Source organism: Zootoca vivipara, chromosome 13 (assembly GCF_963506605.1).
Source record: "Zootoca vivipara chromosome 13, rZooViv1.1, whole genome shotgun sequence".
NCBI lineage: Eukaryota > Metazoa > Chordata > Lepidosauria > Squamata > Lacertidae > Zootoca > Zootoca vivipara.
The window spans coordinates 43,143,578-43,214,442 of NC_083288.1; the positions used below are offsets into that span (position 1 = coordinate 43,143,578).

General features: G+C 42.4%; 6 protein-coding genes across 6 annotated transcripts; all 6 read left to right on the plus strand.

Annotated features, from left to right (window-relative positions):
• Positions 1–1,592: 1,592 nt before the first annotated feature.
• On the plus strand, positions 1,593–12,621 carry LOC118078226 (vomeronasal type-2 receptor 26-like). Its single transcript, XM_060281298.1, has 6 exons — positions 1,593–1,855; positions 3,242–3,419; positions 4,609–5,469; positions 8,398–8,625; positions 10,542–10,668; positions 11,720–12,621. Exons 1-6 carry the CDS (start codon positions 1,593–1,595, stop codon positions 12,619–12,621), a joined length of 2,559 nt encoding a protein of 852 aa, XP_060137281.1.
• A 3,693-nt stretch (positions 12,622–16,314) lies between these two features.
• On the plus strand, positions 16,315–23,540 carry LOC118078228 (vomeronasal type-2 receptor 26-like). Its single transcript, XM_035102000.2, has 6 exons — positions 16,315–16,445; positions 17,666–17,957; positions 18,841–19,698; positions 20,071–20,304; positions 20,633–20,759; positions 22,636–23,540. The coding sequence occupies exons 1-6, from the start codon at positions 16,411–16,413 to the stop codon at positions 23,538–23,540; spliced, it is 2,451 nt and encodes an 816-aa protein (XP_034957891.2). The 5' UTR covers positions 16,315–16,410.
• A 2,818-nt stretch (positions 23,541–26,358) lies between these two features.
• Positions 26,359–34,292, plus strand: LOC118078229 (vomeronasal type-2 receptor 26-like). The gene is made up of 6 exons (XM_060281299.1): positions 26,359–26,576; positions 28,602–28,893; positions 30,452–31,306; positions 31,439–31,666; positions 32,253–32,379; positions 33,391–34,292. The coding sequence occupies exons 1-6, from the start codon at positions 26,359–26,361 to the stop codon at positions 34,290–34,292; spliced, it is 2,622 nt and encodes an 873-aa protein (XP_060137282.1).
• A 1,971-nt stretch (positions 34,293–36,263) lies between these two features.
• LOC118078230 (vomeronasal type-2 receptor 26-like) lies at positions 36,264–44,061 on the plus strand. The gene is made up of 6 exons (XM_035102003.2): positions 36,264–36,481; positions 37,897–38,188; positions 40,517–41,371; positions 41,518–41,745; positions 42,507–42,633; positions 43,160–44,061. The coding sequence occupies exons 1-6, from the start codon at positions 36,264–36,266 to the stop codon at positions 44,059–44,061; spliced, it is 2,622 nt and encodes an 873-aa protein (XP_034957894.2).
• Positions 44,062–53,279: 9,218 nt separating this feature from the next.
• Positions 53,280–55,045, plus strand: LOC118078231 (vomeronasal type-2 receptor 26-like). The gene is made up of 2 exons (XM_035102004.2): positions 53,280–54,157; positions 55,024–55,045. The coding sequence occupies exons 1-2, from the start codon at positions 53,280–53,282 to the stop codon at positions 55,043–55,045; spliced, it is 900 nt and encodes a 299-aa protein (XP_034957895.2).
• A 1,709-nt stretch (positions 55,046–56,754) lies between these two features.
• On the plus strand, positions 56,755–67,868 carry LOC118078232 (vomeronasal type-2 receptor 26-like). Its single transcript, XM_035102005.2, has 6 exons — positions 56,755–56,897; positions 59,510–59,801; positions 60,919–61,770; positions 64,295–64,522; positions 65,604–65,730; positions 66,967–67,868. Exons 1-6 carry the CDS (start codon positions 56,755–56,757, stop codon positions 67,866–67,868), a joined length of 2,544 nt encoding a protein of 847 aa, XP_034957896.2.
• Positions 67,869–70,865: the final 2,997 nt, after the last annotated feature.

The window sequence follows — 70,865 nt, forward strand, 5'->3', positions numbered from 1 at the left end:
CCAGATGTTTTGGCCTACAACTCCCATGACCCCTAGCTAACAGGACCAGTGGTCAGGGATGATGGGAATTGTAGTCCATAACATCTGGAGGGCCGAAGTTTGGGGATGCCTGATCTAGAGGGCTGAGTTTGGGGATGCCTGGTCAAAAGACCAGGTCAATGGACTCATTTGATGCACCCTTAACTGAGGGGTGTCTAATCCAGCCAACCTCATAATGGAAAGCAGCACTTGACCCATTTGTTGCAGAATTGGCAAGTGGGGGTGCAGGACTATCAGGCAAGAGCTTGTCTATTGCTTCTTTCTGCCCTTGACCTGTGGGTTTCTTCACCCACCTAGCACCATTTTCTGCCTCGAAATAAGCCAATACAGTGGTACGTCGGGTTACAGGCGCTTCAGGTTACAGACGCTTCAGGTTACAGACTCTGCTAACCCAGAAATAGTACCTCGCTTCCCTTCCCTTTCCTTCCCCTTCCCCTTCCCCTTCCCCTTCCTTCCTTCAAAACACCTGGAGATTATTTTGGGTTTTATCAGGGCATATTGTCCATTGATTGTCCATTGATCACCAGTGGGTCTAATCTGTGAATGACTTAGGATACATCTTATCTCTAATGAAAAACAGATTGCTCACCCAAAAGTTTTTCCCTTAAAGTTTGCTTATCCCCTGAAAGTTGCTGATATTCTTCTATAAATACTTTATTAGGGGGAAGATGATCCAAGTAATGCAGGGGAGCAGAACTGAGTCATTAACATCAAATATGGAGAAATGTATATTAGTATCCTAGCCAAAACTTCGACTTGAATGTCGTATCACATAAATTTTGGGGATGGGATAAAAAAGTCATTGAAATTTAATGATTCCTGAGAGCTTAAAATGCATTAGAAAACTTTTATATTCACTCTTCACTGAACTGCCCCTCTTGTGCTCATTTTTGGGAGTTTTTATTTTTCTGGACCAAAAATTTTGTGATGGGTATGTAAAAATAATTATAATTATTTTTCTATATTTTTTTAAAAAAAAACAGGACACAGAAAACAACAAATTTCTGAAACTGTAACCTACTGGGAAACTGATTACTTGCAGACAATAGAAGTTTTCATTTGAATAGCTGGTGTATTTTCAGTCTTGATAAACTGCCAATGTTCATAAGTTGTGCACAAGTTTTTACATCAATAGTTACCAGCGAAGTGACTATTCTATAAGGTATATTTCCCTTCTAAGATATCAGCTTTCTGGGTTATTTTTTAGTTTGTGTGCTGATGGCTCATTAGAGCTTTCTCCATAGTGAGGGGGACCAGCTGAAACTTTTGCTGGGATGTGACAAACATTTTTCTTTTGCCATGTTATAGAGAGTAATTACAGGGAATTATATTTTCTGTAATTATCAAATTAATCACAATCACTACTTCTCTGTATCTCTAGAGGGTTCCAGTTCCAACATGGAAAACTATGAGCTAAGACTGGAAGATTAATATGCACTGTGATATTCAAGCTTAGGCAGACAGACACTAAGTGCTCTGTCAGTCTGATCAATGAATCTTTACACTCAGGAGATCTGGCTTCTAGTGACTTGTTATTGCTCAGGAACACTCAAATGGCAGTGTGCAAAGAGAAGAATTATTTCCCCTCAAATTCCTGCAAGCTGGTACTCTATGCAGTATTGAAATTAGTGCTATTTTCTCTAAATGAGGGCAACATTCCGATTGCTCAGTGTTCCAGCAGGCACCCTCTTCCTATTCTTCATGAATATTATCAGTCCGGAGACATCACTGTTGCTGGCATTATTTCTCAAATCTATATAACTTCAAGTGTAGCCTTCAATATACCACCCTCTTCTGCGTTCCTTGAGGACATTCTGTAAGGAATTGTTTTTGTGTGAGCATGTGTACTTGTGAGTTTAAAACCATAGGATCTTTCTGTAATAAATATATATCTGCATTTGCCATATGATAAGGGTGATGATCATTATGATAATTACCAGAACCCCTTTCCTTCATTCTTGATTCTTATGAAGGGTGGGGGTGGAATTTAGGCAGGGTCTGTTCATCTTAGTTTAAGAATACCTGATTATAATGAGATCTAAAACTAGCATTTCATCATCATTAAATGAGCATGAGGCAGGGAAAAAACCCCATAACACCCACATCCAGTTTCTTAAGGCTTTCTTGTGATTTGCCGTGATAATATTTGTATTTCTAGATTTCACACTTATCTTTTATCATTGCAAAGCAGTTAATCACTCAAACCTGGAGGTGATTGCATGATCAGCTTTGAACAATGGAAGAAAGACTGGATAATCTGACACTTTCTACTCATTTCAAAAATCTGATATTAGTAGTAGTGGCATCAAATATAATAGCAGCAGTACTGTTAACAAGTGCTTACATTTTGCAAAGAGAAGCACAAAATAGGGCAATATGGCAAGTTCGGTTGTGTGATAAATCTGGGGAACTTCTAGTCACCAACATAATATCTCAGTGGCTTATTTGCCTTCTAATGATAATGATAATGATAATGATAATGATAATGATAATCATTGTAGTGTCCCTTACACCTATGAAATATTCCAAAGGATCAGGCACAGATTCTTCCATCAGAGGAATCTTCCCTGGATACAACCTAAGTTTATTTTGAGGTTCAACCTGTAATAAAACACATTCCCCTTTCTGAGTTTTCTGGAAGCTGATAGTGAGGGATAGTTCTAATTATCAGAATTAATAAATAGAAATGCCATGGGCTGGCTATTCAGGAAGGCCAAATGTGCAGGTTTGTGTTTCAATATATTCACGTACCTCCTATACTATGGACAAATAATAGAGTTTGATGCTGATAATGCCAAGGTAGAAGGTTTGATCCCTTTACAGGACAGCTGCATATTCCTGCATTGCAGGGGGTTGGGCTAAATGAGCGGTTTTCAGACAAGGGTCTCCATTTGTTTTTGGGCTACAACACCCACCATCCCTAGCTAGCAGGACCAGTTTTCAGGGATGATGGGAATTGTAGTTCAGAATCAGATGGAGACTCAAGCACTGGGCTAAATGATCCTCAGGGTCCCTTCCAACTCTACAATTCTATGATTCTATGATTTGTGAAGATGCGCTGTTGTTTAATATGTAGTTCTCATTGCAGGCCAATGACACATCTCTACCAGCATATCCTGGCCGTGGCATTTGCTGTAAAAGAGATAAATGGAAATCCCCAAATCTTACCCAATGTCACTCTAGGATTTCACATTTATAATAGCCATTTCAGTGCAAGCTGGACCTATCAAGCCTCCATGGAACTTCTCTCTAGACAAGGACGACTCATCCCTAACTACAAGTGCGATGTGGTGGACACCCCAGTTGCAGTCATTGGAGGATCGAACTCTGAAGTAGGCCTTGACATGGCAACAATCCTCTGCATGTACAAGATGCCACAAGTAAGATGTAGACTTGGGTTTTTTACTCTTGGGTCATAAGCAAGCCAATTACAAATATAATCAGACTGAATGTGGGTACTTGAATGATTGACTGATTCACCATGTTTGAGATCTTTTAGGACCAGCAAGTACAGGTACAGTCAAACCTCAGTTGTCAAACATAATCCGTTCCGCAAGCCCGTTCAGCTTCGAAACGTTTGACAACCAAGGCGCAGCTTCCGATTGGTTGCAAGAGAAACTGGCAAAAGTCAGAGTACAGGCAAAAAGTAGGCAGTGGGAGATCTTTCTAAATTGGCTCCATAAATTGTTAAAGGACATGCAACTACTGAAGCATCCCCATGTAGAGAGAACATACGGAATCATTCCTCATTGAACATTATAATGAAGAATAATATGAACTGTGGAGACATTACATGGACTAAACATAACAGCTGTGGCAGGTGCAGGGAAGGCCACAAGAATGGACGCAGTAGACAGGTATTAGGTTGCACTGGGCCACAGCTTTATTGATTCCAGGACAGAACAGGTTTGGCTAAGGCATTGGGCGTGTATCCAGCATCAGGAAGTACACCTGCTATCTGATAGGAATCTGGTGGCATTGACCTTGTTTTGGGGAGTAGATTGCAACATGGATTGGGTGCCACAACCCCGCACAGGCTGCCATTGGAAGAGGTATATTGGCCCATTGGTCCCCCAGTGGACTCCCGGACTGAGTCACCACTCCCAGACCCCTCTAATGGGGTGGCACCAGGTGGCCAACCCTTCCCCTGGCCATGCCAGAAGATGGTGGCCTCTCTGAACCCACCATGGCTGTGCCATGTTGCCCTCACCCACCCAGAGCCCCAGACGTGAAATGCTAATGTGGAAGCCACTGTGAGCTGCCAGCTGTGTAATACGAGTTCTTTGTACATTAGTTGTATTTATTTTCCCCAATTTGAACTACAAAATGGTGATTTTTCTTGAGTCAAAATGAAAATACCCCTAAACTTTTTTTAAAGAAAAAAGCACTGTCTATATCTACATATCTGCAGATTCCAAATCAACATAAATAAATAGCAAATTGAATAGCCCCTGTCAATCGATACTCATTAACTGAAAGTTGAAATCTTGTTTTGAGTTTATTTGGTATTTGGATCTCAACATTTGGTATCTCCTTTCCCCATCTGTTTATAAAAATGATCGTCTTTAGCTCATCTATGGCTCTTCTCCTATTTTGAATCAAGACATGCAAGCAGTTTTCTTCCATAAAATATTTCCAGATGGGGTTCAACAATATGAGGGGATCGTCCAGCTACTGCTGCATTTCAATTGGATGTGGATTGGCGTGCTTTTTCTCTATGATGACACTGGAGACAGATTTGTACAAAACGTTCTTCCCATGTTTGCCGAGAAGGGCATCTGCTTTGATTTTATAGAAAGTTTTCCTAAAGTATCTTTTTCTGATGATTTCGAAGAACTGGTGGAGGAAGGTTCTAAAACAATCAGCATGATTGTGGGAAGCACCACCAATGTTGTAGTTGTGAATGGTGAAATTCATACAATTATGGTAATGAGAATGATGCCCAGACTTGCAGAAGCAAATGGTATAAAAATAGAAGGCAAGGCAAAAGTCTGGATTATGACAGCTCAGATGGACTTCACATCCTTTCCCATTCAAAGAGGTTGGGACATAACTTTCCTCCACGGTGCTCTGTCCTTTGCAGTCCATTCTAAGGATCTTCTAGGATTCCAGAAATTTATTCAGATGAGAAACCCGACCTTGGAAAAAGAAGATGGCTTCATCAGGCTTTTCTGGGAAGAGGCATTTAATTGTTATTTTACTGATCCTGCTTTGGAGGAGAAAGACAAACAGATCTGCACTGGGGAGGAGAATATCGAGAGCCTTCCTGGGTCTGTTTTTGAAATGACCATGACAGCCCACAGCTACAGCATCTACAATTCTGTATATGTTGTGGCACATGCTTTGCACACCATGCTTTCTGCCAAATTAAAATACAGAGGAATGGCAGGTACAGTAAGGTGGGAACTTCTGAATCAACAGCCATGGCAGGTAAAGTTCTATTCCAAATAATACAGAGGTTTGTTGCTAAATCTGGCTAGTTACAGAGTACCATGATATCATAATTCATATGAAGTCAGCCATTGAATTCCAGGAAAGTGAAGAAGCCCTAAATATTGTGCTAAAGGATTATTATTATTATTATTATTTATAAAAATTGCCAACACGTATCATGCTCAAGGCAATCCAAAGCAAATTACAACAAACAAATATCCAATAAACCCAACATAGATTAGTAATAATAATATATTTATACCCCACCTATCTGGCTGGGTTTCCCCAGCCACTCTGGGCGACTTCCAACAAAATATTAAAATACAATAGTCTGTTAAACATTAAAAGCTTCCCTAAACAGGGCTGCCTTCAGATGTCTTCTAAAACTCTGGTAGTTGTTTTTCTCTTTGACATCTGGTGAGAGGGCGTTCCACAGGGCAGGTGCCACTACCGAGAAGCCCTCTGCCTTGTTCTCTGCAACTTCCCTTCTCGCAGTGAGGGAACTGCCAGAAGGCCCCTGACACTGGACCTCGGTGTCCAGGCAGAACAATAGAGGTGGAGAAGGTCCTTCAGGTATACTGGACTGAGGCCGCTTAGGGCTTTAAAGGTCAGTACCAACACATTGAACTGTGCTCGGAAATGTACTGGGAGCCAATGTAGGTCTTTTAAGACCGGTGTTATGTGGTATCGGCGGCCACTCCCAGTCACCAGTCTAGCTGCCGCATGCTGGATTAGTTGTAGTTTCCGGGTCACCCTCAAAGGTAGCCCTACATAGAGCGCATTGCAGTAATCCAAGCGAGAGATAACTAGAGCATGCACCACTCTGGTGAGACAGTCCACAGGCAGGTAGGGTCTCAGCCTGCATACCAGATGGAGCTGGTAAACAGCTGCCCTAGAGACAGAATTGACCTACGCCTCCGTGGACAGCTGTGAGTCCAAAATGACTCCCAGGCTGCACACCTTTGTCCTTCAGGGGCACAGTTACCCCATTCAGGACCAGGGAGTCCTCCACACCTGCCTGCCTCCTCTCCCCCACAAACAGTACTTCTGTCTTGTCAGGATTCAGCCTCAATCTGTTAGCCGCCATCCATCCTCCAACCGCCTCCAGACACTCGCTTAAAACCAAAGGAAAAAGAAATACAATAAAAATATCTCACCCACTTTTAAAAGGCCCAATGTGTGGTTACAGAGGACAGTTTTCTGCCTGGCTCCTAAAGATATATAGTGATGGTGCCAGGTGAGCAAAACTGGGGAGAGCGTTCCTTAAACAGGGAATGCTGCAGAAAACTCCTGTTCTTGTGTTGCCACCCTCTGGACCTCGCATAGAGTGGGCACAAGAAGTAGGACCTCCCATAATGAGTGCAGGGTCTGGGTTGGTTCACATGTGAAGAGATGGTCCTTGAGGTATTGAGGTCCCTGAACCATTTACGGCTTTTTAGGAAACTAGTTGGCCCTGCCATGCGTTGCGGTGGCTCAGTTTGTTAAATGGAGCCTCAGAGTCCCACTTCAGACTCCCCTCACCTTCAGAGTCCCCCTGTTTTTGTGTGTGTTATGTTTACATAGGCACATCCCTGTGTCTCCCCCCACCCTGTTCTGATCCATTACCTATCCCTGCCCCCATTCGGATCCCCCCCCCCAGGCAGGCCCCTACCTCCACTTGGCCTAGTCTGAAAAGTGGCCTAGTCTGTTGCAGCCTATTCAGTCTGCTGGGCAATGTTGGGCCTTGTTGCTGCAAAAGGCCTGTTTTCAGTTGGTTGCTGTGGAATTTTGTGATGTCATCTGGTGGCGCGGCTTTGGAGGCAGCAGGGTGCGATATGTCTTTCTTTTGGATGCTGTTGGAGTCTTCAGACCTTCTGCTGGTGATGTATAATTTGGGCGCCACTTTTTGTGTTTAATCATTATTTTAGGTGTGAAAGGTGTGCTTTAGGGGGGGAATCACGCCAGATCCCTCCCTGATGGGCATGGAACATTGTGGCCAAATTTGTTGGAATTCAGTTCACCGGTTATGGAGGAAGGGTGCTACATCTGTGCACACAGTGGGAACATTTATATATATATATAGACTAATACAATGGTTCTCGAACTTAATCCATTCCAGGAGTCCGTTCGACTCCCGAAACTGTTCAAAAACCAAGGTGCGGCTCCTGCTTGGCTGCAGGAGCTTCCTGCTCTTAAGCCATTGAATAATAATAAGGATAATAATAATTAATTTATACCTCACCCATCTGGCTGGGTTTCCCCAGCCACTCTGGGTGACTTCCAACCAAATATTAAAAACAATACAGCATCAAACATTAAAAACTTCCCTAAACAGGGCCGTCTTCCGTTGTCTTTTAAAAGTAAAATAGTTGCTTATTGCCTTGACATCTGCTGGGAGGGCATTCCACAGGGTGGGTGCCACTACCGAGAAGGCCCTCTGTCTGGTTCCCTGTAACCTCACTTCTCGCAATGAGGGAACCGCCAGAAGGCCCTTGGCGCTGGATATCAGTGTTCGGGATGAACGATGGGGGTGGAGACGCTCCTTCAGGTATATAGGACCGAGGCCATTTAGGGTGGATGTTCGGCTTCCGAAAAACCTTTGCAAACCGGAACACTTAGTTCTGGTCATATCAAGAGAGTAAAAAGCTTAGGACCCATCTACCTGAGAGAATGTCCTGTTTGACCTTTGAGGTTCATTTTGTAAACAAAAACAAATGAACATTCAAGTACATCATATTGCTTAAAAGAATCAACACTATCACCCTTTTTATAGGCCCATAAGTCAATTCCCCCTCTTTCAGCAACTTCAATTATCTAAGTAGGGCTAGAGAGAGAGAGAGAGAGCTTTTAAAGATACCACAAACCATTATATCAATCATGAAATATAATCACAGTGTCATTGTGTTAGGGCACATATTCATGAATTCTCTTCCACCTCCAATATAGCTCCACCACTTTCTGAGAAACGTATTGTTTAATAATAGTGCTGGGGGAAAAGTTTCATTTGACCAAAATGGACAATTAGTATCTGGATTTGATATTATCAACTGGATCACATTCCCAAATGAGTCATTTCTTAGAGTCAAAGTTGGAAGGCTGGATTCCCAGGCTCCTCTGGGCAAGGGGTTAACCCTTCATGATGATGCCATCATGTGGCCAGACAGATTTAACCAGGTAAGTTCCATTTCAGAAAGTCTGCTGATATTTTTTCCAGTTACAGGTAGGTAGCCGTGTTGGTCTGAGTCGAAGCAAAATAAAAAAATTCCTTCAGTAGCACCTTAAAGACCAACTAAGTTTATATTTTGGTATGAGCTTTCGTGTGCATGCACACTTCTTCAGATACAGATACATGCACACGAAAGCTCATACCAAAAATATAAACTTAGTTGGTCTTTAAGGTGCTACTGAAGGGATATTTTTTCCAGTGGGCCATAACAATTTCACTGTAATATATTAAAGGATCCGTTCTCAGATCAAACTAGATGTAACACTAAGAGATTGCATAAAGGGCAATGAATAATGTAAAATTTTGAATTATGGTGCTGGAGGAGACTCTTGAGAGTCCCGTGGACTGCAAGAAGATCAAACCTATCCATTCTGAAGGAAATCAGCTCTGAGTGCTCACTGGAACAGATCCTGAAGCTGAGGCTCCAATACTTTGGCCTCCTCATGAGAAGAGAATACTCCCTGGAAAAGACCCTGATGTTGGGAAAGATTGAGGACACAAGGAGAAGGGGACGACAGAGGACAAGATGGTTGGACAATGTTCTCAAAGCTATGAACATAAGTCTGACAAAACTGCAGGAGGCAGTGGAAGACAGGAGTGCCTTGTGTGCTCTGGTCCATGGGGTCACAAAGAGTCGGACACGACTAAACGACTAAACAACAACAAATATTAAAGCATCCATTCTCAGATGAAACTAGATGTAACACGAAGAGATTGCATAAAGGGCAATGAATAATGCAAAAATCCATTAATGGTTTCTCTATATATAATATGTTGAAGTTACAGGTAGGTAGCCGTGTTGGTCTGAGTCGAAGCAAAATAAAAAAATTCCTTCAGTAGCGTCTTTAATATGTTGAACTCGATGCTTTTGTTCTTGAAAAAAAATGGTTCTAGTACTGTGTACCCTTGAATACCCCCAGGAAAAAAGCATTAGCTGAATGTTTTCTACTTCACTAAGACTCTTGACTTCTAAAAGTTGATGTTGTTGCACCGATTGGCAGAGTAAATTACACAATTTTGCCAAAATTGAGCAATTAACAAACAGTCTTAGAGACAATTCAAAAGTAATTAAAAAAAATGGGATAGGTACAAGAAATATGTTCAAAAGTATAGCAAAAATGTAGTATCCATGATAGCGTTTGAGTGATCTTAAAAGGAAATTAGGGGTTGAATAATAATTGTTAGGATGTAAAAGGAAGTAAGAATGTACTAGATTATTTGCTTAAGAAGTTTGTACTAAGGTATTTACATTCAAGTGTAAAGAATAAGTATATACTCGAGGAATTAACAGGAAGTCCAAAGCTTTTATTTTTATCTTTATTACATATACATATACAATTTTTTATTTTGCTTTTTTAAATTTTATTTATTTATCGGCTCTTTTTTTAAAAAAAATTAAATTATTTATTCATTCATTTTTCTTTATTTAGGGGAGGAAAATGCAGGAAAAAGAAAAAGAGGAAAGATAAATTAATACAGAAAGGAAATACTTGTAACAATTACCAGATAAATAGTAGAATGTAATCTGTAGGATGTCTACTTTGTATAATGTATATATTCTTTGTATGTTTTATATGCTATATATATTTTATAGTTATTAAAAATACGCAATAAAAAGGATTAAAATAAAAATAGAAATAAAAGTTGATGTTGTTGAAACATTTACCAATATGGTTTTTCATGAAACCAAAGGTGTAGGAGTAATGGTAGAGGCACAGATTCCAGTACTGGAGTTTGTTGCAAATAAAGAGCTCTCACATTGCTATCCGGCAAGCTACCTATGGCTTAAATGTAGATTTCCTATCATGGGGTTGTTATGTGAGCTGCAGATTACCAACTCTTCTTTTCTTTCATTTATGGACAGGTAGAGCCCCTTTCCGAGTGTAATGAGAAGTGCCTTTCAGGTTATAGTAGAACCAAGAAAGAAGGGCAGCCATCTTGCTGCTATGATTGCCTCCCATGTCCAGAACAGAAGATCTCAAACCAGACAGGTAGGAAATTTATTTTATGCTATGTAACATATCATTTACTATTTCCTAGGTGCACACCAGAACTTAATTTCCATAATGTGTGGAGGCGGATTATATACTGTCTGATATTACTATTGAGAAGTATGTCATTTACTTTTAAAGCCAAAGTTTGTTGGGTGGGCCAGATAGCAATTGTTGTTGTTTAGTCATTTAGTCGTGTGCAACTCTTCATGACCCCATGGACCAGAGCATGCCAGGCACTCCTGTCTTGCACTGCCTCCCGCAGTTTGGTCAAACTCATGTTTGTAGCTTCGGGAACACTGTCCAACCATCTCGTCCTCTGTCGTCCCCTTCTCCTTGTGCCCTCCATCTTTCCCAACATCAGGGTCTTTTCCAGAGAGTCTTCTCTTCTCATGAGGTGGCCAAAATATTGGAGCCTCAGCTTCACGATCTGTCCTTCCAGTGAACACTCAGGGCTGATTTCCTTCAGAATGGATAGGTTTGATCTTCTTGCAGTCCATGGGACTCTCAAGAGTCTCCTCCAGCACCATAATTCAAAAGCATCAATTCTTCAGCAATCAGCCTTCTTTATGGTCTAGCTATCACTTCCATACATCACTACTGGGAAAACCATAGCTTTAACTATACAGACCTTTGTCGGCAAGGTGGTGTATCTGCTTTTTAAGATGCTGTCTAGGTTTGTCATTGCTTTTCTCCCATGAAGCAGGCGTCTTTTAATTTCGTGACTGCTGTCACCATCAGCAGTGATCATGGAACCCAAGAAAGTAAAATCTCTCACTGCCTCCATTTCTTCCCCTTCTATTTGCCAGGAGGTGATGGGACCAGTGGCCATGATCTTAGTTTTTTTGATGTTGAGCTCCAGACCATATTTTGCACTCTCCTCTTTCACCCTCATTAAAAGGTTCTTTAATTCCTCCTCAATTTCTGCCATCAAGATTATGTCATCAGCATATCTGAGGTTGTTGATATTTCTTCCGGCAATCTTAATTCCGGTTTGGGATTCATCCAGTCCAGCACTTACTTGTATAGAAAACAATATTTTCTTTTTCAGACATGGATGACTGTTTTGAATGCCCTGGAGACCAGTACCCAAACAATTACCAGAATGGATGCCTTCCGAAACAAATAACCTTCTTGTCTTATGAAGAACCTCTGGGGAGCAGTTTGGCTACTCTTGACCTCACTTTTTCTTTCATCACAGCTTTGGTGCTTCAAATCTTCATTAAGTACAGGGATACTCCCATCGTCAAGGCCAACAACCGGAACCTCACCTACGCTCTCCTCATCTCCCTCTTGCTTGCTTTCTTTTCTGCTTTGTTGTTCATTGGGCAGCCTGAACAGCTAATGTGCCTCCTTCAACAAACTGCTTTCTCCATGATTTTCTCAGTGGCAGTTTCTTGCATATTGGCCAAAACCACCATTGTGGTTCTAGCATTCATGGCCAGCAAGCCAGGGTCTAGGATGAGGAAATGGGTAGGCAATAGACTATCTAGCTGCATTGTCTTTTGCTGCTCCCTTATTCAGGCTGGTATTTGTATGATCTGGCTGATAACTTCTCCCCCATTCCCAGATTTTGACATGCACTCAGTGACTGAAGAAATTGTACTAAAATGTAACGAAGCTTCAACTATAATGTTTTACTGTGCCCTGGGATTCATGGGTTTCCTGGCCATTGTCAGCTTCACTGTGGCTTTTCTAGCTAGGAAGTTACCCGACAGTTTTAATGAAGCCAAGTTCATCACCTTCAGCATGTTGGTCTTTTGCAGTGTTTGGTTGTCCTTTGTTCCAACCTACCTGAGTACCAAGGGGAAATATATGGTGGCAGTGGAGGTCTTCTCCATCTTGTCCTCTAGTTTTGGATTACTGGGTTGTATCTTTTTCCCTAAATGTTTTGTTATTTTGCTGAGGCCAGAGTTGAACAGCAAAGGGAAACTGATAAGAAGACAGAATTAAAGAATCAACATGTTTCTGTCATGCTGAGTGTATGTACTGTTATTATTCCCAGTAAAGAATAATATATAACAGTGATATGGAATATCAGTTTGGGGACCAACACAATCCTCCAGGATTCTTTACCTGCCTTGTGGAACTCTGCCCAGACTATTCCTGCATCCTGCCTCACACCACTCTGTGACCTTGCATGACACTCCCTGACTTCTTTTGCTAGGTTGCAGTGTGTCCTTGAGGTCTAATAATGCTTCTCAGTTTTCTAGATAGAGGAAAGAAAGGGTTGTGTGAGCATGTGTACAAACCACACTTCTGTAGAAAAATAAAATTTAGATTTGCAGTTCTTCCCACATTTTTTGGGGGGGGGAATTAATTTATTTTTATCATAAAAAATTTACATTCAAACAGTTTGTATAATCATTTTGTGAGATTCTCTGAATCTCGTGACTCTCTCCCCCCTCCCCAATCCCCTACATGGGTCCTTAAAACAGAATTTAAAACTACATATCAGTACATTCTCCACAATTTTCATTTTTTCCAAATTATCCATAATCTTCATTACTTTACAAATGTTTCTTAGAGTCTAGTTAGGGTTTAAATTTGCTTACAGTGATCTCCTAGGCAAGCCCTAAATAGTTCTTCCCACTTTTGCCCTTGGCCCTGTCCACAACTGCCGTTTGGCTCCCAGGAGGTTGTCCGAAGGTTATGTGGCCTATCCCTGCTTTACAACTTTAAAACGACGATGACAACAACAACAACAACAACAACAACAACTGTATTTGATGAAATCCTGGCATAATTTGTAAGATTGGCTGCAGTGGTTTTACTGTTTGAGGGGACGGGGGGGGGGGGTTGGTTGCTGTTTTAGGAGGTTTTCCTATTCTGTTCAAATGAAAATATATTTTCCCTCATAAAAGGTAAAGGTACCCCTGACCGTTAGGTCCAGTCACGGACAACTCTGGGGTTTCGGGCTCATCTCACTTTACTGGCCGAGGGAGTCGATGTTTGTTCACAGACAGCTTCATGAAACTGCCTTGGTCGCTCTGGTCGATAATCTCCGGTGGGCTAGGGACAAAGGTGAGAGCTGTTTCCTAGTTCTGCTGGAGCTTTTGACACCATCGACCATAACATCCTTCTGGACCGTCTAGAGGGCTTGGGAGCTGGGGGCACTGTCATACAGTGGTTCCGCTCCTTCCTCCTGGGCTGTGTTAAGAAAGTGATGGTGGGGATGAGTGTTCAGACCCCTGGGCTCTCACTTGTGGGGTGCCTCAGGGTTCTGTCCTCTCCCCCATGCTTTTCAGCATCTACATGCAGCCACTGGGAGAGATCATCAGGGGGTTTGGGCTGGGTGTTCATCAGTATGCGGATGATACCCAGCTCTACCTCTCTTTCAAATTAGAACCAGTGAAGGCGGTGAAGGTCCTGTGTGAGTGTCTGGAGGTGGTTGGAGGATGGATGGCAGCTAACAGATTGAGGTTGAATCTTGACAAGACAGAAGTACTGTTTGTGGGGGACAGGAGGCGGGCAGGTGTGGAGGACTCCCTGGTCCTGAATGTGCCCCTGAAGGACCAGGTGCGCAGCCTGGGAGTCATTTTGAACTCACACAGCTGTCCATGGAGGTGCAGGTCAATTCTGTGTCCTGGGCAGCTGTTTACCAGCTCCATCTGGTATGCAGGCTGGGACCCTACCTGCCTGCGGACTGTCTTGCCAGAGTGGTGCATGCTCTAGTTTTCTCTCACTTGGACTACTGCAATGCTCTCTATGTGGGGCTACCTTTGAAGGTGACCCAGAAACTACAACTAATCCAGAATGTGGCAGCTAGACTGGTGACTGGAAGCGGCTGCCGAGACCACATAACACTGGTCTTGAAAGACCTACATTGGCTCCCAGTACACTTCCGAGCACAATTCAAAGTGTTGGTGCTGAGCTTTAAAGCCCTAAACGGCCTCGGTCCAGTATACCTGAAGGAGTGTCTCCACCCCCCGTTGTTTTGTCCGGACACTGAGGTCCAGTGCCGAGGGCCTTCTGGAGATTCCCTCGCTGCAAGAAGCCAAGTTACAGGCAGAGGGCCTTCTCGGTAGTGGCACCCGCCCTGTGGAATGCCCTCCCACCAGATGTCAAAGAGAAAAATAACTACCAGACTTTTAGAAGACATCCCTTTTTAGGGAGGCTTTTAATATTTTATAGATTATTGTATTTCAATATTCTGGGGAAACCCAGCCAGATAGGCGAGGTATAAATAATATATTATATTATATTATATTATATTATATTATATTATATTATATTATATTATATTATATTATATTATATTATATTATATGGCCAGCATGACTAAGCTGCTTCTGGCAAACCAGAGCAGCGCACGGAAATGCTGTTTACCTACGCACCGGAGCGGTACCTATTTATCTACTTGCACTTTGACGTGCTTTCGAACTGCTAGGTGGGCAGGAGCTGGGACTGAACAATGGGAGCTCACCCTGTTGTGGGGATTTGAACTGCCGATCTTCTGATCGGCAAGGCCTAGGCTCTGTGGTTTAGACCACAGCGCCACCCATGTCCCTATTTTCCCTCATATTGACTACCAAAGATCCTTTAAAGAACCTGCAGAGTTAATTGGCAAAACAGCTGGCTAAAGGTAAGCCTGTGTAAATTAAGCTGGTTTATATTCATACAAGATCTAAAACCCATTTATTAACATTGCTATTGCTCTGGCTATCCCTGGGGGAGGGAAAACAAGCCTTTGAAATAAAATTGGAATAGATTACCCTTGTTGGTTCCTTCAAACTCTACGATTCTATGATTTTAAGTTTTGCACAGTGTTCCCAGGTCACCAAACCAAGCTGAGCAGGCTAACCCTTTATCCAGTCCCACAAATAACAACAAATAGAGAAAACCAAGAATGCCCTTGTATAACAGATACATTTAATTTCATAGAATAGAGAGGGGATGGGGAATCTTTTACAGCTCAGGGCCTGATGAAAAACCACCTGATCTTCAATAGGTGATTTTTTTTTAATGTGGCAGTTTTGAGAAACTGGCCCCACTTTGGAATGTGTTCAAAACTTTAACCAGCCATTTTTAATAGCTTCTGACACATTTTATTTAAGGCTTGTTATCTGGAACCTGACACACACATGTTCATGCCTATGCATGTGCAATACTCTGTAGCTCATTGTAATTTTCTTGCTCTTTCACTAAGAATTACCAAGACAAGTTTAGCTCAGGTGGGATAAACATCTTTTCTTTTTCATCTGCAATGTTGTCAAGAACAAAGAACTAATAGTAGGTGGTGATCTCTCGTGCAATTGTCCAATTAACCATGATAATAACGTCAATTCTTTCTCCCCATCCCTGGGGAGTTCCAGTAGCTACATGCAAACCTATGGAGAGTAAAAATTGCTACTAAAACCTGTTGCTAATATATCCTATTGAGAGCCTGTAGGTTAATGGAACTCTGTCAGTCTAAACAGTGATTCTTTACATTTAATAGTTCTGACTTTACATCTGCTGAATGAGCAACCACCCCACTGCAGCTTTGCTAATCACAGTCCCTCTAACAACAGAATGGAAAACAATGAATGCTTTTAAAAAATGAAGGCTTTCTGCAAGATGGTACTATTCGTTATCCTGGTATTAGCGTTGCTGCCACAGGCTATGTGCAAGGCTTCTATTGCTCTGTGCTCCATCTTAGACCCTCTTCCTATTCTTCACCAATATTATCAGTCAGGAGACCTCATAATTGCTGGCATTACATCTCAAGTTTTTATATTATCAAATAGCATCAGCTTTAAAATGCACCCATCTCAGGAACTTTCTGATGACCGTATGTATGTAACTGGGTTTTTAAACAATTTGAAACTGTAATCAATATATCCCCCACCTTTGCATCGTTCGTTTTATTGCTTACTGCTACTCTACTTTTTCTTCCCATTGTTCTGAATTTGTTGTTTTTAGGTGTGTTGGGGTGGGGGGGTGGGGTAGGATATTTTCTTGGTTCCTTCCTGTGAGGAGTTGTATCCATCCTTAAAGTGTTTCTTGGCTTTATAGCTTTCCCCACTCTATTGAATAGGAACAATTGCAACATAGTCTCCTATTTGCATTACTTTTTCTAGGCTGGTTCTGACATATTACAAAGTGATATTTAAAACCTATGGCTTGGTTGTGTCACTTAGTCATTTCTTCCCTTTGTTCTCCAACACAAAACTCTAAATACCAGGATATTTGTAACAATTGCTTGGGAATGCACACTCAATTGGCCGTTCCTTCTGCAACATTATTGGATAATCATTTTAAACCATAGTTAAATCAAACTATGGTTTAAATGTGAATGTACAGTGTGATAGTACATGCTACTGAAATGGTGGGTTCTAGAACAATTCCCATAGACATCTGGCTGTTTACTGTCTAAACCATGGGTAGGCAAACTAGTTACAGGTATGTTGCTACATTAGAATGTCATTTGATTCATACAGGTGTTGAAAACACAGTATTAAATTAGGAACGAAATATTTAAAAAAATCCTTCCAGTAGCACCTTAGAAACCAACTAAGTTTGTCATTGATATGAGCTTTCGTGTGCATGCACACTTCTTCAGATACCAAAGAAGTGTGCATGCACATGCAAGCTCATACCAATGACAAACTTAGTTGGTCTCTAAGGTGCTACTGCAAGGAATTATTTTATTTTTTGTTCCTAATTTAATACTGTGTTTTCAACACCTGTATGAATCAAATGACATTCTAATGTAGCAATGAGGTGTGTGAGCTGGGCATTGTTAGGGGGACAGGAAATCCTTTGCCTGAATAGATTTCCTCTCTCCCCCGCCCCACCCCAGCAGTTATTAACACAATCATCTTAGCATTATTAAGTAAATTATTACCATTTTCTGCTAGTGTGGAGAAGTTAATATTGCTTTATGCTTTGTGGACTGCAAGCATAAATACAAGCCATTTTAGTGTTATACCTTATCTATTATATATCTATATACATAACAAACACCCTAATCTGAATATCATGAATATCTTGCACCATGTAACCCTTATTGCAGTGTTCTAACTCAGACCTACCAGCACATCCTGGCTTTGGCATTTGCCGTAAAAGAGATAAATGAAAATGGACAGATCTTACCCAATGTCACCTTGGGCTTCCATGTCTATAATACCCAGTTCAGTGAAACATGGACCTATCTGGCATCAATGGAACTTCTCTCCAGGAGAGGCAGATTCATCCCCAACTACAAGTGTGATGCTGAGAACACTCCAGTCACAGTTATTGGTGGACCAAACTCAAATGTCTGTCTCCACATGGCAACCATCCTCTGTATGTACAAGATGCCTCAGGTAAGGGCAAAATCTAGGGAAAGAATCCTTAAGATTCATGTGAGATTTTGAAGGGACATTGCAGGGCGCATATGGTGGTATGCATATTGTCCATGGGTAGGCAAACTAAGGACCAGGGGCCGGATCCGGCCCAATCGCCTTCTAAATCTGGCCCATGGACGGTCCAGGAATCAGCGTGTTTTTACATGAGCAGAATGTGTGCTTTTATTTAAAATGCATCTCTGGGTTATTTGTGGGGCATGGGAATTCGTTCTTCTTTCTTTCTTTTTTCAAAATATAGTCTGGGCCCCCACAAGGTCTGAGGGACAGTGGACCGGCCCCCTGCTGAAAATTTTGCTGACCCCTGATTTTTGTCACTCCCAACCTTTAGTTGCAGGTAGGTTTACTCACCTTTATGAAAGAGGAACTCCTGTATTGCCTTCTCCTGAGGAGAGGCGCATTTCCTTACCATCATACAGCTTAAAGTAGGAGGTTGCCTACAATAGGCTGCCCCTCACCCAAGTCCTCCTTCTGCTTTTTAATAGCATGTCACACTCTCACCGTTGAGTAGTGTGGGATTAGCCACTTGCCAATTCCGGGCTGAACAGGAATTTTTGGTTGGCTTTTGGGTGCTCCCTTTTTCACCTACATCACACTGTTCTGACTTATGGGTTGCAGTGGGATTTGGCCATTTGGCTTAGCTGGGTTTTTGTGGACAGGTAAGGGGTTCAGATAATGGCCTTCACTGAGGCATGTTAGGTGAAGGATTTCCCAATAACTATCCCCAATTGCCATCTGGTTTGAGGAGCTGCTTGGATTGGTGATATCTTAGGTTCTTAATCTTAAATATATATTTTTTAGAACTATCTCTTTCCTCCTACCCTCCCCCCCCCCTTTTCCTTAGTTCATATACGGCTCTGCTCCAGTAATGAATGAGAAAACTCAAGCCTTTTTCTTCCACCGGATGTTCCCAAATGGGACACATCATTTCATGGGTATTCTCCACTTACTGCTACACTTCAGGTGGATGTGGATTGGAGTGGTTTCTCAAGATGAGGAGAATACAGAGAAATTTGTTGAAAAGGTGCTTCCCATTTTTTCTGAAAGAGGTATATGCTTTGACTTCATAGAAAGATTCCCCAAACTTAAATTTTCAAATGAATTTGAGGATGCAGTGAGGGAGGGCTTCGAATCCTTCATTGTTGCGATGCGAAGCACTGCCAATGTTGTGGTTGTACACGGAGAAATTCAGGACATGATAACGTTGAGAATTATACCTAAGGCTGCAGAATTTGAAGAAATACCGATACAAGCTGCCGCAAAAGTTTGGGTGATGACAGCCCAGATGGAATTCACATCACTTCGCTTACAAAGAAATTGGAGCCTACAGTTCATCCATGGCGCTCTATCCTTCACTACTCATTCAAAGGAGGTGTTGGGATTCCACACCTTTCTTCAGAAGAAGAGTCCTTCAGAAAAGGAAGATGGCTTCATTGAGGACTTCTGGGAAGAGGCATTTAACTGTTCATTCCACAAGTTTGCGGTGGATGAGATGGAAAGGGAAATCTGCACAGGGGCAGAGAATCTGGAGACTCTTCCTACATCTATTTTTCAAATGAGCATGACTGGCCACAGTTACAGTGTTTACAATGCAGTCTACGCTATAGCTCATGCATTGCATGCTATGCTGTCATTCCAGTTGAAACAACAAACATGGGCCAGTAGGGAGAGGCAGATATTTCTGAATCAACAACAGCATAAGGTAATATCTGGAATGGCATTATAAACGAGAATGCATTATAACCGTATAGAAAATGCTCTCTCCTAGAGCTTTTTACCCCCCAAGATTTAAATCAGGAACAGCCAATGTTGTTCCTTTTTGTGTTTTGTCCATGTGATGTTCAGTCCTAGTGAGCATGGTCGATGGATAGCTATGATGGAGTTGTACTTCACATCAGCTTTAATTATACATAGTATTTTATATGTGTTACTGTTGCTGCTTCAAATACTGCTGCTAATATATTTAATCTGCATTCGGCTTTTAAATGCAACTACAGCCCTCAAGTGTGAAAGATGTCATGTTGAATCCATTTGTGCATATTTATGAATTGCTTTGTTCTTCCCCTCAATCTAGCTACAACACTTTCTAAGAAGTGTCTCATTTAACAACAGTGCAGGTGAAAAGGTTACGTTTGATCAAAATGGTGAAATTGTAGCCGGCTTTGATATTATGAACTGGATAATATTCCCAAACCAGTCCTTTCAGAGAGTCAAAGTTGGAAAGATGGGTGCCCATTCTCTGGGTCCTCCAGAAAACATGATCTCTATCCAAGAGGATATCATCATGTGGCCCACGAGATTTAACCAGGTAGGATCCAAGGTTATTTAGGGTGTGTCCAATCATTTTATCAGTGTTTAAAAGCTGGCACATTGTTGCACTACAGAAGTGACTCAGTCTGAAGGGCATTGTAGAGAAGAGGAATGTTCTACAATGTTATCACATGTGATCACAATGTTATCTGTGATCAGTGGCTGCGTAAAAAATGATCTCTGTAAATGATGTCATGATTCCACTGTGGCATTGGCCAGTTTCTTAACTTCATATTCCTTAATTGTTGATTGAACTATGAGCTACCAACTAATAAAACTTAATTTTTCTGAATTGTAGTATATTGTCCTCTTTCATTTATGGACAGGCACTTCCCCATTCACTGTGTAATGACAATTGTCAACCTGGTTATAGGAGAGCCAAGAAGGAAGGGGAACCATTTTGCTGCTATGATTGCCTTCCATGTTCAGAAGGGAAGATCTCCAACCAGAAGGGTAATAAATGCTTTCTGCCACCCTGTGGTTGAAATGAAGACATGAGACACATATTTATATTGAAACACAGTCATTAAAAACAATTTAACTTGTAACAAATTTCATGATAGTTACTGTTTCTGTCAAGGTGAGAGTTGAGAAACAGTTTCTCCAGCTAAGGGAGATGTTCAGAAAACACAATACAGTGGTACCTCGGTTTTTAAATGTAATCCGTTCTGGAAGACCGTTCGAGTTCTGAAACATTCGAAAACCGAAAACTCAGTATGGAAGCCTCAATATTTAAAACTCAATACAGAAGCTGGATGGCATGTTCATCTTCCAAGGCATGTTCGAAAACTGAAGTTTCTACTTCTGGGTTTATGGCATTTGAAAACCGAAACGTTTGTCAATGGAGACATTCAAAAACCAAGGTCCCACTGTACTGCCTATACTTAACTATTGTCATTCAGATAAACTACACCCTCCTCTACCTGGCTCAACCAATTTTAAAATGTGTTGACAGAGTTCTACCAGCATTCTCTTGCCCCTTCCCCAATACCTGGCAAGAAGAACCTTGCTGGATCAGACCCAAAGTGCATCTAGTCTAGAATCCTACATGCAGACCCTTATCAGCACAAGTAGTAGAAAAGAAGAATTGTTGCTCCCCAAAAGCATAGTAGGTATAATAAGTTTATTATAATAGTTTATTATAATAATAAACTTCCCTATAAGAAAAAGGTTAGAACCATATAAAATTATACCTGGTGCAGAGAAAATGCAGAGAGGTAATTTTTACACCCTCTCTCATAACAATAGCACCTGGGGACATTCAATGGAGCTGAATGTTGGAGGATTCTGGGCACAGTGCATAATTAAACTGTGGAATTTATCCCTACAAGAGGCAGCAATGACCATTAACTTGGACAGAGTCCAAAGAAGATTAGACAATTCATAGAGAATATAGCTCTCAATGGCTCCTAACTCTCATGGCTGTGGTCTGCCTTCACTGTCAGCGGCTTTTAACTGCAGCAGAGGAGAGTGCCATTGCACTTATGTCCTGTTTTAAAGATTCCCTTGGGCTTCTGCTTGGCCACTGTTAGAACAGGATGCTGGGCTAGATGGGCCACTGGCCTGATCTAGCAGGCTCTTCATTTGTTCTTAAAATGATTGAATCCCTCTTTTAAAGTTGTTTTGGTTAGTCTTGCGGCAGGTAATTCCATACTCTAGGGTTATGCTGCATGAGGAAGTGATTTCTTTTATATGCCCTTAATATCCTACCATTCACTTCATTGTATGACTCAAAGTTGTATATTACTATCGAAGGAAGAACACTTCTCTTTATCAACGTGCTTCATTTTATTTTACAGCTCTATCATCTCCCTCTCCCATTAGTCAAATTGATTTTTTACCTTCTCCAAATGTTTATTTACCCAGAGAAGGTTGTGGTCTCAATTTAGAAACTATTGCTGCAAGGGTGTTGTATATATGTCACACAAGGCAAAAGAAATAAAAAGAAACAGGATTTCATCATATCCAGATAATGTGGAAGTAGGGATGATGCCTAATTTGTGATTTCTCAGCTGAAAAGTCAACTTCAGTTGTTTAGGTTTGGACTAATATCATCCCCGACAATAATATCTTCCAAAAAAGATGACATTAGAAGGGTCCAATTGTCTCTTTTAGATATTGTACTGACTTGCAGTTCCCATTCAGAAAATGAAACTGTACTGGGAAGCATTCAATAATAGTCCTACTCAGAGTACACCAACTGAAGATACGACTTCTTCAGGCTCATTACTTTTAATAGGTCTTCTCTGAGTAGGACTTAGCTGAACACAATGTGCTATATCTACCAGGGGTTTTTATATGTACAGAGAACCATGTTTTACTTTTACAGATATGGATGACTGTTTTCAATGTCCAGAAGCTCAGTTTCCAAATCGCAACAAGGATGCATGCATTCCAAAACGTATAAGCTTCCTGTCTTACGAGGAACCTTTGGGGATCACTTTAGCTATATTTGCAGTATTCTTTTCTTTCATCACAGCTTTAGTGTTTGGGATCTTCCTTAAGCACCGGGACACGCCCATTGTCAAAGCCAACAACCGCGACCTCACCTACACTCTTCTCGTCTCCCTCCTGCTCTGCTTCCTTTGCACTTTGCTATTTATTGGTCGACCTGAGAAAATGATGTGTCTTCTTCAACAAACGGCTTTTGGCATAATCTTCTCGATGGCTGTTTCTTGTGTTTTGGCCAAAACCACCATTGTGGTTCTTGCTTTTATGGCAACAAAGCCAGGGTCGATCATGAGGAAATGGGTCGGGAAAAGACTGTCAACCTTCATTGTTCTTTCCTGCTTGTTTATTCAAAGTACTATTTGTACTGTTTGGCTGGCAACCTCTCCCCCTTTCCCAGATTTTGATGTGTACTCAATGAATGGAGAAATTGTACTACAATGCAATGAAAGGTCCAGTGTCATGTTCTACTGTGTCTTGGGGTTTATGTGTTTCCTGGCCGTTGTCAGCTTCACTGTAGCTTTCCTAGCTAGGAAGTTACCAGACAGTTTTAATGAAGCCAAATTCATCACCTTCAGCATGTTGGTTTTTTGCAGTGTGTGGTTGTCTTTTGTTCCAACCTACCTGAGCACCAAGGGGAAATACATGGTGGCAGTGGAGGTCTTCTCCATCTTAGCCTCCAGTGCTGGGTTACTGGGCTGCATCTTTTCCCCTAAATGCTATGTCATTTTGCTGAGGCCTGACTTGAACAATAGAGATCAGCTTACAAGAAGAAATTTTAAATAATAAACTCACTAATGATCAAGTTTATAATTCTGGTCCAGGTTAATTTAGCTGCAAGTCTTATTGTTTGCAAGGGGACTTGCTGGTCTGTTTTCAAATTTTCTGCCATTAATTATCTTTTGGGACTGATGTATTTATTTGGAATAGCATGATTTTTTGATTGATTTTTTAGGAAGGTGTCACAAAATGATTGCCATGGGGGCAGGCCCATTCCCAGATTGGTAGCTTTTTCAATTGCTCAGTCACAAAACAACCCAAGCTGGTTCCTCTGTATTCACATAAACATGATTTCTTCAAAATCTTTAGTAATTGATTTGAAATCTATACAAAAAACATTGTAATGCAGAAATTACTCTCTTCTTCATTGTACATTCATTATACGGTAGCAATTTTCCTCATTTTCTAATAGTAACTCTGTTGCGCAACAGTGAATTAATCAACACAGAGTCTTCTTCATAAACAGAATAAAGTTTACTGAAGAAAATAAACTTGTTCAGAAACAAGCACAGTCAAAGAGCATATACAGAGTGCTCATAACAGCTTTCTTAGTCTTCACAGAGGCACAGATATTTGTTACTGATTAACTGTAGTCCTTGAGCTGCTCTTGTCTGCAACAACACAACATACTGGCTGACACACACACACTCTACACTATGAGGCCCACAGAGATGGCTGGTTACATTTATAGGGAACCCAAGATGAGTCGCAAGTCACAGTGACACAGCATTTTACTGCTAACAGTTAGGCTTGAAAGATTTGTGTAGGCCTCGTAGGCTGCACTGCCTAGGCCTTGCCTGCTTCTGCTCTCAAGAACCCTTGTCTCATTACAAACTCAGCACTACCAGCACATCCTGGCCTTGGTATTTGCTTTAAAAGAGACAAATGTACCGAACTGTCCTGTATGATGGCTCATCCTTGAATGGCTGCCATATAAAGAGTGAGGTGCAACAGGGCCGTGTTCTCATTCCAACTCTATTTGGCATATTCTTCTCCCTATTGCTCTCACAGGCTACTGTGTACACCAACTCAAGGAGTGCTTGGGTTCTAGTCAACCTGGCATGACTCCAGACTGAGGCAAAAGTGTGGTGGGTCCTTATCTGAGAGATGTTTTTTGCAGATAATGCAGCCTTGACCTCACACTCTGAGGAAGCTCTTATAGAGACACATCAACCATTTTACCCAAGCCTGCATGGAGTTCAGTGTTACCAGCACTTCATGCATCAGCATTAGTGATCACACACTTGAGGTGGTAGACCAGGCATCCCCAAACTGCGGCACTCCAGATGTTTTGGCCTACAACTCCCATGATCCCTAGCTAACAGGACCAGTGGTCGGGGAAGATGGGAATTGTAGTCCAAAACATCTGGAGGGCTGAAGTTTGGGGATGCCTGTGGTAGACAAATCGGGTCCTCCCTTACAAGTGTTGTGGTGGGACCTGGCAACCAGACCCTGTGTTGTGGGTGGGAACATTGGAGTGGCCACAACACCCTATTGGTGGTCCCTCAATCTTAGAAGCAATTAGGCCTAAGGGACGCCAGTCAAAGTGATCGAGGGTCCACTACTTAAGCTGATGCCCGTGTCCCTGAGCTTCCTCTTTGGGGCTCAGTGCATCGGAACACCCACCCACCTCTCCCTATATTTAGGGCTTGCGTTTGACCTTGCTATGCCGTCGTGTGTCGCCTGCCGTTGGGACAGGGGCACGGCAGGAATTTTCCCCACTTGGCTGATTGGCTGGTGCCATTTGGGTTTCACCTGCCATGTAGCAAATCGTCACAACTTGTAAGGTTGCGGATAGGCTCTGGTTCAGGTGGATAGAGGTGGCAGGATGCCTAGCCATCCCTATGCGTTGGATATTCCTTTAAGAAGGAATCCACGGACTCATGGTTGGTCTTCCCTATGAGGGGTTGTGCCCAGAGCCTGAGTCCAGGGGACATCTGGGTGGAGGCTTAGCAGGGTCTTGCTTGCCACTGTCCCAGGTGTTCACCCGAGGCTGACTTATGGTTGGTGCCCAAGGTCAGTGTTGCCTGCAATGGTGCAGGGAGCTAGTCGAACCAGAGCCTACACAAACACTCACTTGATTGTAATCAATAAAGTTGTGGCCTAAATTCTGCCAAAAACCAAACCAAAAATTTGAGTTTTGTCTGAATTTAATTTGGGAGTGGTTAAAAGGTCTCCACACACAATTTTGGATATCTGGGTTCCACTATAATCTTAAACACTCCATCAATACTGAGCTGCACAATTTATTGGGGAATGTATTCCATTGCTGAAAAACTAAGCACTGCTTTGGTTTGTACCTTTTGCAAAACATTATGCCACTTTGACAAATAAAGACCATCCAAACTGAACATTCCTTTGTGTTCCATTTTCTCCATTGTCTGGGGCTTGCTATGGGTCATTGTAAGCCTTTGTGTCTCTTGCTGACCCACTTCAGATAAACACTGAAACTTTCTGAAGATGTTTGATAAACGTGTTTTCTTCTGCAATGTTCCACACAACCCCTAACTCTGAGCATGCAATTTTCTCCCCTGCAATTATTTCAAATTCACCATTGTTTGTTCAACTTCTTCATCGTGTCCCACAGGATTCCTGGTAGCCAAAAGCACAACTATAAACCACGAATGAAGGACTAATTCAGAGCTGAGACTTGGTAAAATTGGGATTCCATTATTCTGGTCACTAAAGCTAAATCCTGACTTCAGATCATGAAATGATACACTAAACGTGTGATCATGCAAGTTGAGATGTGTTATACTCAAGGACAATTGAAGGACAACGTGTGAACAGTTGATAATTTCAAGAAGGAAAGTTGGTGTGCAAAATGTTGGCTTTAATGGTGCTGCAATTACTGCTGCTGCTTCAGACAGTGAGCAGCATTCCTACAGCCAATTGTGTGATCGGTAAACCTGCTCCTATTCTTCACAGGTATTTTCAGTCAGGGGAGTTGACCATTGGTGTTATAATGTCTCAGATCTTCATCATTTACAACCTTATAACATTCAGAAGACATCCCTCTCAGGAGTTGATTGATGACTTTATGTAAGGAGCTGAGTATGTTAACCATACCATACAAATATATATATAAATGATGTGTGTGTGTTTTAAAAAAATATCTAAATGGTGTTGTATTGAAAATAGTATAAGGTAATTATATATATATTTTTAAAATCAACACATTATATATAAATAACTTATAGGTTACATTTTTAAAAAGAAAAAATGCTTTCTAGCAAGCATCTAAAATGACAACAACAACAATATATGCCACCCATCTAACTGGGATGCCCAGCCACTCTGGGTGGCTCCCAACAAAAAATAATGAAAGCATGGCACAACATCACACACTAAAAACGTCACTGAACAGGGCTGCCTTCAGATGTCTTTTAGAAATCATGTGTGGGCAGGAGCCAGGCTCTGGGGCCTGTAGTGCTTTGCAGGACTGGGGCCTTCCTCAGCTTGTTCTGGAGAAGCAAGGAGTGGCCACTCAGGTGAGGCCACTTGATAACTCACTGCACCTGGTGGCAAGAGCCGGGAGGGATAAAAGCTTAGCATGTCCCTTCGGCTCTCTGCCACAGCAATGCGATCCTGCCTTGTTGCATCCGGCCTCTTGCCCCAAGTTCCTTGACCTTTGGACCTCCGCCTCACCTTGCTCCTTGACCTTCGGACCTTCGCCTCGCCTTGTTCCTCGACCCTTGGACCTCCACCTTCGCCTTGCTCCTCGACCCATGGACTTTCGCCCCTGTGACGCCCTGCTTTCCGGTCTTCGATTCCTCAACCCACGCCTTCCTGCAGCTTGACCTTCAGCCCCGCACCACCTGAACTTTTGTTCCAGCTTCCTCACTGCCATCTTGCCTCCTGACATCCCTAGTCAGGACTGCTACCTCCTGCAGACCAGACCGTGACAATGTAGCTGTTTTATTTTTTTAACATCTGCTGGGAGGGTGTTCCATAGGGCAGGCATGATTACCGAAAAGGCCCTCTGCCTGCATATTGAGGTTGCCTGCTTAATGTAAACAAGGGAGTTCCAAATTATAGCTGCTGCCGGACTGACTCCTCACAAATGTGACACTTGTAAATGTGCGTGTTCAGTAATAGTTGATATATGTATCGTGGAACTAAAGAAACAGGCAATTCACCTTTTACTCCAAAACCATAAAATAGCACTCCTACCCAGAATCTACACACAAGTAGGCAATAGATTATCCACAGCCAAGCACTTTATCACTGAAGGTAGTTTTGCTAGATTGCCTCTGCTTCACAAATAAAATGTCATATTGCAAGTTTTCTATGCGATGGAGGACTACTCCCATAAGAAGTAAACAAAATTACATTTAGGTTGTAATGGCTGACTATGGATATCATAGCTGCCAAGTTATCCCTTTTTTTAAGGGATTTTCCCTTATGCTGAATAGGCTTCCTCGCGAGAAAAGGGAAAACTTGGCAGCTATGATGGATATTCAATTGCGTTCTCAAACAGTAGGATGTATATGCATCCATGTCTGTAGAATGAATTGACCGTGAACTTTGTGCAACATCTAAAACCAAGAATTTCCTGTTTTTCAGTCTTTGAAACATTAGCTTTATGTGCCACAAAACAGTCTTATATGTCATATGGAGGGAACCTATTCATAATATTAACACAAATGAGTCAGTGAGTTGTTTTGAACATTGAGAAGGGCCGGCTCTAGGTATAGTTCCGGTGGTGCGAGGCGCCAGGTGGGGTGCTGCGCGGCGAAGCTGCATGGAAGCCATGCTGTGCGCTGCGAGGGGAGGCGCCAGAGCGATCTCCATGCCTCAGCGCCAGGGCACCCGACCTGCTCGAGACTGCCCTGACATTGAGCATGTGTGCCCATGTGTATTGACTTCTAAACAAACTATGTCATTGAGCTAATATTTCTAGAAGTCAAATGTCCAGCTCTGTGGGTCAAGGTTCTATCACATAAACTGGAGGATACAATATGCCTTAATGTAACATACTTAAGAAACACATTTTGAACCAAAAAATAATAAGTATTAGTCTCTGAAACTGCTGCATTCTAATATTTCACATGATTCACATTGCAGGATACTGACACAGAACTACCAGCACATTTTGGCCATAGTATTTGCAGTGAAGGAGATCAATGGCAATCCCCAAATCTTACCCAACGTCACTCTGGGTTTTGACATCTATAATAATCATTTTAATCCAAAATTCACATACGAGGCCTCATTGAAAGTTCTTTCCACACATGACAAATTCATCCCTAACTACAAATGTGATGTCCAGAACAATCTGGTAATGCTTATTGGAGGTCCTAGTTCCAACATCATTGGAGAGACCGCAGGGATACTGGGAATCTACAAGATTCCACAGGTAAATTGTGTTTATGGAAAATATTATTAAGATGCAGGTTTTGAGTTGGGAAGTGGAATGTGATATAAGTGAAATTAAGAAAAGCACTATGCATGCTGCTTAAAGGTCAAATTCTGAGTGAGGCATCTTAGTAATAATAATAATAATAATAATTAATAATAATAATAATTTATTTATACCCCGCCCATCTGGCTGGGTTTCCCCAGCCACTCTGGACGGCTTCCAACAGATAATTAAAAAAAATAATCTATTAAACATTAAAAGCCTCCCTAAACAGGGCTGCCTTCAGATGTCTTCTAAAAATCTGGTAGCTGTTTTTCTCTTTGACTTCTGATGGGAGGGCATTCCACAGGGTGGGCGCCACTACCGAGAAGGCCCTCTGCCCTCTGCCTGGTTCCCTGCAACTTGGCTTCTTGCAATGAGGGAACCACCAGAAGGCCCTCGGTACTGGACCTCAGTGTCCGGGCAGAATGATGCGGGTGGAGACGCTCCTTCAGGTATACTGGACTGAGGCCATTTAGGGCTTTAAAGGTCAGCACCAACACTTTGAACTGTGCTTGGAAACGTACTGGAAGCCAATGTAGATCTTTCAAGACCGGTGTTATGTGGTCTGGGCGGTCTCAATTTATCACTGTGGCTCTGCTTTAACTTAAATGTTAGGATCAGGGGTTCCTTCTGCAGGATCACTCTAACATAAGTAGCAAAGTTGCCAATTTACCCAAGATCTCCCCACCTCCCCTTCTTCCATTTAGGCTTGCCAGTATCAACTGCCTCAACTTTGTCCTTGCCGTGCTTAACAGACTCCCTATAGAGCAGGGAGAAGGTGTCAACATACCCCCCTTTCGAAATTCTCTCTTTAGTGGCCTGTAGAAGGTGAAAACCCAGAAGTTTCTGCAAAAGAAAGGGCCTCTCCCCTAAATGAACCATGGGGGTTAGAGGCAGTGCAGATGGTCCTGCAGCAATGACCCTAAGGTGGTGGGCAGAGCAGACAGAAAGGGCCTGATAGCTGAGGCTTGGTCTGATTCAGTGTAAGGTAGCCTTCAGTGTTCCTGTAAGGGGGAAGGCTTATAGGGAACAGCCTCCACTAATCCGATTAAGTTCCTCGCAGAGCAGAAAGTCAAACAGCGGATCAGATTACAGGAGGCAGGAAGCAGAGAGTGAGGGACAAGGCTCCAGCAGTGTCAAAGAGCCTCCACTCCGAGCAGAGAGGGAGGGAGAGGGGCAGGAAATGCAGGGAAAGCATTCAGAAGGACAGCCCTTTCCCCCAACACCTGAATTGAGGTGAACGGCACGCCGTAGGACAAGGGGGAGGCGCTTTGGCATTCCCAAGCTGTTACGTTGGACACGAAACAGGAAGAAGCCAATGTGAGGTTCTGACTCAGACTAAGCAGACATGTTTTCCATAGACTTTGCACTGTAAATAGAATGCACCATAATAAACACTTTAAGACAAGCAGGCGTGGAGCCTCTTTACTCAAGAGTAGCCGCAAAAACCTATGACAGTTCCTAAATACAGCTTTACTTCCTACCCGCTGCTGTTTTGCTTTATTTTATTTAGATCGCATATGCCCCTGCTCCAGAGACAAATAGCAAGCCCCAAGATGCTTTCTTCCACTGGATGTTCCCAAATGGGGCCCAGCAGCATAGGGGGCTCCTGAAGTTGTTGCTGCATTTCAGATGGAACTGGATTGGAGTGCTTCACCTCAATGTGCACAGTTCAAAGATTTTTGTAGAGAATCTGCTTTCCATGTTTCCCCACAATGGCATTTGCTTGGACTTCGTCAAAACCATACCAGATATAGGATTTTCTAATCAACTCCCTGAAATGGCAGAGGAGGCATGCAGGATTATAAATATTACCATGGAAAGCACAGCCAATGCAGTGATCTTCCATGGTGACTATCAGGCCATAATGAACTTAAGAATTTTGCTCGAGCTCTCCAAGTTCGAAGGTTTATCAGTGAGAACAAAGGTCTGGATTATGACAGCAGATGTGGATTTCACATCAATTCCTGCTCAAAGAAGCTGGGACATTCATTTTATCCATGGAGCTGTATCCCTTGCAGTCTCCTCAAAGGAGGTGGCAGGGTTCCAGGAATTTCTGCAAATGAGGAACCCAACACTGGAAAAAGAGGATGGTTTCCTGTGGGACTTCTGGCAAAAAGTATTTGATTGCTCGCTCCCCAGCTCTGATGAAGACAAGAGGGATGGAAATAACTGCACTGGGGAAGAGAAACTGGAGTCTCTTCCTGGGTCTGTTTTTGAAATGCGCATGACTGCCCACAGCTACAGCGTCTACAATGCCATCTATGCTCTGGCACATGCTTTGCATGCCATGTATTCTTCCATATCAAAGCACAGGACAGTGATGAATGGAGATAGATGGAAGGACCAGAATAAGAAGTCATGGCAGGTAATCCTATTCAATGTGATCCAATAACCTGAGATTTCAACTTGCATGATATTCCCCTCCTCGGAACAGGGACATGCAACAATTTGCATCTAAATATGTACATATGTTTGCATTTCGTCCTTTTCTTTTCAGCTCCCCCACTTTCTGAGAAGTACCCCATTTAACAACAGTGCTGGAGATGAGGTTTCCTTCGACCTTAATGGGGAATTAGTAGCTGGATTTGATATTATCAACTGGGTGACATTCACAAACCAGTCCTTCCTTAGAGCAAAAGTTGGGAGGATAGACCCTCTGGCCACTCCAGATAAACTGTTCACCATTTCGGAGGATGCCATCATATGGCCCAGCAGGTTCAACCAGGTAGGACCCATTTGCATTGAAACATATATTTAATTCCCTTCCCAATAACATTAGTGGTTCAGTCTTTAGAAAATGAAAATTGTTGGCCCTGCCTGCTGTCAATCGAATTTGGGATCCTTTGGGAGGTAATGTATGATATAGAATATGAACGAACGAACCTCAATTTCCAATTCAAGATTTCATTTCACATTTGAGGCATCTATCTTCACAGGAATACCATGTACAATTGTATAAGCTTAGCAACTACCAAACCAAAAGGCCAATCAGAAAACTAAAGTTAAAGTAGCCATCATCATCTGCTGTGCTCCAGATGGCTTGGTCTACAACTCCCGTCAGTCCCAGGCAACAAGACTGGACTGGTGCTCTGAGTGAGTTGCAGTCCAAAAAATCTGCTGGGCAACAGGTTGGCAAATGCTATTGTAAAGCATAAGGCCATAGTAAAGGAAACCAATTACAAATGGGTAGAAATGTTGAAAAATGGCTCAGTGTTGAGCTGCTGAAATAAAAGGGAAAATAATTATATTTATGCTCATATTTTCACATTTTTTTTGTATGATAAACATTATATTATTTCATTTGTTGACAGGTACACCCTCTTTCAGTGTGTAATGACAATTGCCTTCCTGGTTATCACAAGACAAAGAAGGAAGGGAAACCATTTTGCTGTTATGATTGCCATCACTGTCCAGAGGGGAAGGTTGCAAACCAGAAGGGTAAGAAATGCTGTGTAAACATTATATCCAGTATTTATATGTCATGGTGCTTAGACAAGTTACCATAACATTGCAAGTTATTCATGCTTCTGGTGATGGCTGAATAAATGCCACATATTGAAAAGGATGTGTGCCATTATGGGTAGCAAGGACCATTTGCCTTTTGAGAAATCTTATGGCTCATGGGCCAGTGGTGGGCATGGCTAGAAGTACCGTAATTGTGGGGTGGAACAGGTGTATATGAAGATAAGTTATTGTAGCACATCCAGACAAAATACGGCATGATAACTCTGACCATGTGAAAGCTACTGCTGACAAAGGAATGGAGTTATTAGTACTCTGAATCTATTACAGTATGATCACATTAAAAGCTTAACTGCATGAAAATGATGGAGCATTATATTTCAGCTTTCGGTTAAAACTATGTACTGCTGAGGACACGGGTGGCGCTGTGGTCTAAATTTATTAAGGAATTATAAACATTTATAGAATGTATATAAATACATAACAGGGATGCGGGTGGCACTGTGGGTTAAATCACAAAGCCTATGGCTTGCCGATCAGAAGGTCAGCGGTTCGAATCCCCGCGATGGGGTGAGCTCCTGTTGCTCGGTCCCAGCTCCTGCCCACCTAGCAGTTCGAAAGCATGTCAAAGTGCAAGTAGATAAATAGGTACCGCTCTGGCGGGAAGGTAAAGGGCGTTTCCGTGTGCTGCTCTGGTTCGCCAGAAGTGGCTTAGTCATGCTGGCCACATGACCTGGAAGCTGTCTACGGACAAATGCCGGCTCCCTTGGCCTATAGAGCGAGATGAGCGCTGTAACCCTAGAGTCGTCTGTGACTGGACCTAATGGTCAGGGGTACCTTTACCTTTCTTATGTACTGCTGAGCATTGATTACTGAGATTTTCTATCTATTTATCCATCCATGCATGCATCTATATCTATCTATCTATCTATCTATCTATCTATCTATCTATCTATCTATCTGGAATTTCATATGTATTTCTTCCAGATATGGATGGCTGCTTCCTGTGTCCAGAGGGGCATTATCCAAATATTAACAGGGATTTCTGCCTCCACAAAGCTATAACCTTCTTGTCTTATGAAGATTCTTTGGGGATAGGTTTGGCCATTGCTGCTCTCTCCCTTTCTTTCACTACAGCTCTGGTGCTGGGAACCTTTATGAAACACCACAAGACGCCCATTGTCAAAGCCAATAACCGGAGCCTTTCCTACACTCTCCTCATCTCCCTCCTGCTTTCTTTCCTTTGTGCCTTTTTATTCATTGGTCGACCCAATGCGGTGACATGCCTCCTTCGACAAACCACTTTTGGGATCATCTTTTCAGTGGCAGTTTCTTGCATGTTGGCCAAAACCATCACCGTGATTCTAGCTTTCATGGCCACCAAGCCAGGATCCAAAATGAGGAAATGGATGGGGCGGAAAGTGACTGCCTCTATTGTCCTTTTGTGCTTCCTTATTCAAGTCACTATTTGCACTATCTGGCTGGCCACTTCTCCACCGTTCCCAGAATTCGACATGCATTCAGCTATTAGTGAGACTATTGTACAATGCAATGAAGGGTCCGATGTAATGTTTTATTGTGTATTGGGCTTCATGGGTTTCTTGGCTACTGTCAGTTTCACTGTGGCTTTCCTAGCCAGGAACCTACCAGACAGTTTCCAGGAAACTAAGTCAATTACCTTCAGCATGCTATTGTTTTGCAGTGTTTGGTTATCCTTCTTCCCTACCCACCTCAGCACCAAAGGCAAATACATGGTGGCTGTTGAGATCTTCTCTATCTTGGCCTCCAGTGCCGGATTATTGGGTTGTATCTTTTTCCCAAAATGTTACATCATTTTGCTGAGGCCTGATTTAAACAAAAAGGCACATCTAATAAAGAGAATGATTTGACCAATGTTTTCTGCATCTTTTGCTTTGGACTGTTCTTGAGCTCACTTCCCATTGTTCTTGCTTGAATTGCTCTTTCTGCAGGGGTGGTATTAAATATTAGGAATTCTGTAACAGATCTCCTCAGAACATTTTAGGGGTTCATTGGAGAGAAGAAAATGGTCAATTGTTAAATTTTCATGATGATAATAATGACAATTGTTATGATGTTTATGATGATGATGATGATCCGGACTGTGTTGATTTGGAGCTGTCTCCAAGTGCCTCAGGCAAAGCAGGAATCCCACCAAACGGGCATAATTTGGTTTCTGTTTCAGGCTGTGGCTGAATCTTGTGCACAGTTTACACCTTGTGTAAAACATTATGCCATTTCATCAGAAGGGCATTTCCCACCTGCCACATCTTTTCTGGTATTTTACCTTGCATCTTTTTTTCTGGCATTGTTTATGGGTCATACAGTGGTTCTGCTCCTTCCTCCTGGGCCGTGTTCAGAAAGTGGTGGTGGGGGGTGAGTGTTCAGACCCCTGGGCTCTCACCCCATGCTTTTTAACATCTATGTGTGGCCGCTGGGAGAGATCATCAGGGGGTTTGGGCTGGGTGTTCATCAGTATGCGGATGATACCCAGCTCTACATCTCTTTCAAATCAGAACCAGTGAAGGCGGTGAAGGTCCTGTGTGTCTGGAGGCGGTAGTAGGATGGATGGTGGCTAACAGATTGAGGTTGAATCCTGACAAGACAGAAGTCCTGTTTGTGGGGGACAGGAGGTAGGCAGTTGTGGAGGATTCCCTGGTCCTAAACGGGGTAACTGTGCCCCTGAAAGACCAGGTGCACAGCCTGGGAGTCATTTTGGACTCACAGCTGTCCATGGAGGTGCAGATCAATTCTGTGTCCAGGGCAGCTGTCTATCAGCTCCATCTGGTACGCAGGCTGAGACCCTACATGCTTGCGGACTGCCTCGCCAGAGTGGTGCATGCTCTAGTTATCTCTTGCTTGGACTACTGCAATGTGCTCACCTTTGAAGGTGACCCAGAAACTACAACTAATCCAGAATGCGGCTAGACTGGTGACTGGGAGCAGCCACCGATACCACATAACACCGATCTTGAAAGACCTACATTGGCTCCCAGTACGTTTCCGAGCACAATTTAAATTGTTGGTGCTGAGCTTTAAAGCCCTGAACGGCCTCAGTCCAGTATACCTGAAGGAGCGTCTCCACCCCCATCGTTCTGCCCGGACACTGAGATCCAGCACCGAGGGCCTTCTGGCAGTTCCCTCACTGCGAGAAGCAAAGCTACAGGGAACCAGGCAGAGGGCCTTCTCGGTAGTGGCACCCGCCCTGTGGAACGCCCTTCCATGAGGTCAGAGAGATAAACAACTACAGTACCTGACTTTTAGAAAATACCTAAAGGCAGCCCTGTTTAGGGAAGTTTTTGATCTGTGATATTTGATGTATTTTAATGTTTGTTGGAAGCCGCTCAGAGTGGCAGGGGAAGCCCAACCAATACATTCTTTATTATTTATTTATTTATTTATTTATTTATTTATTTATTTATTTATTTGCATCTTTTGCTAATCCACTGCAGTGAATCAGCGAAACTTTCTATGGACTCACAGCAAACATATTTTATTCTGCTTTGTTCTATACTGTGTCTAACTCTGAGCATGCAGTTATCTCCCCTATAATTATTCCAAATTAACTGTTATTGATTTGACTTCATCCTCATGCCCCAAAGGAGTCCCGGTTGCCAACTGTAAAAAGGTAGAAGAATGCCATTAACACACCCTGGTGTATTCAGAACCTGGACTTGGTGAAGTCAGGACTCCATTATTTTGATAACTAATACTTCATCCCCACTTCAAACCGTAGCATAAAACACTGATTTTGCGGTTGTTATTGAGGACTATGCTCAGAGGCACTCGAAGGACAATGTGGGAACAGTTGAAGGTTTCAGGAACGATTGGCATTGTACAGGATGCTGACATTTGTGGTGTTGGGATTACTGTTCCTCCCTCAAACAGTAAGCAGGACATCTCCTGTTAAATGCGCAACGAGTGAGCCTATTCCTATTCTTCACAAGTATTTTCAGTCAGGGGAGCTCACTATTGCTGGCATAATTTCTCAGATCTACATCCTTTATGATCCAATCAAATTTGAAAGACATCCCTATCAGGAGCTTATTGATGATTTCATGTAAGGAACCGAGTCTGTTTGCCTTCCCATGCCTTTTTCCAAGTAATATTTTGTAATATTTTGGAGTAGTGTGGTTTGGCATTTACTGCAATAGAGCGGAGGCTTACTTAAACAAATTCATTTATGTGTTGGAGTTATAAACTACTTAATGAAAAGTTCTGTAATACTGTACATAATAAAAATCAGCATATCTAAATAATATTGTGAGGGCCATATGCAAGAGCTGGGGTGACCTTGCTGTCTCTGAATAAGCAGAAAGAATATATTCTGTAATCATATAAAACAGTGCAATGAAGGTGTCCGCCTAATATTAAAAGGCAGCACATTCTAAAGCACAATTGCTATCACATGGATGATAAACTCCTACTCGGAAATGCAGAAAGAGTATTATATCACATTTGTAAATTTGCAGGTTCCTACCAATGCATCCTTCTTTGTTCAAAAAGGTTTCCAAACTTTGCTATGCTACATGTAATTGCAACAACAACAACAACAACAACAACAACAACAACAACAACAACAACAACAACAACAACAACATCTGTAGTAGCTGAGGTACATGTATCACCATTATCAAAGAAACAGTCCATATACCTAGCACACCACATATGCATATAGATGCATTTATTAACACACAATCTTGTGCGAACAGAACGAGAATATCCACAGCCAAACACTCTGTGCTCATTAATGAAACTGACCCACTTCACAGAGAAAGTGCCATGTCAGTTGTGAACACATCCCTGTTTGTCATTCAATCCAAAATCAGCTGCATCTGCTTTCTATATAATAAGTAAGAACCGTATCTGTGACAGTACCCCTGTGAGTTAAAGGTAAAGGAAAAGGTACCCCTGACCGTTAGGTCTAGTCGCGAATGACTCTGGGGTTGCGGAGCTCATCTCACTCTATAAGCCGAGGGAGCCGGTGTTTCTCCGCAGACAGCTTCCGTGTCATGTGGCAAGCATGACTAAGCTGTTTCTGGCGAACCAGAGCAGCACACGGAAACACTGTTTACCTTCCCGTCAGAGCGGTACCTATTATCTACTTGCACTTGATGTGCTTTCAAACTGCTGCATGGGCAGGAGCTGGGACTGAACCATAGGAGCTCACCCTGTTGCGGGGATTTGAACCGCCGACCTTCTGATTGGCAAGCCCTAGACTCTGTGGTTTAGACCACAGCGCCACCTGCATCCCTCTGACCCCTGTGAATTAGTGAGTAGTAATTGTATTGAACATATGGGCCAATATGCTTCCAAACTAGTGGATCTGGGCCAATGTTATTTCCATTGAGCTGGGGCGTACAATCTTTCTTAATGCAATTATGCTTAGCAAACATATGTTGAATAGAAATGGCTACTATTCCCCCCCCCTCTGAAATTGCCGCAGTCTTGCATTTCATGTGATCCTCATTTCAGGCTACTGACACAGAACTACCAGCACGTTTTGGCCTTGGTATTTGCAGTGAAGGAGATCAACGACAACCCCCAAATCTTACCCAACATCACTCTTGGCTTTGACATCTATAATCATTACTTTAATCCACAATTCACAAGTCTGGCAGCATCAAAAGTTCTCTCCACACATGACAAATTCATCCCTAACTACAAATGTGATGTCGAGAACAATCTGGTAACTGTCATTGGGGGACCCAATTCCAACATCATTGGACATATTGCAACCATACTGGGCATCTACAAGTTTCCACAAGTAAGGCATGTACATGGGGATTATGTTGAAATGAAAATTTAGAACTTAGAAGTGGAAAATGATGTGATTGAAATTAAGAAAGACACTATGCATGCTGCTTAAACATCAAATTCTGAGTGAGCAATCTCAATTTGGCAATTTGATTTCTTTCTCATATGTATAGCCTCTGATACAAAATGGGAAATAATTTCAGAACACATGGTAAATAGCCTAGTTGGCTGGATTCTAAAAACTTCCAACAGTTACATAATAGAACAATATGACAGATTGTGATTCCACAAAATGAATAGGTTGTATGCAATTCAAGTTTACACAGAGTAGATTCGTCATAATTAATGAAAGTCACTAATGCAGATCTATTTATTTCTATGGAACTGCCCTGAGCAAAGCATAACTGCATACAACTCTGGTTACTTATTTACAAATGAAATGTCAGAACAACAGGGTTGGAGTGAGGATGGCGGAAGAGAGAAATAAATTCTACCTGAAAGAAACTACTGGGAGCCAGACTGATAGTCTTTGGATTTGTGTGAAGTTGCCCCACCTAATAAGTCATGGGACTGCAGTTTACAGGATCTCCTTTGTCAGTGACTTCTCTCAGTCTGTGGACTGAATCTGTCCACCATGACTGTCTAGTGAATCAGTCTGTGGCCATTAGTGCTTTGAGCAAAAAGAGTATTGATCAGCTTCACTGTGTTCTTGTACCTCTCAAAAACATGAGTTACATTCGTTTCAGGTATAAAGGTAAAGGTAAAGGGATCCCTGACCATTATGTCCAGTCGTGACCGACTTTGGGGTTACGGTGCTCATCTCACATTATTGGCCAAGGGAGCTGGCATACAGCTTCCAGGTCATGTGGCCAGCATGACAAAGCCGCTTCTGGTGAACTAGAGCAGCGCACGGAAACACCTTTTACCTTCCCATTGGAGCGGTACCTATTTATCTACTTGCACTTTGATGTGCTTTCAAACTGCTAGGTTGGCAGGAGCTGGGTCCAAGCAACGGGAGCTCACCCTGTCGCGGGGAATCGAACCACCAACCTTCTGATCGGCAAGCCCTAGACTCTCTGGTTTAGACCACAGAGCCACCCGCGTCCTCTAACCCCTGTGAGTTAGTGAGTAGTAATTGTATTGAACATATGGGTCAATAAACTTCCCAACTAGTGGATCTGGCCAATGTTATTTCCATTGAGCTGGGGCGTACAATCTTTCTTAATGCAATTATGCTTAGCAAACATATGTTGAATAGAAATGGCTACTATTTTGGCCTTCTGATTGGCAAGCCCTAGGCTCTGTGGTTTAACCCACAGCACCATCCGCGTCCTCCATTTCAGGGATAGGTTGAGATAATTAGAGAAAGGAAGGTTTGCATACACTATTTGTCCTTTAAATAGATCTCTTACATGGCCTCTGGGCACAATCTTGGTCTCCTTTTAAGTCACTCACACTTGTCAGGCAGCATATCAGCCTCCCAACATAGGCAGTGGTTTTTTCAGAGCATCAGAGGTCAATACTCTTGTTGCTAGAGTGAATTTTTACAGCTAAGATTTATGCCTTGGTTATAACCAAGCAACATGTAATCATCTCTGTCAGTGAGCTGCTGACAAAAGACGGTCAGTCTGCCCTGATATCCTCTCCAGAACTATGTCTTGCCCTCCAGTTGTGGCTTCCTTCCTCCACTTTGATCCCCAAGGATAACTCTTGGTTCCTCTTTCCTGCCCTGACTCAATCCTATTGACTCCAACCTGCCATGTCTCTAGCCTTTCCCCCTGTATCTCTATTTAGTTTTCTATTCATACATCCAGCCTCAATGCTTCATGATGGCTTATGAAACCTTCCTGAGGAACACTTCAGTCAGTAGAGCAGGAAACTCTTAATCTCGGGGTTTGTGGGTTCGAGCCCCATATTGGGCAACATATTCCTGCATTACAGGGGGTTGGACTAGATGCTCCTCATTGTCCCTCCCAACTATAAAAATCTAGGGTTCTTTGATTCTATGAATATATGCTGAAGACAGGAAAAAATATTTTGGAACTGACCTGATGCTTTCAAGATAGTACCAGATTTTGATAATACACATACGCAGAAGGGCTGCGGCTCCGTCACAGAGCATCTGTCTTGCATGTGGAACACCCCAGGTTCAATCCCCCAGCTTCTCCTTGTAGGGCAGGGAGAGACCTTTGCCCAAAGTCCTACAGAGCTGCTGCTTCTCATTGTAGATAAAGCTAAGTGAAATGGACCAATGCATGGCTCAACAGAAGGCAGCTTCCTATGTTCCTAAATAACACCACTTCCCACCTGCTCCTTTTTTAAAATTTCTTTTCTTTAGCTGATATATGCCTCTGCTTCAGAGACAAATAACAAGGCTGAAGATGCTTTCTTCCACTGGATGTTCCCAAATGGGGCCCATCAATATAGGGGGATCCTCCAGTTATTGTTGCATTTCAGGTGGACATGGATTGGAGTGCTTTACCTTGATGTGGACAGTTCTAAGATATTTGTACAGAATGTGCTTTCCACGTTTGCCGATAATGGGATTTGCTTTGGCTTCATCAGAACCATACCAGATATAGGGTTTTCTAATCAACTCCATGAAATGGCAGAGAAGGCATGTGAGGTTATAAATATTACCATGGAAAGCAAAGCCAATGCAGTGATCTTCCATGGTGACTTTCAGGCAATGTTAAACTTAAGAATCTTGCTCAGGTTCTCACAATTTGAGGATGTACCAGTGAAGATGAAGGTCTGGATTATGACAGCAGATGTGGATTTCACATCAATTCCCGTTCAAAGAAGCTGGGACATTCATTTCATCCATGGCTCTGTAACCCTTGCAGTCTCCTCAAAGGAGGTGGCAGGGTTCCAGGAATTTCTGCAAATGAGGAACCCAACACTGGAAAAAGAGGATGGTTTCCTGTGGGACTTCTGGCAAAAGGTATTTGATTGCTTGCTCCCTAGCTCTGATGAAGATAAGAGGGATGGAAATAACTGCACTGGGGAAGAGAAACTGGAGTCTCTTCCTGGGTCTGTTTTTGAAATGCGCATGACTGCCCACAGCTACAGCATCTACAATGCCATCTATGCTGTGGCACATGCTTTGCATGCCATGTATTCTTCCATATCAAAGTGCAGGACAGTGATGAATGGAAATAGATGGAAGGACCAGAATAAGAAGTCATGGCAGGTAATCCTATTCAGTGTGATCCAATAACCTGAGATTTCAACTTGCATGATATTCCGCTCCTCGGAACAGGGACATGCAAACATATCTCAAATGACAACAATTTGCATCTAAATATGTATGTTTGCATCTCTTATTTTCCTTTTCAGCTTCCCCACTTTCTGAGAAGCACCCCATTTAACAACAGTGCTGGAGATGAGGTTTCCTTCGACCTTAATGGGGAATTAGTAGCTGGATTTGATATTATCAACTGGGTGACATTCACAAACCAGTCCTTCCTTAGAGCAAAAGTTGGGAGGATAGATCCTCAGGCACACTCAGAGAATCTGTTCACCATTTCTGAAGATGCCATCATATGGCCCAGCAGGTTCAACCAGGTAGGACTCATGTGTACTTAAACACATACTGTATATTCCTGCGTATAAGACTACTTTTTAACCCAGGAAAATCTTCTCAAAAGTCGGGGGTCGTCTTATATGTTGGGTCGTATTTCTTATACGACGAGTATATCCCAAACACTACCGGTATATTTTAACTGGAAGAGTTGGGGGTCGTCTTATACGCCCAGTCGTCTTATACACCAGAATATACGGTAATTAAATACCTGGGCAATATTCAAAAATGTTTCAGACATGGAAATAGGTCTGTTTTGTGTATAATGCTTCCTGCTTTCTATCATGTGGGCTCCTTTGGAAGGAAGGGGAAAATATTGTTTAAATAAATAATTAAGTAAATCAACCCCGATTTCCATCTACTGATTCAATTTGGTATCTAAGGCACCTGTTTTTTCCAAGAACGCCATGGAAACAGGTACATATTTAGCAACCACCAATGTCAAAGGACAAATCTGAAAACAAAATTGTACAGCAGCCTTCACCAACTCATGCCTTCTGATGATGATCCTGATGAAATGATGAGAATTGACATCTAAAATATCTGAAGGCCACCGGGTTGGTGAAGGTTGCTGTAAAGCATAATATTATAATGCTGAGTAAGAAAAAAACATATCCAATTAAAGATAAGTCAAAAGATTGGAAACAACGTTTCATTTTTCATGTTCTGAAATAAATTTTAAAAATCAATATCCTCAGTTTCACATATTTTGCCTTTGATGAACGTCATCTTAATTTTTTGTCAGGCACACCCTCTTTCAGTGTGTAATGACAATTGCCTTCCCGGTTATCACAAGACAAAGAAGGAAGGGAAACCATTTTGCTGTTATGATTGTCATCCCTGTCCAGACGGGAAGATTGCAAACCAGAAGGGTAAGAAAAGCCGTGTCCATATTATACCCATCATATATACTTCAAGGTGTATGGTCATTTTTGGCTCAGCACCAGCAGTTTCATACTATGTACAACTTAAAGGTAAAGGGACACCGGACCATTAGGTCCAGTCGTGACCGACTTTGGGGTTGCGACGCTCATCTCATGTTATTGGCTGTGGGAGCCAGCGTACAGCTTCCAGGTCATGCGGCCAGCATGACAAAGCCGCTTCTGGCGAACCAGAACAGCACACGGAAATGCCATTTACCTTCCCGCTGTAGCGGTACCTATTTATCTACTTGCACTTTGACGTGTTTTCAAACTGCTAGGTTGGCAGGAGCTGGGACCGAGCAACGGGAGCTCACTCTGTCGCAGGGATTCGAACCGTCGACCTAGGCTCTAGGCTCTGTGGTTTAACCCACAGCGTCACCTGCGTACTCAGATGCTATATACAGGATGTGTGGGTGTGGATGAGTGTACACATAAGTACGTATTTATTCAGGAATTTCACATTAATTTCTTCCAGATATGGATAGCTGCTTTCAGTGTCCAGAGAGCCATTATCCAAATATTAACAGGGATTTCTGCCTCCCAAAAACGATAACCTTCTTATCTTATGAAGAACCTTTGGGGATAGGTTTGGCCATTGCTGCTCTCTCCCTTTCTTTCAGTACAGCTCTGGTGCTGGGAACCTTTATGAAACACCACAAGACGCCCATTGTCAAAGCCAATAACCAGAGCCTTTCCTACACTCTCCTCGTCTCCCTCCTGCTTTCTTTCCTTTGTGCCTTTTTATTCATTGGTCGACCCAATGTGGTGACATGCCTCATTCGACAAACCACTTTTGGGATCATTTTTTCAGTGGCAGTTTCTTGCATGTTGGCCAAAACCATCACCGTGATTCTAGCTTTCATGGCCACCAAGCCAGGATCCAAAATGAGGAAATGGATGGGGAGGAAAGTGACTGCCTCTATTGTCCTTTCATGCTTCCTTATTCAAGTCACTCTTTGCAGTATCTGGCTGGCCACTTCTCCACCGTTCCCAGAATTCGACATGCATTCAGCTATTAGTGAGACTATTGTACAATGCAATGAAGGGTCCGATGTAATGTTTTATTGTGTATTGGGCTTCATGGGTTTCTTGGCTACTGTCAGTTTCACTGTGGCTTTCCTAGCCAGGAACCTACCAGACAGTTTCCAGGAAACTAAGTCAATCACCTTCAGCATGCTATTGTTTTGCAGTGTTTGGTTATCCTTCTTCCCTACCCACCTCAGCACCAAAGGCAAATACATGGTGGCTGTTGAGATCTTCTCCATCTTGGCCTCCAGTGCCGGATTATTGGGTTGCATCTTTTTCCCAAAATGTTACATCATTTTGCTGAGGCCTGATTTGAACAAAAAGGCACATCTAATAAAAAGAATATGTTAAAAAAAATCTGTTGTCTTCTGTGATTGAAAGCTACTGTACGTTATTTAAGCTTTTATAAGATTTCTCATACTGTAGAGAAATGTAGAGAAACTACGAAGCACATCCCCACATCCAGAAATTTGAGGGATAACTTTTTTTGTTGGGGGGGGGGAGAAAGACAGGGATTTTGGCTATGAAGTTTAAATGGTAGGGTTCCCCCCCTCAAACAGCATATTGTTTCATCTTCTGTAGAACCGCGGTATGGTCCCCTTTTCATTTTAAGGGCCACAGTGGCTTTTTAGGTAACCTTCAAGAGGAAATACCAGTCGTTGAAGTAATGAATGTAAAATGAAATGAGTGTGTATTTCCCAATAGCTTGTGATCCAGGTGTATGTGAATGCATGGGAGTTATTCTCAGAACTTTCGTCTGAAGTCCGCTTATTTATTTATTAGATTTATATACCGCCTTTCGTCATGAAATCTCAGGGCAATTCACAATAGTAAACCGCCTTTCCTTTCACAATAGTAAATATTAACACTGGAACCACAGTTGTGTCCAAATTAACAGATGGCAATGCCATTTTGCTGGATAATTCAGGAATAACCTTTTTCACATGTGATCCCACACATTAGAAAAGAATGTCTTTCATAGCTGCCAAGTCTCCCGTATTCCCCAGGAAACCCCCGTTTTTCCAGCCATTTCCCGCTGGCAGCCCGGATTTTTTTAAAAAACCCATAAATCCCCTGGATTCTTACCGGCCCGGGGAGGCTCCTTCTGAGCATGTCTGGAGTCTCTGGACATGCGCAGAAGCGATTTCTGGCACTGCGGCCATTTTGGAAATGGGCAGAGCATGCGTAGAAGCGACTTCCGGTGCTGCTCTGCCCAGTTCCAAAATGGCCGCAGCACGACTTCCGGTGCCGCACCGCTGCCAATCCCAGATTTTTCAATCTGGGAGTTGGCACCTATGACGTCTTTTCATGTGATTTGGATGCGCTTCTAAATGCAAGTCCTCACTTTCCATATGTTTTAGCTAATCATGTGTAATAACATAGGATGAGTGGGAAACTATTTTGGTCCTAGGACACACAAAAATGTGAAAAAGTTGAGGGTGGGCAATTTTGCAGCACCTCTTGCAGCTGGCTTCCAGTCCATTGCTACCTTTACTTCCTGCACAAGCCTTTTGGTCTATATAGAGATACATTTGGTCTATATGCATATGTATGAAGGCTACATCATTACTGGCACCCTTTTTTGCAAAAAGATTGACGTCAGGGATAATTGGCATGAACCTGGACATGTGTTGACCAACATGGGTGCAAGAATGTCCTAATGAAACCCATGTCTTCTAATTCTAAAACTAGGCCTCAAGCTTAGAAATAAACCCAGATTTGTTTCTTTTACACCCATAATAAAAAAAACTTTAAAAATAAAAATGGCACAGCTCTTATATCATTATGGATTAATTTAATGGTTGTGATCATATGCAGAAGTAATCAGAAGTAAGTCCCATTGAGTTCAATTGTGCTTACTTTTGGGTAGGTGAAAATAGAATAGCAGCCTATGTGTGCTTAACTTTGGCTGGATCATGCCCATATTTACTTCACAGTTCTGCTACACCTGATCCCTTACTGAACACAATACTTTGGGGAGTATGGTTTCTCACTCTGCATAATTATCTAATGCCATAATTATTCACTCACTGCAGCCACAGTCCAAAGGGCATTGGAGGTTTTATTTTTTAAATGCTATTGTAATAGCCTCTGAACTTGACAGAAAAAGGCTGAGGTACACACAGTGCTGTGTCACCCTTTGGGCAGACCACTTCCCCCTTATATATTAAGACAGAAGCCAACAGATCAGTTGAGCATCAGACTGTAAAGCCATTGATTGCAGGATGTGGTAAATAGATAGTCACTGGAAGATAATGATCAAGATAGGGACAGTGAATTCTTTATCAAGGGGCAGCAGTTTTGCCTTCTGGATGACAGGGTACTTCCAGTCCTTGCGACTCATGGTGTTGTTGCTATTGCCTCAAACTGATTGCAAGTTGGATCCTGTTGCGTGCACCATGAATGACCCCCTCCAGGTGCGATATCAATATTTTCAGCCAGGGGACGTCATCATTGGTGGGATCACTTCCCAGCTCTTTTCCTTTTCTGAGGGCGCAGACTTCAGCACACACCCCATACCAAAGTATGATGTTGAACCTGTGTAAGAAAATCATATATTCTTCCCTCAATTATGTACCTGGAGGTTATATACAATTGCTGTGCATTTAACTGGTAACACGGGGTAGATTATATAAATAAATGATAGAAGCAGTGGTTCATATAGAAAATATGCCACTTACGTTTGTCCATGAGAGAGAATAGTGTTCCTATTTTTGAAGGAAAACACACTTGCAGTTTCCTTGTTTCAGCAATTTCTATACAACAATTTGAGGAAGTGTTTTGGCTCAACGGTAGGGCACCTGCTTTTCATGCAGAAGTTCCCAGGTGTCATCCATGGAATCTCCAGGTAGAGCTGGTGGAAAATCCCATTCTAAAACCTGGACAGCTGCTACCAGTCAGTTTTGGCAATACTGATCTCAATGGACCAGTGCTCTGACTTAGTATACAGCAGCAGTCTGTGTTCCTATGTACATATCAGTACCTCCAGGGTTTATAGTTTCCCCAAGTTTCATCGTCAGTTTCCCACTCTGTGACCTTGAAAGCTATTTTCTCTCTCTTTATCTGAGCTGTCAGACAGTATCTGAGCACTCAGTAAGGGTGCTCATAGCAGAGGATGCGTTGCATGCAACCTTTCAATCCCTAACATCTCCAGGTAGGCCAGGGAAAGCTTCCTTCCTGACACACTGGCAGCTATGGATCTCTCCAGTGGGAAAGAAGTTGAAAATATATTCAGAAGTACAGGAAGAGGATTCCTTGATAATACTACAACAGAAGCAAGCTGTTGGCATTGTCTTAGATAAAGGCAGATAAGAGTGAAATACCTCAAAATATCATAACCATGTTTTCCTTTGAATTTCCTTATGATCCTCAGCAATAATACATATGGGTTGCTGCGGCACTTTATATAATATATTCCAAGAGACACTGAAGCAGACATTCCCAGAGAAGCAGAAAACTGTGAGGAAGTAGTTCATCATGTAGACCAGGGTCCCCAAACTAAGGCCTGGGGGCCGAATGCGGCCCAAGCGCCTTCTAAATCTGGCCCGCAGACGGTCTGGGAATCAGCATCATAGCTGCCAAGTTATCCCCTTTTTAAAGGGATTTTCCCTTATGCTGAATAGGCTTCCTCGCAAGAAAAGGGAAAACTTGGCAGCTATGATCAGCATGTTTTTACATGAGTAGAATGTGTCCTTTTATTCAAAATACATCTCTGGATTACTTGTGGGGCCTGCCTGGTGTTTTGACATGAGTAGAATGTGTCATTTTATTTAAAATGCATCTCTGGGTTATTTATGGGGCATAGGAATTCGTTCATATTTTCCCCCCAAAATATAGTCCGGCCCCCCACAAGGTCTGAGGGACAGTGGACCGGCCCCCTGCTGAAAAAGTTTGCTGACCCCTGATTGTAGACCATCACTTCTCACACATTACCTGTCTTTTACATTAGTGCAATGCTGAAAAAGTATCAACATGCCCTGTCCTTTGTATTTGCTGTGAAAGAGATCAATGAAAACCACAAGATCTTACCCAACATAACTTTGGGGTTCCATGTTTATGACAGCCACTTTGATGCACAGGTAACTTACCAGAACACTTTGAACCTTCTATTTAATCAGAAGAGAACCGTTCTCAACTTCAACTGTGACATGAAGAAGAACCCCGTTGCTGTCATTGGGGGACTTGATTCAGAAACATCCCTCCACATAGCCACTATCTTAGGGCTTTACAAGATACCACAGGTAAGAGACATCAACTTCACCCGTTTCCCATTGACCAGACTCAATGACTCTGTTGTGCTCATCATTCTCATGAGATAATTGTCCTATACTACCCATTGTTTACAAGAAGGAGAATTTGCACATAGGAAGGGCCACAGTTCAGTGACTGAGCAGCTGCTATGACGGCAGAAGTTTCCAGGTTCAATCCCTGGCAACTCCAAGTAGGGCTGGGAGTGCTGCCTCTCTGAAATTCTGGGCAGCCACTGCCAGCTACTACAGTCAATACTGAATAAATGGACCAGTGATCTGAGACTCACTAGGAGGCTCACTAGGTTGCCAGTTTTCCTATGGACATGCCAACCTAAAAATTAATGTGGATAGTAGCATCCATTTCCCCACCAGATGTTGAAATATCTGATATAAATTATGCAGAGAACATCTGATAAGCAAAGACGGGGGAAGGAAGGGAAGTGGGTATGTATCTTGTGACTAGTGCAGATTTGACCATATATATATGGTCATGGTGTCAGATTTCTTTCTATCACTTGAACGCTTCAGTCATTTTACAGTAAATTCTACCAGATCCATTGTAGGAAACAGCATTCTGTAAGCCAGGGCAAGGCAGACTTCAAGCTTGAGAGTAATTCAACAGAATTTCCTTTTAAAGATGAATCTGTTAGCAATATGTTAAATGAAACTTATTTTCACTTATCCAAATTGTGCAATGCAGTTTCTCAGTCAAATAGTGTGTAGAAAATTGCATATAACTCCTAGCAAAAATACATTAATATCTTAATGTGAATTTTTCCTAATATGAATATTTCTGTACACATTTTTTTGCCTAAAATCCACATTTTTTGGCAAGCAGATTTCCCTAGTATATCCCACTTTTGCATGTAGTTTTTCTCCAATTTGTTATGCACACTTTCTCCCAATATGTGCTCCCTTGTACACATTTTGATGGGAGAACTGCATTGTGTTTTGACCGACAGCTGCATTTCAGGAATAATTCCTGGAATAATAATTTAAGGAATAATTAACCAATACCTCAGAACACAGGATGGTATGGCATTGTGGTTAGTGTGTTGGGAGTGAAAACAAGGAGTCAGACATAGAATTCATGAGGTTATCTTCAACAATCACTGCCCCTCAGTCTGTTCCAATTCACTGGAGTCTTGTAGGGTTAAAATGTGGAGGAAGCCCACAAAAATTGGTGGTGGTTGTTGTTTTAATGAGAAAAACAGAATTAATATTGTAAGTAAGCAAAGGTTTGACTATATACATTTATTACAGGAAAACTTTTTTTTTTGCTTAGGTTACCTACTGTATATATAGTCCAGTTGTGAATGATGTAACCTATCACTTCTCCTTGTACCGCATGGTCCCCAATGAAGAACATCAGTACAGTGGAATGGTCAAGCTGCTGCTATATTTTCAATGGAAGTGGGTCGGGATCATGGCCATGGGTGATGACAAAGGAGAAAAGTTTGTCCAGACGACGAAACAAAGATTTTCTCAGAATGGTATCTGTACAGGCTTCACTGAAAGAATGCCGATCCAGAGCAACATTTTAGGTGTTATTAACTTTTATGACATTTTTATGAATATGGCGACGTTGCTAAGCAAGACAAGTGTCAACGTAGCTATTGTAAGTGCTGACACTCATATGATTTTAGATTTGCAGGTGGTTCTCAATCTGGGTGTTTCTAATATGATGCCTATTAACAAGGTGTGGATAATGACAGCCCACTGGGATTTTTCCGTTCATCCGTTATTCAAAAAACTGGACATTCATATTTTCCAGGGCACCTTGTCCTTTGCGGCACACTCCAATGAGGTGCAGGGTTTCCAACATTTCCTTCAGGTCCATAGTTCCAACTCTGATGGAGATGGCTTTATCAAAGTCTTCTGGGAGCAAGCGTTCAGCTGCTTGTTTCCAGATACTGGCAGGGGTGAGGAGAGTAGCGGAAGTTGCAGCGGTAGGGAAAAGTTAGAGACCCTTCCTGGACCTTTTTTTGAAATAAGTATGAGCAGCCAAAGTTACAGCATCTATAATACTGTCTATGCTGTGGCACACGCATTGCACGCCCTGTATTCATCCAGAAAGACACATGGAGAAATGGTGGGTGGAAAGCAGCTGAAGACTTCTAAGCTACAACATTTTAAGGTAATTTCTTACACAGAAAAAGGTAGAATCATTTGGGTGGGGGTGGGGAGTTAACAGGGCCGTCTTAAGCATATCTGGCGCCCTGGCGCCGTGGTGCGAAGATCCCTCCGGCGCCCCCCCGCCCCGTTTCACAGCGGCCGCCACACGACTGCCGCGGGTAGCGCAGCGCAGCGCCCCCCTGGCGGGCCGGCGGCCTGCGCCACCTAGCCTTGTGGTAGGGCTGGCCCTGGGGGTTAACACATTCAGCCATGCTGCCCCTTTTTGTGTTTACTTCTTTGTTTATATACGGCCTAAAGTGGGATATACTTGGGCACACATAACAACAACAACAACAACAACAACAACAACAACAACAACAATTTATTATTTACACCCCGCCCATCTGGCTGGGTTTCCCCAGCCACTCTGGGCGGCTTACAACAGAAAAATAAAATAATCGATTAAACATTAAAAGCCTCCCTAAACAGGGCTGCCTTCAGATGTCTTCTAAAAACCTGGTAGCTGTTTTTCTCTTTGACATCTGGTGGGAGGGTGTTCCACGGGGCGGGTGACACTACCGAGAAGGCCCTCTGCCTGGTTCCTTGCAACTTGGCTTCTCGCAACGAGGGAACCGCCAGAAGGCCCTCAGCGCTGGACCTCAGTGTCCGGGCAGAACGATGGGGGTGGAGAAGCTCCTTCAGGTATACTGGACCGAGGCCATTTAGGGCTTTAAAGGTCAGCCCCAACACTTTGAAACAGGTAAAATGGCACATGAATACATAAGAACAGCCCTGTAGGATCAGCTGACACTGGCGGAGGAACAGGGGTGCGGGGGGGGGATCCCAGTGGGGTGCCATTGTGGCTGCCCCCACGCTGGGTGCCATACCCCCACAGGTGGCGTGCCACACCCCCATGGCACGCATCACGCCCCCGGGACATGCGGCAACCACACCCCCGGGACATGCGGCAACCACACCCCCGCCTGCTGTCTGCCCCTCCCCCGCCGGAGCTTGAAGCTCCGCCACTGGATGAAGTGTCTATCTAGTCTAGCATCCTGTTCTCAAAGTGACCGAAACAGATGCCCATAGAATGAAGAATCAGAATGATATTGATCTGATCCACCAGGGCCAATCTTTAGTATCTTTGCCATTCACAATAATGGTAAAGGTAAAGGACCCCTGGACCGTTAAGTCCAGTCAAAGGCGACTATGCAGTGCAGCACTCATCTCACTTCAGTTCCTGCCAACCTTGCAGTTCAAAAGCATACCAGCGCAAGTAGATAAATAGGTACTACTGTGGAAGGAAGGTAAACAGTATTTCCATGAACTCTGGCACTTACCCCGGTGTCCCATCGCACCAGAAGCAGTTTAGTCATGCTGGCCACATAACCCGGAAAGTTGTCTGCGGACAAACGCCGGCTCCCTTGGCCTGAAGCAAGATGAGCACCGTACCCCATAGTCGCCTTTGTCTGGACTTAACTGTCCAGGGGTCCTTTACCTTTCTTACCTAGTATGAGGGAAATAACTAATAGCTTCAGAAGCCAGATAAGTTTTACAAAAGGGGTGGAAAGAGACAATACTAATTTAAACTTCTTTCATCCTAGCTATACCCTTTTCTGAGGAGTATCTCATTTAACAACACTGCTGGGGATAAGGTCTCCTTTGATGAGAGAGGTGAATTGATAGCTGGATTTGAAATTATCAATTGGGTTACTTTCCAAAATAAATCCTTCCTAAAAGTGAAAGTAGGGAGGATGGATCCTCAGTCACCGCTGGGCAGAGAGTTCTCCATTAATAAGGCCATCATTACATGGCACAGCCAATTCCAAAAGGTAGGACCAGAATCGTGCCTCTAAGAAGACATAAAGCTTAATGACTTGCCTTCCATGTCATTGTTGGCTCCAGTCTGTAGCATTGGATTTTACATTTAGGGTTGTGTGCTAGAAATGGACCAAATCCTTCCCTACTTGTCTCAGAATGGACCTCATATTTCTGACTCTATTTAGGGCATCCACATTGTCTCCTGGCACTGCCAGCCCCCTTTTCAGCCCACATACTTCCTGAAACCAAACTTGCTATGGTGCAGGAGATAAACTTTCATTAGAGACTTATATGGGTAGCAAAAGGGCCCACTTTGAGGGTTTTTTATTTACAGTTTTATGGGAAACAATATAGAACTTCCAATTTGAAAATACTCCATCCTGTTAAATGGAAAGATACCATCTGATTTTAACCTCTCTTTTTTGTTTGTTTTATTTTAGTGGCGAACACACAGGTTTTTTGTAGCATTCTACAAAACTCAGATGACTGAACGCAAAGAAAGCAAACTTAGAATAATAGCAATTGATTAGTTTAAAGGCCGATCAAACAATGTTAGGGGTCAATAAGAGGAAACAAGGCCAGTTCAGAGTAAGGGCAAATATTCTTAAATGACTCAAAATGTGAGTTCCTTTTAAAAATATTGCACACACACGACTGCCAAAAGGAAAGGGCAACTTTTAACTGTGCTGTAACCCTACCCTCTTCAAATGAGCAACATGCAAAATCCTCTCAGTGATGTATGATGCTCTTTGTTGACACCAGCTATTTCTTGATCATAAGTTTTTTTAAAAAATAAATGTTATATCTTATTTTTCTGTGAATAGGCTGTGCCCCTTGCATTGTGCAATGCCCCTTGCCACCCAGGTTCCAGCAGAAAAAAGAAGGAGGGAGAACCATTTTGTTGCTATGATTGTGCTCTATGTCCAGAAGGGAAGATTTCAGACAAGAGAGGTTGTACACATTATTCTGTAAAGCATATTAAGAGCAATCATATATATTGACTGTATCATTGTTTTAGCATGATAGATAGAACCCAAGAAATGTCTCAAGCTTCATGGTTAACTGAGTGAAAGAAATAAACACTATACTTCTACAAGAATTACAATTATGCTAAAGAGCTCATGATATTACCTCCAATTCCAATTCTTTTAAGGAAAAACCTAAGGAAACCTAGAATTGTAAGTGACCCAACTTAAATTCTGGAGTGTGTAAGATGCTTTTGTGCTCGTGCAAACCTCAGTTGGACAGAAACACAGAAGAACTATATGGTGATGTGTAAGCATATGCATAATCTCTAATAAAGAAGTCTCCTTAGTGGACTTCAGTATTGTTTATCTCTGAGACACTGAAATACATTTCTATTTTGTTTTATTAAAACAAGACATGGATGATTGTTTCCACTGTCCAGAAGACCAATATCCTAACAAAGAAAGAAACCAGTGTTTCCCCAAGGACCTAAACTTCTTGTCCTTTGATGAACCTTTGGGCATCAGTTTGGCTGTTTTGGCTCTGGCTCTGTCTTCAACGACAGTGATGGTGTTTGGAATCTTTGTCAAGCACCGGAAGACTCCCATTGTCAAAGCCAACAACCGGAACCTCACCTACACTCTGCTCATCTCCCTCCTGCTCTGCTTCCTCTGCTCCTTGCTATTCATTGGCCAGCCTCAGATCCCAACCTGCTATTTACGACAAACTGCTTTTGGTATCATCTTCTCAGTGGCTGTTTCTTCTGTTTTGGCTAAAACCCTCACTGTGGTTCTGGCTTTCATGGCCACCAAACCAGGATCCAAGATGAGGAAGTGGTTGGGGAAAAGATTTTCAACCTCTGTTATTCTCTGTTGCTCATTTATCCAAGCAAGTATTTGCATGCTATGGCTGGGTACCGACCCTCCGTTCCCGGATCTTGACATGCACTCTCTGCCTGAGTATATCATAGTCGAATGCAATGAGGGCTCACCCAATATGTTCTACTACATTCTTGGTTACATGGGATTTCTGGCTCTTGTAAGCTTCGTTGTGGCTTTCTTTGCTCGGAAGCTTCCGGATACTTTTAATGAAGCCAAATTTATCACTTTCAGCATGCTGGTGTTTTGCAGTGTGTGGCTTTCATTTGTTCCAACATATTTAAGCACCAAAGGGAAGTATATGGTGGCTGTGGAGATCTTCTCTATCTTGGCCTCCAGCGTTGGAATACTTGGTTGCATTTTCTCCCCTAAATGTTACATAATTATCCTGAGGCCAGACCTGAACAGTAAAGAGCAGCTAAAAAAGAGAAATAAGTAAAAATATTACAAACGAGATCATAATATTCAGGAGTAAACACAACTGTTTCTAATATGCTTTACCCCCATATATGTATACAGACCAAACATCTCAAATGTGCCCCATGATATTCTGAAACACGATGTTTACTTTGAATCAGATGTGGCATATTTAGGGATGAATCTCATGTCCCAATGAACTCCATTAAGTAAAGTTGTTGTAGTTTGGTTGAATCATTTAATCAATGCTAAATGTTTAGTTTTCTATTTTGTTTTCAATCCTAAATATGTTTTACTCTGTACACTTGTTTCAGGGCTGACATTTTTACAAACTTACAGTGGTTCTATTTTAGCTCTATGCTAGGTACCTTTGAAAGCAGAGGTTAGATGGCCACAAATAGCATGTGAAAGAAGAAAGGGGAAACATAGCAAACACACACTGAGAAGTACAGTGAATAGATTAAAAGAGAAAGTAGTGTTACATTGTCACTCTAAAAGTTCAAAATAAAGCCCAATAAATTTGTTTTCTTGATTATTATTTTTTGCATTCTCTCTTATGTAAGTTTTATCATTGAGATTAACTAATTGCTATAGTAAGAGGGTCTTTAGTTTTCCATTTTTGTGTATTGCACTGTTTTGTTTTCCTTAGCAGTGTTTTAATCAGCTGCAAATCAGTATTAATGACTTCAGAATAAAGGAGAGTCATTGTAGGATTTCTTGGAAGATTGTAGCCTGTGCTTCTTGTGTCTTCTGTCCAGAACGGTGTTTCTTTTTCACAACTCCAAAAGATATGTATTAAATCTGTGCTAATTCTGTAGCTATTCATGTTTTGGCCATAAACTTTACTAATTCTGTGTGGAATTTAGTATCATTGGAAAACTGCCTTAAGATAATTCTCATTCAGGTTTACATTAATGTATGTTTCTGGAATATTTTAAATGCCCATGTCCAATCTGCTTTGAGGATTGTTAAACCAATATTTGCTAAGTCCCATTCCTATTTCTTTTTATATGAAGGACAGAGAGTTTGTTTGGTATATATTTAGAATATTAAATATATCTTTGTTATTATTATGGTTTTATTATTTTGCTCAAGAAGAATTTCAAATGAGGTTATTTGACATGGCAACCCCCAAAAATTCTCATTCTTACATTTAAAGCCCATAAAATCTTGGACCAAGCTATTGAAATATTGCCTTGTCATATGCATCTCTAACTGATCATGAAGTTCCTTGAAAGAGGCCCTGCTCCAATTTCCATCACCAAATAAATAAGTACAATGGGTGGCTGGCTACTAGATATTTTGGTGGTGGCTTCTCAGTTCTAGAACAACCTCTCCAGAGGGCCTTGTCAGATGCTATCCTCATGGCTTTTGCAACACTTGGCTGCACTCCACTCCACTCACAATCCAAGGACCCACAGCAAGCCTTCCAAACTTTGTCAACCTTGTCAGTTGTTCACTCTGTGAAACTCATCTCAAACTCATATCACTGAGTAGCAACATAGAGTTTCCAGCCTTTCCTGATCAGATCTGAACTCCAAGCCTTCTGTGACCATGCTGGCTAATATGATCACCACCTATGTCTCTCAGATTCGGACCATATCTGACTTGGAGCCTACTGCAGTCTATCAGAAAACTAGGATCCAGGCCTAATGGATACATAGGATTCATCCACACCTTCATTTGCCCTACCATGAAAACCCATGGTTTAGAGCTGAATTGGAAGAAACAGCACTTGTTCCGATTTAGGTCTAAAGAGTGGGTTTTCAAGATGAGGTGGCTTACCTAATTTAGAGAGCAAGGGTTTCTCTGTGGTGTGTGTGTGTGTGTGTGTGTGTGTGTGTGTGTGTCTATTTTACACCTTAGGGGGAAAAAATCCTTGTCAAATGCTACCATCATTACGTACACCCAAACTGAGGCTGAAATTTGTATACTGCAATCAGTACCTGGCAAGGTTTTTTGTTTTAAAAAAGATGTTTCAAATAAATAAATAAATAAATCTGAGCCACAAAAGCAGGGCAAACCCTATAGATTTCTTCTACACCTCTTGCCCAGGCATCAAAAACCTATGCTAACTGCAATAACAGTGGAGGTTAAAATTGTTCTAACATTATAAAACTAATTAAGAGCTGGAATGGTCTATATTTATTTTGCAGTCCTGCAACAGCTGATGCCTTTCTGAATGCAATACTTTGGGGAGATGCTTGTTCATCCTGTATAATTATCTAAGATCTCAATTATTCACTGTCATTACCGCCACAAGCCATATTATTCTTTTAGATATTTATATAAAATATCCCTTGAACTAGTCAGAAAGGGGGAAGAGTTCATACAGTACTGTGTCGCCCTTTGTGGGGACCTTTCCTCCCCCTTTAAGTTTAGAGGGCAGGTAGCAGATCAGTTTATTAACAGGCTCTAGATTCAGTGAGACTATGCTTTTGTAACCAGGTTGGTGACAGATGAGAATGATCAAGAAAGGAACCGGGAGTTCTTTGTCAAAGGAAGACCGTTTTTCCTTCTGGATGACAGAGTATTTCTTGTCCTTACAACTCCTGGTGTTGCAAACTGATTGCAATATGAATCCAGCATTGTGTACCATGAATGATCCCCTCCGGGTGAGATACCAGTATTATCAGCCAGGGAGCTTTATCATTGGTGGGATCACTTCCCAGATATTCTCATTTTCAGAGGGTGCAGACTTCGAAACAGAGCCAAAACCGAAGTATGATGTTGAACCCGTGTAAGGAAGCCATTGTCTTGTTTTCCATGGTACACATTTGACTGTTTTGGGAACCTGAATGTATAATGTAGCTATAGTGACTAATGGTGATTGACTGCCTCATTCTCCTTGGATAAATTATATCAAAAGGTCCTACTAGCACAATGGGTTTTTTATTTATTAAAAAAATAACCACTTGGGTTTCTATTCTGGAGGGAATGGTGTTCACTTTTTTGTGGCAGGGATGCACATGTGGTTTCCTTGTTAGACTTGATTCTATAATTTATCTCACACCACATACTTCTAGAATTTAAACCCAACCCGTGACTATGTACTCAGCTTTCCCATCTCTGGCCCAATGCATGTTGTTGTTTAGTCGTTTAGTCGTGTCCGACTCTTCGTGACCCCATGGACCGGAGCACGCCAGGCACTCCTGTGTTCCACTGCCTGCCGCAATTTGGTCAGACTCATGTTCGTAGCTTCGAGAACACTGTCCAACCATCTTGTCCTCTGTCGTCCCCTTCTCCTTGTGCCCTCCATCTTTCCCAACATCAGGGTCTTTTCCAGGGAGTCTTCTCTTCTCATGAGCTGGCCAAAGTATTGGAGCCTCAGCTTCAGGATCTGTCCTTCCAGTGAGCACTCAGGGCTGATTTCCTTCAGAATTGATAGGTTTGATCTTCTTGCAGTCCATGGGACTCTCAAGAGTCTCCTCCAGCACCATAACATGCACCCAATGCATACACTCCAATTACCATTGCTGGATCAAACCACAAAATAAGTTCCAACGACTATAATGGTTAGACTGACTGGAGAGAACTGTGAAGAACTTCTTGTTCAGTATTGCATTGGCTGTAGTGAGATCGAAATGATGATAGTCAGCTTAGCTATTAAAAAAAATGGGTTGGGTGAATCGTCAGTGGTTATATTATAAGATTGAGAGAGAGTGTATTCATAAGGAAAGCATTTAGAAAGGTGTCCATGCAATATTCTGGAAATTACTCAAGTTTTCAAAAAAGTATTGACTTCACCAAAGGCTTATGAACAAATTTATTAGTCATGGGATAATAAGACATTAACTCATTGACAAACTGAAAACAGAGAGTAGGAAGAAGAAATGGACATCAGAGTGGTGATCTTTCAAAGATCTGTACTGAGAACAATGCTTTTTAACTTCTTCATAAATGACATATTTTGAGGTTAAGCAATGAGATGGGTGGTGAAAAGTAAAAAGGGATTGTGAGGAGTTGAGAAAGGATATTTCTCCAAAATTGAATTTGCACTCAAATGGCAAACATAGCTCAGTGTCACTCTGGGGCAAGTTACAGGTAGGTAGCCGTGTTGGTCTGAGTCGAAGCAAAATAAAAAATTCCTTCAGTAGCACCTTAAAGACCAACTAGGTTTATATTTTGGTATGAGCTTTCGTGTGCATGCACACTTCTTCAGATACACTAGCTAGTGTATCTGAAGAAGTGTGCATGCACACGAAAGCTCATACCAAAATATAAACCTAGTTGGTCTTTAAGGTGCTACTGAAGGATTTTTTTATTTTACTCTGGGGCAAATAATCTATCTATGAACACACACAGAGAGAAGAGATCTGATATGACAGTGACTGACTATGTCATGATTCAATTAAAATGTCAGTCCTCTATGTGACAGTTTTGAAAAGGCTTTATTGAATATTATGGATTCAGGAATATCATAATGCCTTTGTACACTCTACCTTTGTACACTTGGGATGGCCTGCAGTTCTGGGAGCCAAGTCTTGAACAGGATATTATAGAGTTATAAAAAACACAGAAAAGAGCAACCCGAATCATTATGGGACTGAAGCAATTCCATTATAAGGAAAAGGTTGTAACTTTTGAAACCTTTTGCTTTAGAAAAAAAATGTTGAGGAAGGCAAGGGCATTACAGAGGTTTCTAAAATAATTCATGGTTTGGATTAAATGAGGAGAGATTTCTTTCCCTCCCTATCTCATAATTTTAGAACTGAGGCTCATCCAGTGGTTATATATTCTAGTCATCCAGTGGTTATATATTCTAGTCAGTCAATATATAATCATCGCTTATACTATAAATAAACTATGGAACTAACTATCACAATATGTAGAGATGACCACCAACAAAAATGTTTTCAAAAGGCTATTGAAACCTACTAGTCTATGATGACCAGGGCTTTCTTTTCAGCTGAAACTCACAGGAACTCAGTTCTGTCATCTCTCAGGTGGATGCCATTGCCATTATAAGAGAACAATGCAGGCATTTATAGCGAGTTCCAGCACCTCTTTTTCTAGAAAAATAGCAGCAATGATTACTTCCGGTAGGTGTTACACCCAGGATTAGAGCCAGCACGCAGCTGAATAAAAATCTGCTGGGGGGCCATGAGAAAGGGCTATTCCTCACATGTTTTCTGTGTGAATTTCCCTTGGATATCTACTTAGACATTGTAGAAAAAAAGATGCTGGACCAGATTGACCCAGCAGGGCTTTGCTGATGTTGAGATGATGTAGGTACAGGAGACAATGCTGAAAGCTGCTCCTACAAAAGCAGTCAAGTATGGAAAGGAGATATCGAGACAGAATGCCAGTTAATGCATTATGAGTCTAGTTTGTTCTTCTTCTCTACTATAGTGTGATGGTGAAAAAATATCAGCATGTCTTGTCCTTGGCGTATGCTGTAAAAGAGATCAACGAGAACTGCAAGATCTTACCCAACGTCACTTTGGGATTCCATGTCTATGACAGTCACTTTGATGCACAGATAACTTACCAGAACACTTTGAATCTTCTCTTTAATCAGAAGAGAATTGTTCTCAACTACTACTGTGATATGCAGAAAAATCTAATTGCTGTCATTGGAGGCCTTGACTCTGAAACCTCCTTCCACATAGCTACTGTCTTAGGCCTCTACAAGATTCCACAGGTAGGATGAATAATAATAATAATAATAATAATAATAATAATAATAATAATAATAATAATAATTTATTATTTATACCCCGCCCATCTGGCTGGGTTTCCCCAGCCTCTCTGGGTGGTTTCCAACAGAAAAATAAAACACAGTAATCTATTAAACATTAAAAGCCTCCCTAAACAGGGCTGCCTTCAGATGTCTTCTAAAAGTCCCAGGTGAAAGGTCCCAGATTTAATTCCTAGCATCTCCATGTAGGCCTAGGAGAGAACTCTGTCTAAAATCCATGAGAGGCACTGCCAGTCAATTCTGAGCTAGATAGCCTAAGAAAGACAGACCATGCACAGGGTAGGAAAGAAGCACCAAAAAACACAGCAACTGTCCAACATTAAAAACTTCCTGATACAGGGCTGCCACTGGCTCTGTCTACAAGGAATAAAATAGAAAATATTCCCCAGTTATCACATTTTGCATTTACTTTTCTGGACTAGGAAGGCATTAACTACTCATCACCCCCCCCCTGTCCAATGCTTACCTGCAAGTGTAACAACAAAGAATACCAAATTGATTGGTGAATTCTCATCCACCTTCACCCAAATCTGTAAGGATTAAAAGATGGGGCTGTTTGAAATTTGCCATTCGTTTTATAAATGATCCTTGTATTTTGCGAATAAGTTTTGACTCTTTGCTTTTTGAAAACATTCAATACATTATTGAATAAGCAGGGAAACCCTGCAAAGCCCTAGAATCATCACAACTACCAGCAACAACAAGAACAACAAAGGAAGGAAGGAAGGAAGGAAGGAAGGAAGGAAGGAAGGAAGGAAGGAAGATTTGAAGGGTAGATGTTCTGATATGTTGTGTGAAGTTGAAAGTGGCAAGAGATCTCACATGCATAAGAACATGAGAAGAGCTTGGTAGGTCAGGCCAGTGGTCTGTCTGTCCCAGAATCGTCTTTTCACAGCAGCCAAACAGATGTCTATGGGCAAACCAACATACCAATGAATGAACAAAGTGCCTAAGGGTTAAGCATGGACAATTTTGAGTAGCAAATATGAAAGAAGCGGTTACTATTATAATTAAGCGAACATTTCCCCCAATGGAAACAAACATTATTTTCCTTGCTTAGGTCACCTATTGTTTATATGCACCAGGTGTGAGTGATGTAACTCAGCGCTCTCCCTTATATCGCATGGTGCCAAACGAAGAGCATCAGTACACCGGAATTGTCAAGCTGCTGCTCCATTTTCAATGGAAGTGGGTTGGGATCCTGGCCATGGGTGATGATAAAGGAGAAAAATTTGTCCAGACCATGGACCACATCTTTTCCCGGAATGGTATCTGTACAGCCTTTGCTAAAAGGATGCCGAAACAGAGCAACATTTTAGGTGTGATTAACTTTTACGACATTTTTATGGATATAATAGCTTCACTAAAGGAGACAAGCGTCAATGTCTGTGTTGCAAGTGCTGATCCTCACATGATGTTGATTTTGCAAGTAGTGCTCAATCTAATTGAAACGAATATTATGATCCCGATAAGCAAGGTGTGGGTTATGACAGCCCACTGGGATTTTTCGATGGAGCCATTTTTCCACAATCTGGATGTAAAGATTTTCCATGGTGCTTTGTCTTTTGCCATTCATTCTACTGAGGTGAAAGGGTTCAAAAATTTCCTTCAGATCCGGAATCCCTCCATCTCTAATGAAGATGGCTTTATCAGGGCCTTCTGGGAACAAGCATTCAGCTGTTCATTAACTGCAGATACTGACATGGGTAATGGATGCTGCACAGGAAAGGAGAGGCTGGAGAGACTTCCTGGACCTTTTTTCGAAATGAGTATGACCAGCCAAAGTTATAGCATCTACAATGCTGTATACACTGTTGCACATGCATTGAATGCCTTATATGCATCTAGAAACAGATACAGAACCATTGTGGATAGAGACCTTCTGGAGATTTCAAAGCCAAATATTTTAAAGGTGATGTACCACATGTTACTGCCTATTTATATTTTTAGGAACTGACTATGATATTGACGGGACCCAGGTGGCGCTGTGGTTAAACCACTGAGCCTAGGGCTTGCTGACCAGAAGGTCGGCGGTTCGAATCCCTGTGACGGGGTGATCTCCCGTTGCTTGGTCCCAGCTCCTGCCAACCTAGCAGTTCGAAAGCACGCCAAAATGCAAGTAGATAAATAGGAACCGCTACAGCGGGAAGGTAAAGGGCGTTTCCGTGTGCTGCTCTGGTTCGCCAGAAGTGGCTTAGTCATGCTGGCCACATGACCTGGAAGCTATACGCCGGCTCCCTCAGCCAATAATGCGAGATGAGCGCGCAACCCCAGAGTCGGTCACGACTGGATCTAATGGTCAGGGGTCCCTTTACCTTTATGATATTGACAATATTTGTTTGTTTGTTTGTTTGTTTTTTATATGTGACCATCAATGTACATTGAGTTTTATGATGTGCAGTTGTTGTTGTTGTTGTTGTTGTTGTACCCCACCCCAGGGCTGTCTTAAGCCCATCCAGCGCCGTGGCGCAAAGGTCCCTCCAGTGCCCCCCTCTGAAAGCGCAGCACCGAAGCGATCATGCTGAGGCAGCCGCCCTTCTATGAGCTGGTGGGCTACAGGCAGCCCCCTCCTGCCTTGCTGGCTAAACCAGCTCCTGAGCGGCCAGACTTTGCTCCAGAGCCTCTCCAAGGACCCGGGAGTGCCAAGGCGACCATGGCAGCAGCGGGAGGCCACCTCTGAGGCCCCCGCGCCGCGTCTCCTTCTCCTTCCCCCAGCGCTGGGCTCTGCTCAGTCAAGCTTCACCACCAACGCGCGCACCACGGGACCAACAAGAGCCACTTGGGCGCTGTGCACGCACTGGTGGCGAAGCTCGACTGAGAGGAGCCCAGCGTGGGGGAAAGGAGAAGGAGGTGCGGGGCGGAGTCCTCGGAGAAGGAGAGAGATGCGGCGTAGCCTCTCTGCTCGTGGAGAGCAGTCCTGGCCAGACCGCCGGAACCCCGTGCTCACTTGGCGCCCTCTAGCACCCTCCAGTGCCCGGCGCCGTGGTTCACCGTGCCACTAGCCTCTATGGCTAGGATGGGCCTGCCCCACCCATCTGGCTGGGTTTCCCCAGCCACTCTGGGCGGCTTCCAACAAAAGATTAAAAATACATTAAAACATCAGTCATTAAAAACTTCCCTAAACAGGGCTGCCTTCAGATGTCTTCTAAACGTCAGGTAGATGTTTATTTCTTTTACATCTGATGGGAGGGTGTTCCACAGGGCGGGCACCACTACCAAGAAGTCCTTCTGCCTGGTTCCCTGTAACTTTGCTTCCCGCAGTGAGGGAACCACTGGAAGGCTCTCGGCGCTGAACCTTTGTGTCCAGGTTGGATGATGGGCGTGGAGACGCTCCTTCAGGTATACTGGGCCGAAGCAGGTCCCTCCCCCAGGAATGCAGAACTTATGGCTCCCAATATGCTATTGCACTTCACCTCTCATCTTCCCTTAGCATAGACTATGCTGGCTAAGGATGATGAGGTTTGCAGTCCGACAACATTTAAGATTGCCTTGTATTTATTCCTTACAATTGCCAAACTGCATACATTCATTATACTACTAATTTTTAGCTTTGGGGAAAACTTTGGGTGGGATATAGAACTGGAGGCATTTGCAGAATATGTATGATTTCTGCACATCAGTGATTTCCACTGAACATCTAAATCGAGGACATATCCAGACTGGGAAAGGTCTCAACTTAAAAGGCTTGTTGGAAGAAGAAGACGTTCAGTAGACACAGAAAAGACAAGTGAGATTTATTTATTGAATTTGATGGTGCCTCCTGCAATGGAAATCCCAAAACCGATGAGATGCCAAAGAGTAGGTGCCACAAGACTGAAGGCCAATTTCTTAGATTGTTTGGAATGTACCTCCTGAAAAGATGGTTTCTGCAGGAGCCCCTCCAAAGAAGAGTGTAGTAATCAACTGAGTATATAAGGCATGGGTAGGCAAACCCATGCCTTTTATACCCGGGGGCTGGATCTGGCCCAATCGCCTTTTAAAGTTGGCCTGCCGGCAGTCCGGGAATCAACGTGTTTTTACATGAGTAGAATGTGTCCTTTTATTTAAAATGCATCTCTGTGTTATTTGTGGGCCATAGGAATTTGTTCATGGTTTTGTTTTGTTTCAAAATATAGTCCGGCCCCGCACAAGGTCTGAGGGACAGTGGAAAAAGTTTGCTGACCCCAGATATAAGGGGTAAGAAAAATTTTCAGGTATCGTGGTCCCAAGCTGCGTAGGTTTTTATACGCCAAAACCAGCACTTTGAATTTAGCCCAGTAGCTAATTGGCAGCCTATGCAGTTCTTCAAAAAGTGGGGTGATATATAGGCAATACTCTGTCCCAGTGTATGGGGTATTTTGCACCAGCTACAGCTTCCAGACCAATCTCAAGGGCAGTGCCACACAGAGCACATTGCATATAAAGCACATTCACATCTCAAAAATCTTTTACTCTAGCTTCATGCTTTTCTTAGGAGCATCTCATTCAACAACAGTGCTGGTGACAAGGTGTCCTTTGATGAGAAGGGTGAATTGTTAGCTGGATTTGATATTATCAATTGGGTCACTTTCCCAAACAAATCCTTCCTAAAAGTGAAAGTAGGAAGAATGGAGCCTCAAGAACCACTGGACGGACAGATCTCCATCAATCAGACAATGATTACATGGCACAACCAATTGAACCAGGTAGGGTCAGGCTGGATAGTCTAGGGTACAAAGTTGATCAGTTAATTCTACTCTTGGAAGCCATTTGTGAAAAGCTGGAATAGAACTAAAACATATGAATGAATAAGGGAGTAAATATTAAATATTGTTTGACCTTCCCCCACCCCTTTCATAAAATCAATTTTAGGTAGTGCCTGTTTTTCCTAGAAAAACAGTGCTGGTACTCAAAAGTGGCTCCTATCCCGACCATCATGAGCGCCACCAGCTAGGCAACCAGAACACATATGATCAGCAGCAGTGCACAGCGCACAGTGGGGGAAGCACGTCACATGCTGCACCATCCATTCTCAAGCTCCTTGGGGAGCAAGATTTATGTGCTCAAGCCAGCCTGGGAAGTGTGTGTGTGTGTGTGTGTGTGTGTGTGTGTGTGTGTGTGTGTGTGTGTGGCAGCGGCCAGACCCCGCCAGGCCTTTCCTCATGGCACAGCTAACAGGACCAGTGGTCGGAGAAGATGGGAACTGTAGTCCAAAACATCTGGAGGGCCGAAGTTTGGGGATGCCTGGTTTATTGATCATTAATACTTGATTATTGATACTTGAATACAGCCTCCCTGTGAAGCATTCGATCTTTTGTTACAATTTAGCAACCTGATCATTACAATATGAAATTGCACAAATGCTATATCTTCTTTCTATAATGGTTTTACTCATCAAGGCTTCTCCTCCTCCTCAATGTGATCCCAGCCTGCCAGGTCTGATGCTGGCATCACAGCTCTACAAAGTTGTGTAAGAGGACAATGGGTTAATTTAAAGGGTGATCATATGAGGAAACCTCAACTTATTTAAAGTGAGGGCAAATATTCCCAAATGACTCAAAAAAACAGATCCAATCTTTTCAGCAATTCATCCACCATGACCCCACCCAAAAAACACCCTGCTAAAAGGAAGTGGTATATTCTAAGTGCTGACCTTTCATGTTAGCTCTGGTGGAATAAACAGACAAAACCCTATCAGAGGCACATGATGCTCCTTGTTAAATTCAACAACCTCACTGTTACAAGAGATTTTTTTTACAAATGTCATCTCTTCTCTTTTATGAACAGGCTATCCCCCTTGCCTTGTGTAATGACTACTGCTATCCAGGTTTCAGCAGAAAAAAGAAGGAGGGCAAGCCATTTTGTTGCTATGAGTGTCTTCAATGTCCAGAAGGCAAGATTTCAAATGCAAGGGGTAAGGAGGCATCATTTTATAAAGGTTGTTCAGGATCATTTTGTAATAATAAAAATACTTCAATTTTTTAATTAAAAAAACCCTTTGCTGATCCATTACTGAGAAATTGCATTTAAAAATGATCAAAGGCGAGAGAGAAACTTTGCTAAATTCTCACTGCAAGGTTTATTTACATTCCAAAGGGTGTTCGTGTTCATTTTGCCAGTAATCTCACCAGTTGTCTGCAGTCTGCAGGCTTCCCACATGCCTATGCTTCCATAAAATCTGGGGTGGGGGGTGGGGTGGGAATAACATGGGGCTTTTTCAGATCAGGAAGCAAAGGAAGCTAGGAAGGCTATAGAGTGCTGGATAAAACTTTTGTTGAAAGACAGAAAAACCACACACACACACACACACACACACACACACACACCACCCTGGGCCACCCTATAACAATCACCACCAGGAATATTAGATAGAAATTTGCACAGCATACCCCATCCACCCTGAGGCTCCCACTCCTTCCTATCAAGTACCAACTAAGGGACTTTGTATCCTCTGGTCAAATGGTTCAGGGGTGGGGCTAATGCTAAATAAGAGGGTGTCCCCCCCCCTAAACCTAGATAAGCATATGGCCATGAAGCGGGGTCAAGGAGGAGACATATCTTCTAACCGAGGGCCTTGTGGAGGTTCCCTCACTGCGAGAAGCAAAGCTACAGGGAACCAGGCAGAGGGCCTTCTCAGTAGTGGCGCCCGCCCTGTGGAATGCCCTCCCATCAGATGTCAAAGAGATAAACAACTACCTGACATTTAGAAAACATCTGAAGGCAGCCCTGTTTAGGGAAGTTTTTAATGTGTGACATTTTAAAGTATTTTAATCTTTGTTGGAGGCCACCCAGAGTGGCTGGGGAAACCTAGCTAGATGGGTGGCGTACAAATAATAAATTATTATTATTATTATTATTATTATTATTATTATTATTATTAACCCCTTCTCATTGGAATTAGGGAGGTTAATTTTCCATGGTGCTGCTTTACAAGGGTCTTTCCTGCATTTGAAACAAATGCACTTCTGAGCTAAGCATTTCCTCATACTAGTCACAGGGAAACTAAATAGTTCTGTGGTAATCTGCCAGCATGTTAGATAATCAACACTAACATCAGTCCATGCAATATCTCTATTATACTTCGGTAATACAGTATAATATGGAAGAGCTGGTTGATTAAAATACTACTATTATTTTTCTCTTTTTAAAGATATGGATGATTGTTTTGAATGCCAAGAACATAAATATCCTAACAAAGAAAGAAACCAGTGTTTTCCCAAGGACCTAAACTTCTTGTCCTTTGATGAACCTTTGGGCATCAGTTTGACTGTTTTGGCTCTGTCTCTGTCTTCAACGACAGTGATGGTATTCGGAATCTTTGTCAAGCACCGGAAGACTCCTATTGTCAAAGCCAACAACCAGAACCTCACCTACACTCTGCTCATCTCCCTTCTGCTCTGCTTCCTCTGCTCCTTGCTATTCATTGGCAAGCCTCAGACACTAACTTGTCAGTTACGACAAACTGCTTTTGGTATCATCTTCTCAGTGGCTGTTTCTTCTGTTTTGGCTAAAACCCTCACTGTGGTTCTGGCTTTCATGGCCACCAAACCAGGATCCAAGATGAGGAAGTGGTTGGGGAAAAGATTTTCAACCTCTGTTATTCTCTGTTGCTCATTTATCCAAGCAAGTATTTGCATGCTATGGCTATGCACATACCCTCCCTTTCCAGATTTAGACATGCATTCTCTTCCTGAAGAAATCGTAGTGGAATGCAATGAAGGATCAGCCCACATGTTCTACTATATTCTTGGTTACATGGGTTTATTGGCTCTTGTCAGCTTCATTGTGGCTTTCTTTGCTCGGAGACTGCCTGACACTTTTAATGAAGCCAAATTTATCACTTTCAGCATGTTGGTGTTTTGCAGTGTTTGGCTTTCTTTTGTTCCAACGTTTCTGAGCACCAAAGGAAAATACATGGTGGCTGTCGAGATCTTCTCTATCTTGGCCTCCAGCGCAGGGATACTGGGCTGTATTTTCTCCCCTAAATGTTATATAATTGTGCTCAGACCTGAACTGAACAGTAAAGAGCAGCTAAAAAAGAGAAATAACTAAAAATCAACTGAAATCATGATACTCAGAAGTAAATCCCGTTGACTGAAATAGGCTTTATTACCATTTAATTTTGCTGACCAAATAGCTGGTATATGTCCAATGAGAGTCTGAAGACATGATATTGACCATTAATCAGAAATGGCATAATTAGAAATACATCTCTGGTCCCTCCAAAATGCTATGCTTTTCTCCACATAAAGATGCCTTGGTTTAAATGTTAAGTTAATGTTGTGCATCAGTTATGTTTGCTTAAAAGGTTTCCAGTTCAAAGAAACATGTTCCCTCTACAATTGTTCCAGTGTCATCATTAAAATTAACTTACAGTTGATCCCTGGGAACACTATGCCATGTCATATAGAGATTGTCACTATTATTATTTATTAAATTTATATACAACCCTTCATCAAGAAACCACAGGGTGGTTTACAGAATGAAACACATATTAAACACTATTATAATAGTAAAAGTGGGGAGGGGGGGCAAAACTCATCCTGCTTTAAAAGGCCACAGAATCATTAACAGCCAAAGATGAATGTTTTCACGTGGTGCCAAAATATATGCAGGGGAAATCACTCTGCAAACAGAGACCCGCCACAGAAAAGGCCTGTTATTATGTTGCCACCCTCCAAACCTCCCTTCTTCATATGCCTCCTCCCCCGTTACATATCTTTAGGTGCCAGGTGTTTGATTATGGGTTGTTTTTATTGATGTTTAATATGCGGCAAACCGCTTTGAGATTTTTCTTAAAAATATAAAGCGGTATAGAAATGAAAATAATAAACAAATAAAAACATTGTTTGGCTCATTGAACAATCTATGGCCTCCGACCTAGACTGTGTCTGTGGGGGGTGGGAATTTTGTTTTCATTTGTCACTATGGTATGCATTTTTGTGCTTTTATATTGTAAACTGTCCTGTGATTCTCAGATGAAGGATTGCACAGAAATTTTATTTTTATTAATCATCATCCTCACATGGTCCTGGCCAGTTCAAATAAGGAGAGGCTGTCTTTGAGGTATTGTGGTCCTGAGCTGCATAAGGCTTTATACATAAAAACCAGTACTTTGAGATGCGGCCAGAAGCTAATTGGTAGCCAGAATTTGTGCTTTTTGTTCAACCTGGCCACTAAATTCTGCACGAGCAAAACTGTTCTGAGCTGTCTTCAGAGGCAGCATCATGCATGGTAATCTAACCTAGAGGGTACCATAGTATAGACAACTGTTAGACTACCTCTGTCCAGATAGGGGTGTAGCTGGGCCATCAGCTGAAGAGGATGGAAGGCACTCTGTGCCACCGAGGCCACCTGAGCCTCAAGCGACAGGAATGGATCCAGACGTACCACCAAGTTACATACCTGCTCCTTCAGAGGGATTATAACACCATCTAGAGCAGGTCATATCCCATCCATTCTGTCTAAATGTTTTGCTGTCCATTTTATATCTTATATATCTTGCCCTATGAATGCTAGTATAAAAATTTAATAAATCATTTAATCATAAATAAATAAATCATTTAATAAATCAAATTTAATAAACCAGGTTCTACCCTTAAAGTAGAGCATGGGTTGCTGAAGGGTTAACAAAATATCCCAGGGTTGGAGAGGCGGGCCAGTTTGGATGGCCACATGGTTGATTGGTGGGCTGAGCTGTTGCTGGGGAATTTAGCATGTTGCAAATGATTGATTGACAGCTTTTGCATTTAAATAGGTTGAGCAAGCAGCTTTTTCCCACTTTTGCTGCTTGCATCGAATCTCCCGCCCGTCTTCCTCTTGTTTTAGGCGTTCCCCCTTGACCTTGCTGCGCCTGTCATGGGGTCGCCTGTTTTGGATCAGGGGCCTGGTAGGAATTTTGCCACTTGGCTGATTGGCTTGTGCCAGGTGGTTTTTGCCTACTACGCTGCAATAAGTCACAACTTGTAAGGTTGGCGGTTAGGCATTGGTTCAAATAAATTGGTGGAGGGGTACGGATTTTGGCTGGGCCTGCCCCTCATGGTTGCTGCTGCCTTTTAGGGGTATTCCATTAAAGGAATCCTGGGGCTCTACATGTTTGTCCATTTATCCCCGTTAGGGGCCAGGGCCATGCATGAGCCTCGGGGAGCATCTGAGGGATAAGGTCAAGGGCGTGGGCACCTGCCCCGATCTCTCCCAGAGGGTGCTTACCTACTGGCTCCCCTACTAGGCTAGTGGGAGTCAGATCTGTCACAGGCGGGGGGCAGATGGCAAGAACCAATGCCTAAGCAACCACTCACATTCAGTTGTATTTAAATAAAGTTGTGGCCAAAATTAATGCCAAAACCTCAAACTTAAATAATGTGTGATGTGTGAGTTTTTTGGGGGGAATATCTTGGTACCTTGGCACACAAATAATCACCCGTTGAAATCTCGCTTCATAGTTCTTTTCAGCTATTTCAGCTCTAAACTACATAGATCTTCATAAATCCCCCCATCGGCTACTCCTTTGTTTGAAAGTGTACTAGAGTAACATATCCACTACTATACAATGAGCTATAGCAGAGAGAAATAATTTTAAATTAGGTCTCCATAACTTATAGTGAGTTGTTTGTTTTCCTTAAGGTTTGAATGCAAAGCTCTTTCCAATTGCGTGCCGAGGCCCCCAGAAAATTCCTCCCAATAACTCAGACAGACACTTCATTTTTGGTTTAGTTTTGGCATTATTTTGGCCACAACTTTATTTAAATTACAATTTTAAATTGAGTGTTGGCCATAGGCTTTGGTTAATCTTCTGCCCCACGGTGGGACAGGACCAGCTCCGACTTTCCTACGGTAGGAAAGTCAAGTACACACCTGATAGTGAGGAGATAGCTGTGTCCAGGCCGTCTCCCCACCAGAGATGTTCCCCAAGTCTCATGCTCTGTATTGTCCCCAGCCCCGCACCATTGCGGGTGTGTAAGGACGAGAGCCCCGAAGCCCCAGGATTCCTTTAACAGAATACTTCTATAAGAGCATCCCCGAGGGACATGTACCTCCATGCGATACCCC

Coding starts and splice junctions, on each gene's coding strand:
- LOC118078229 (XM_060281299.1), top strand. CDS start 26,359: ATGTTGGCTTTAATGGTGCTGCAATTACTGCTGCTGCTTCAGACAGTG. Junction 31,307..31,438: donor AGAATAAGAAGTCATGGCAG/GTAATCCTATTC, acceptor TTTTCTTTTCAG/CTCCCCCACTTTCTGAGAAG. Junction 32,380..33,390: donor GAAGGTTGCAAACCAGAAGG/GTAAGAAATGCT, acceptor TATTTCTTCCAG/ATATGGATGGCTGCTTCCTG.
- LOC118078226 (XM_060281298.1), top strand. CDS start 1,593: ATGGCAGTGTGCAAAGAGAAGAATTATTTCCCCTCAAATTCCTGCAAG. Junction 3,420..4,608: donor GCATGTACAAGATGCCACAA/GTAAGATGTAGA, acceptor GATCGTCTTTAG/CTCATCTATGGCTCTTCTCC. Junction 10,669..11,719: donor GAAGATCTCAAACCAGACAG/GTAGGAAATTTA, acceptor TTTCTTTTTCAG/ACATGGATGACTGTTTTGAA.
- LOC118078232 (XM_035102005.2), top strand. CDS start 56,755: ATGAATGATCCCCTCCGGGTGAGATACCAGTATTATCAGCCAGGGAGC. Junction 61,771..64,294: donor CAAAGCCAAATATTTTAAAG/GTGATGTACCAC, acceptor CTTTTACTCTAG/CTTCATGCTTTTCTTAGGAG. Junction 65,731..66,966: donor CAAGATTTCAAATGCAAGGG/GTAAGGAGGCAT, acceptor CTCTTTTTAAAG/ATATGGATGATTGTTTTGAA.
- LOC118078228 (XM_035102000.2), top strand. CDS start 16,411: ATGCACCCATCTCAGGAACTTTCTGATGACCGTAT. Junction 20,305..20,632: donor GGCCCACGAGATTTAACCAG/GTAGGATCCAAG, acceptor ATTTATGGACAG/GCACTTCCCCATTCACTGTG. Junction 20,760..22,635: donor GAAGATCTCCAACCAGAAGG/GTAATAAATGCT, acceptor TTACTTTTACAG/ATATGGATGACTGTTTTCAA.
- LOC118078231 (XM_035102004.2), top strand. CDS start 53,280: ATGGATGATTGTTTCCACTGTCCAGAAGACCAATATCCTAACAAAGAA. Junction 54,158..55,023: donor GACCTGAACAGTAAAGAGCA/GCTAAAAAAGAG, acceptor TGTGGAATTTAG/TATCATTGGAAAACTGCCTT.
- LOC118078230 (XM_035102003.2), top strand. CDS start 36,264: ATGCTGACATTTGTGGTGTTGGGATTACTGTTCCTCCCTCAAACAGTA. Junction 38,189..40,516: donor GCATCTACAAGTTTCCACAA/GTAAGGCATGTA, acceptor TCTTTTCTTTAG/CTGATATATGCCTCTGCTTC. Junction 41,746..42,506: donor GGCCCAGCAGGTTCAACCAG/GTAGGACTCATG, acceptor ATTTTTTGTCAG/GCACACCCTCTTTCAGTGTG.